The sequence below is a fragment of the Daucus carota genome, chromosome 1 (assembly GCF_001625215.2).
Source record: "Daucus carota subsp. sativus chromosome 1, DH1 v3.0, whole genome shotgun sequence".
In the NCBI taxonomy this organism is placed as follows: Eukaryota; Viridiplantae; Streptophyta; class Magnoliopsida; order Apiales; family Apiaceae; genus Daucus; species Daucus carota.
The window spans coordinates 23,089,042-23,161,130 of record NC_030381.2 but is presented as its reverse complement, the minus strand read 5'-3'; the positions used below and the strand labels follow the sequence as shown (position 1 = coordinate 23,161,130).

The window sequence follows — 72,089 nt, the reverse complement described above, 5'->3', positions numbered from 1 at the left end:
TGGCTTTATTCTATCCTGCTAATATCTGAAGATGAACACTACCCACTAATTTTAAACAATAAATATGAAGAGGATAATGCTCTTACTGCAGAAAATAACTTCATGAAATCATTAAATCTTCTTAATACTCCCCGCATAAATGTAACTCCATCTGGTGATTGTATACCAACTTGAACCCTGTAGAACTGTCCCTTGAAAGCGTCAAATGAACATAGAAGAAGTTGAACAACAAAGGAGTAAATTTATATACATAAAGAATATAACAGGATAGGCAAAATATTGCAGCAACTAGTTGTGAGCACTAAGCACATACAAGTGGAAGATTATTAATCTGATCACCACGAGACTAGTGGTCTTATTATGGCACCAGATCCCATGCCCATCCCACCCATGGCCTGAAATCCTAAGTCCGTAATAATTGTACGAAGACAAATCTTGAGAGATCCAATACAGTTCTTTAAAATAACTAGGTGAGCTAGCCATCTCAAACCTCAATACGAGTCTCAATGCCCCCATGCTGGCAAATATGATTGCATGCATATTTGCTATTTTGCTTTGTCTAATATTTGTAAGGACAAAAAAGAAGCAACTATAGTACTCAAATACATATGATGTTATCAGTACACCTATCTACAAATTCACACCATATGTTTCCAAATGCTAGTGAACTGCTTAATAATTAGCTAAATGGCATGAGGGTAATATTTTTAAAGGCAAACAAATGGAGGATAATAATTTTTTGACTTCACATCAATAATTGTTTTTACTAGAAACTACCAAAAAACCAACAGAAGTTGCAAGCAAAAGTATGCTGCCTAGCACTACAAAGAATGTATAACTGCAAGTAATTTTTGCTGCCAAAAAAGGAAGCTTAATCACCCATCTAATTTTATTCTATTTTTGTAGCTTTTTTTACCAAATCAAACGGATTGCTGATTAATAGAACACTACAAGAGATGTTCAACAGTATTATCGTCCATATCTTGCAAGTAAATAGACAACTGTCCCAAGTCCCAAATGATAGCATAATAAAAACGTTTAACTAATAGCATATCATAAATACAAGAGATTCATTCGATTTGAGTACCACTATGGGATCCGATTCTCTTGATTTTGGAAGAACAGCCCATGAAGGCACTGTCACACAGAAACTCCATCCTGATCGAGGATCATGTGGCCAAACAGTGTCACGACCAGTCTACAAATTTTTTTTATAGCTGTATCAATATAAAATATGTTGGCAAATGAACAATAACTTAAATAGTATACCAAATATATAGGCTCGACTATATAACAACTAAACAGCTTATAATGGAGGTTGAATAAATGAATATAATATAAATTACAGCACTTAACATCTTGTGTTGTAGGATGGAATTGAGCTGCAGACAAAACTATAACTTCTCGACATTCAACTCTCAGAAATATTTACCATTATCTTCAACACCGAATTTCATTTAGAATTGAGATCTCAGTTTTAAATTTCATTAATTCATGTACGACTGAAAACTCCAATTTCTTTATCTGTTTAACTGTCACATGCCCAAGATGGTAGCCCATCCTATGTCCAGACTCCAACTCCTAACTTCATTGATTTGATTAGTTATATAAATCTAAATCTAAAAGAAGTAAATCTTGAAGGGGATAAAATCGCAGCTACACAGTATAATTCTACTAGTCCTTCAAAAAATGTTTTCAATTAACTTATACTGCTTAATTGCACGTCTAATCTGGTAATCTGTAGTACAGTATATTTCTGATTAACATTAAGTACAGCCGCACATGAACTTCCGCTTCTTTTTTCAAACAATTTCTTCAGCTTTCTTTATGCCTTGTGTATTCTAGCGCAATGTTTCTTTGCCCTTGATATCTTACTAAATCAATAATCCTTATTCCTAATTTTAAATGCTAACATATAGAAATATACAAGGCAAATTGTTCACTTGCTGGCTGCTGTAAGTTCATATCTTGAATTGAAAATTAAACTTGCAGATAAATAGCCGCTACGTAGGCCGATCATAATGGTCACACGAGATTCATTCTAAAAAGCAACACATGATGATTCGTAACCATGGTTGTCAAGTCAATAAGCCGAGTCGGGTCGATATAGGTCCAGCTTATTGACTAGTCTACCACTTACGACTAGTGGAAAACTTATAAATAATTTATTTAATAACTTATATTAATATATATCTTATACGTGGTTTCCTATAACAAAATTCTAACACGCCAATTCTCATATGTATATCAATCACAAAATAGATATGTCAATTACAAACATATCTTTTTCCCCTTTCATTTACACACATTAACACACTGACTGTACCAATATATAAACAGATTATACTACATGTATATTACTATATTCAGTTCTAATTAAGTCAAGCATAAACACATACACACACAAAGATCTAAAAACTTAGATTAACATAATTATTGTTGATTTTGAGCAAGTTCATAGATTTTTTTTTTTTATTTGTTTTAATTTTTGATTGAATTTCGCACATGTCAATCGACTAGTCGACAATTCGCAAGTCGACCTCTCCAGTCGATTTTCTCAATCCGACTAGTCGACTAGTCGTCGCCGCCGTGACAACAATGTTCGTAACACTTGAACTACGCAAAACTTATACCAATGCACATTACAATTCCCTCACGAACTCTCCGAGAACACACATACAAAGCTACTCCATCAAGTTATCAATTAATTCATCAAACACACACTCGATACTCAAACAGACATAGTATAAGCTCCCAAATCACAAGTAAACTTGATCGAAAGTCGAAAGCAAACAAATTGAAGTAACTGAGCTCATAATCAAACATCAAAACATGAAAAAACCCGCAAATCACAATAAAAATCGAAACTTGAAAACAAATAAAGAAGAGAAAAGTTGAGAGAAGATTACGAAATTGCGAGGACTGGGACTCCAATCCATGCCCATAGGTAAAGGTGAAGCGCCGTCGTGCCTGTGTTTGGGAGGGCTTCTTCTTCGCTGCATCTTTGAAATCGAATATATGTATGGATGGATGTGTGTATAATTTGAAATCGAATATATGTATGGATGGATGTGTGTATATTTATGGAACAGAGAAATTGGAGATTAGATCGATGCGAGCGAAGAATCAAGACGGAGAGAAGAAGCAGTGAGGTGGAAGACTGGAAGGTGAAGGTGCCGGTACGTGTTTGCAACTTAGACGCGGCGCACGATACGAAGCTCGTCTGTGTTATCTTACTAAACAACGCCGGACTTCATTCTCTTTTTTGTTTTTTAATACGGGTTTATAACCCGCGCAAAACACGGACGGTTTCTGAAGTTTTTAGTTTTTAGCATATATGTTGTTTATTTTTTTGAAGATTAAATTATTGATTAACATTATGTATATTTTAATTAATAGATCATAAATAACTAATAAACATGTTAAGTTTAATACATTTTTTGTTTTTGGATCATTTTAATATCTACCGCATAATTCATAACTTCTTAATAGTTAAGTAGATTCAAGGAATAGTCATGCTTTGTGTTGATGAAATTTTGTTTGGTAATGAATTTAATATATTATGAATTATTATATAGACGGAGCATATGAATCAAAATAACCAAAGTAATACATGCGAAATAGAATAACAACTTCACTTACAATCGATTGATTAAGGAATCCAATCTCAATAAAGGTCTAGGAGGAAATGAATAGATTGAGATAAGATGACAGGCATCCAAATAGCACGGCTACTTTGCACTTAAGACATGTATAGTCATGTATCTGTTTCGGTTTGATCAGATATCCATCAGGGACGTACTGATTGCGTTCACTTGGATATCGATATATACAAATAGACGTTCCTTCTAGCAGGCCAGATACTGTGTCTCTGGATAAATTTCTTCCGCAATTGTGTTCAAAGCCAGCATCATTCCAAATATCTTGTCTCTTGTCTCGGGCGAAGTAATTAGATTGATGAGAATAGTGACTGCAGTTGTCCTTTTCTTGGGAAAAAAATATATATCGAGCATATTCTTAAATAGCTTAGAGATAGTGTGACCCTTGGTAGACAGACTTTTGATAATCTGATAGGAATAATCAAATATATCATGATAAACATGGTTCCAAAAAATAATACTTTTTGAGGCCCAGTAAAATTCGGCATCCTTGTTACCAAGACATTGAGACATAGTCATAAAGTAGGTAAACATACTTTCATCGGGTCTGTTCTGTGAATATCCCCAGTGATATAATTCTTGTATAGGAGTTAAATCTAATAATGCTTTTATTGTTCTATCATTCTGGCCTTTTATCCAGTAGATGAAAAAACTTAAGAGATCTTTGAAACTGTCTTTTCCCAGTATAATAAGTATCGTTGATATATCTTGTAATGGGATGTCAAGTACTGTAGCACAAGTTGATTTCTGAATAGCTCTCCATCCTTTGCAAACAGCTCGAAGATGAATGCAATCTTCATAGTTAAGCCTGTTAATAACTAATATCAATAAGTCTGTTGGAAGATTGTGGCACTGTGAAAAACTTGAGTTCCCTCTCCGTCTGATTTTATGCTCCTGCAATATCAATTGTAAGATGTTAATATAAATTTCTATGAACTAAGGTGTCATAGTTTTAAAAGATTATATTATGAAGCACATTCAGTCTATATCAAATTGACAAACCTGTTTATTCAAGAGAATATAGTTTTTGGAGAGTATATGTGTAGAGACTGTTTTTTTAAGTTCTGGCACCCTTGTAATTCGGGCTTGTTTCAACTGATCTTGTTCTTGGCGACCCAATTTTTTCTATGTTGCCATCAGGTATATCTGGAGATGTGATCTGTAGTTGGATGGATGAATTACATGTTAAATCATCATAAAGGCTTTATATAGATATGAATGTGATTTTTAAAAAATTGAATTCTATATGGATTTTAATTTGTATATTAGTCATACTTTGTTTCCTTAATGATTGAAATTGAATTTTATGTGGATTCTAATTTGTATTTTAATCATAGTTGGTTTCTAACTCTAGTTTTTTTTGTCAAATTAGGATTGTATCTGGTGTTAGGTATTACTTTCCATATATTGTGTTATTATGCATTTAAAATTATTTTTAGGCCTTATTAAGATATGTGGAAGGTTATTTGGTATTTAAATAAATTTTTTATTTCAGATTTTGTTTTTTGAAGTTAACTTTTTTTTTTAGGTGGCTATATTTATAACAGATTTGATTTTGATGTAATTTATATATTAAGCTTCATAATTTAGAGATTGTATAATGAAATTGTTATTTAAACTTTAAACAAAGGAAAAAGTATTATTTTCGTAGTATTTTATTTTAATTATTGTTTTCTCACAATTTGATTAAGAATATAAAAAAATAATATTAATTTGGAATCACTTCTAAATTTGTTTCTTAGATGGTAGTTAAGGTGTAAATTAACATTTTTTTTTTGAATAAAGGTGTAAATTAACATTAAAATTGTTAATCAACAAATAGTAGATTATGTATGACCTTCAGATAGCAACTAAAGTCTACAGAAATAGGGCAGACCCAATTTCCTTGGCATCAGATATAATCATTGCAAACAGAATAATATTAAAATCTGGATTATAAGGATCAGACTTGTGTATTGAGATGTTTTATACCAAAAAATTAAAAAAATCAAAATATTTAGACTTGTGATTGAGTATAAAGAGAGAAAATATTTAAGCTTATTTAGCTTATAGATTAGTCAGGTACCAATCACATCCATACCAAGTGCAGTTAAATAATGATAATAATAAGTTAATTTAAATAACTCCCCAATGTCATTCTAATTTGTGACGTTTAGTGATGTTTGGAGCATTGCCATCAGATAATTGGTTTTGAGTTGAAGTTGAAGTGTAAGAGTCGTTGATCCTATTGTCAGTTGTTCCTCGGCAAACTTTACCCACTTCATCATTAGATATGGGGAAATTCTCTTCTTGTGCGGGTGGCTTTCTTTTATGAGTGGGATCAACAATCTGCAGAGAAGCTGAGGATGACTGTTCGTTTGCAATTTCTTCTACTTCAATAACAATGTAACCTTTATAGCGTTCTATTGTATTTTTTCTTGTAATGGATAACTTGAAGACATATTTCCTACCAAATATGTTATTTAGGACTGCAGGCACAACATCTGGGCTGGCGTTCTGTTTGTCAGATATTGACAAGAATTAATCAATTATCAAAGTATAGTAGATATTATAAAAAGTTTATGTAGAACTGAAAATATATTTGTACCTTATCATTGTTGAGAACATGTTGTGCAGAAACATTAATCAACTTCAGGACATGTCTTTCAAAGAGTGTGAAAGTAGTTTCAGATGTGGAATCCTTGACCTCTGCTTTAACCATGTACATGGGAATTAGTATGTTATTGTGGGCGCATTTGTTGCAGATTAGCGAGTCAGGCATCCTTTTGTAGCATTTGCTGCATCCAATATAGTACCATCCCATTTCCAGATCTATTCCAATCGCAGTTGCTTCAGTTAAAAATAAAATTGTCTACATTGAAGAAAATAGAAGACATTGGATGAATTGTCATGCATATTTTTGTAATGTACAATAAATATACAGTTTTTTTAGTTAGGAATAGATGTTGTATACTTACATTCTCTCCGTGGGGTACTTGAGCTTAGAAGAGTTGTGATATTGTAACTCTTTCAACGTTCTGCGATAATGTTTGTTGTTGGCTATCAATAGGTGGAACTATTGTTGGTATTATTTGTTCTTCCATCTTGTAATCCTTTTTTAATTCCAAAAGATCCGGGTGATCTATGTTGAAAAAATACTGTGTTGAACTACTCGACCACAAATCCGGTGTTCCTGCGATGGCAAAATAGTTAAAGAAATTGTACGTAAGAGTATGAAGAATTGTTATGAAATAGAGATCATTAAGCATATTACCCTTAATAGTTTTGGCCAAGGTGCCTATGAGAATGACAAAAACATTGGGTCTCTTGTATTCAGCATCAAACTCAAGAAGGGCACGTGCCTGATCTTCTCACAATGTTATTTGGACATTGGTGCTCCTTTATAGAATATAGGATTACAGCTTTAGATGATTAATTTAGAAGTAAAACATTAGTCATAGGTTGTAAAGTATTACCTTTCATTTGTAAGAACAATATCGACTTTGTTCTTTCCGTTTTTTGTAGTATGCATGGGTGTTACCTTGATCACCTTCCCAACCAAATCTAAAGATGTAATATATCAGTATTAGAAGTTCATAGTTTGAAGTAGGGCTGAGCAAAACCGAACCGAAACCGAATAACCGAACCGAACCGTGCAATTTTGGTTAGGTTCGGTTTTTATTTTTCTGAAAATTTCGGTTAATTCGGTTTTCGGTTATTAACCGAATAACGATTCGGTTCGGTTCGGTTATTAGAATTATAAATACGGTTATAACCGAAATAACCGAATTATATATATGTATATATTATTTTTAAATTATACTATATAGAAATAGTTAATAGAATTACACAGCCACACTCGGGACTCACACAAACACATCCCTAACCTAATTGCACGCATCCGCCTCTCCCTGATACTGGGTCATTAGCCGCCGCCCGCCGATTCAAAGGTAGTATCATATATTCAAAGGTCTGTTTACAGTAATCAACTTGTATTCATTAAAAGGATATTTCAGTTAGAAGTCTACATGTAATGCACACCTCTTGTTTCAAATATATTAGAAATTGATTAAATCTGCCTGTACAGGATTCAACTTGTTTTTGCTGGTTGTTCAGATGGTGGCCGCATTGCAGATTCTAGGAGATTTGCAAGCATCTGCATACAACAAGAACAATCAGCGACAACAAGCCTTTAGAACAGTTTTGGCTCCATAGAAAAAAAATTCGGTTTTCTCAAAACCGAAACCGAATTAACCGAATTATTTCGGTTCGGTTTCGGTTCGGTTTAATAGATAATTCGGTTCGGTTCGGTTTGATAAAAAAATTACATTTCGGTTTTCGGTTATTTCGGTTCGGTTCGGTTTTAGACCGAACCGACCGAATGCTCAGCCCTAGTTTGAAGTTATAGTACAACGTGGTCGAAAAGAGCAAGTATAATTTAAACGTTATGAAGAATTACCCATAAGGTTGATTTTGTTAGTGTAGGTGCCCTAGAGGCAATACATTATTCGTTTAAACATTTATGTCAGTTGTTCATTCAATAAATGTATTTATTATGATCTAAATTATTGCGATATCTTGTTAGCATAATAAATGTCCTTAGAATCATGATACACATTATATAGTTTAAGTACATGACTTGAACTTGAGATTATATAATATATCATATTCTTAAAGGTCCCTAGTCGAGTATTATTATATAGGACGATAATAATACATAGATAGACTAGTATGTTGTTTGACAAGATAACCACATCTCATTGGTTATAAGTATGGGGATACTAAAGTCAATACATAGGTACATGTAAGAGTACATGGTACTGGACAGACCCACAGTGAGATTCTTCATGTTTAATAGAGTCATAAGAAAGACTCACAGTGATAATGGTGTAAAGATCCTTTAATTGACTTGAAATCATTATATTTCTATGCGAGGATTAATATACTTTGACTACATTAAAAGTTACCTTTGACCGGGTGATGATAAAAGTGGACATCGGGTATATCATGAGTCGTATGAGAAATATGAATGATAGATAAATGATTTAACCCTCCTATAAATAGGAGAGATATTATTGGCCTCTTGATTGAGTGAGACTATAAATGCATGGCCATGCTCAAATAATGATTTGTCTTGATAGTCTACTCATGGATCAAGTAAACCCGGATTAAATATTGAAGAGGATGACTAAATACATGCCTCGAGTTTAATCTATAATATGTATGGTTAAAGGGATCATATTACACGAAAAACGTTATTCACGAAAGGTTTTATTTAATCACGATTTAATTATTATTTAATTGGGTAACAATGATGTATTACTAGATACCGCTCATTGTTTATAATTTTATTAGAGAATATAATTATTGCCAATTAAATGATAGCCTATAGGGTCACACGAATAGAGCACATAATGGAATAAGTTAATTTAAATTATTGATTTAAATTAACTGATGATTATTTGAATTTTATTATAATTAAGTGAGACTTAATTAAGATAATATAAATTCGAATTAAAGGGAATGCTTTTGCCCATAATAATTAAGTATGACTTAGTTATTAATTAAATAATAGAATTTCGTTTTATTATTTAATCCTATACCTACTAGGGTTGGGCTTTGCTGTTACGGGCCTTCTCATCAGTCATTATAAATACTTGATGGTGAAGGAGGTCATTACGTTTTTGTGTGAAAAACCCTAGCAGCAAAGAGAGGCAAGGTAGTTCCGATCGTCGAGAAGGAGGCTAGTACGTCCATCCGTCGGTGCTCGTGTGGATACCATAGAGGTGTTTTCCGAGAGGTAGACACAAATCGTGATAGCTAGGATCTCCGTTGAGTTCGTGAAAGTCAAGCTTTTGAAAGGTATGATTCGTTATCTCCATAATTTGCCCATAATTATACATGGACTTGGGTTTCGAAAATTTTGTTTATTTACGCATATCCGTTGCGTTTTGTGCCTCGGAACCCAACAGATTTCATCTCCCACTTTCTTGGCTGCCTCTTCGAAATCTGTGATGCTAAATTTATATCTAGGGATCGTATCTATTCCACGGAGCTTGTTGATATTGGTACTTCTGTGAAAATTGATAAGAAACTCTCCATGCACAGGCCTATATGTATCGTACGCAGGTTTAACATTGAATGTTGAAATCATGTAAACCTCCCCAAGTGTCAATTTTCTTGTAAAAAGTGATATTAGACTACGCTGTAATGGTGTTGCCTGGATTTGTGAGCCCTGTACATGTTTGTGTATGTTAATGGATAGACAAACATAACAGATTTACATGTAAACAATAACTGAGTATGATAGCCACAAACCTCTTCATCTAGTAGAATATAGTTTTTGGATGTTGTATATGCAGAGCCTGCTCTTTTCACCTCCCACTCTCTTATAATCCGGACTTTGATGAAGTCATGGTGTTCTCCAACAGTTAAACTTTTCAAGAATTTGTATGCTGCCATCAAATCTGCAGTTTATCGCTAAAATCATGTGAATTGCAGTACTCAACAAATATTATACATGCAGTTGCTTGAATATAATTAGGTAGTAAATAGAAAATATTATGATTATATGTTCAGAAACAATACCGTTTGTACAAAATAGAAGATGAGCTGTGTAGAGGAATGGAGGAGAGGCGTTTATATGTCTGCAGATCTTAGAAATCTTTTCTGATACTAGAAAGTTTGATCTAAAACCTTAAAAGTAATGCTTTATATAGATAAGAATATAACTCCATAAAAGAAATCAGAATTATATACGAATTATGGTTTTTATGTTAATCACATAATTCCTTTTAAACTTAACATTGACTTTTCAAATTAGAACTAGTTGAGAAACCGCGCGTTGCGACGGTCTATAAAAATTATATTAATGATTCAATATTAATATTTATAAAATAAAATAAATTTGTGTAAGACTATAAAAATTATATTAATGATTCAAAATTAATATTTATAGAACAAAATAAAATTTACATTATAAACATCTCGATGCAATACCTATTAATATATAAAATTATAAAATTGGACTATAATTCATGAGTGAATAAATGAAAATAAAAATCTGCAAGTAACGATTCAAAACACAACAAATCTTAATTTTAGTTGTGTTTAACATAGGTGCGTAAAAGTCTGAAAGAGATACAATTCCGAAACCATCTCTAATTTTAATAGGGATAAACATTATGTTCTAGTTGTACGAACATTAATCATCTATGGACGTATGAACACCAATCCATAGATGGGATTATTAGTGATTCTTTCCTTTTTTGGATTGATTGTCTGCAAAAACATCAAATTTAAATTCATGAGATCTAACTGCCCTTACTTGCAACAACGTTTTTTTTAATACAGTGGAGACAACCTTCACTAAAAAGGAACTTGAACCGAGCAAACAGATATTGTGGAAGTGTTGCATGAATAATCTTTTCCTGTATACAAAGTAAACCATATAAAAATTAACAATAAAAACATATTCGATGAACAAAACAAATATTTTAAAAGAATAACGAATAAACATATATCCCTAACAGTTAATCCATTGACCTTTTCATCCATCAATATCATGTCAAGACTATATTATTCTCCCTTTTTTGGATTTATCGACTCCCACATCCGACAAATCTTACTCTTATCAATTAATCATCTCTATCGTCATTCAAAGTATCTAACATAGTGTAACTCATTATTGTATTAGATGGAGATGACTAATAAGCTCAAGAAAAATTGCGTGTGTTAAATTTTATGAAGTCTGACCTCAATTTATGGGGGTTGATTTGAGAAAAGACCGGCTTATCAAAAATACAATTTATTTTTGATATACACCTTTTCCAAAAATATGATGATAGTTCAAATTCTGATTTGATTTTGATATTTTGAAAAAAGTAGTTCTGAAACTTTTTAGAATATATCCGAAACTAAAAAAGACAGTTTTTATTTTTAATATTTTTTCATCCAAAAAATCCAAAAAATTAGAAAAATTAAACAGAGCTCTCTGAGAGGCGCCAACTAAACAACCCATGCTTCTCCTTTATATTAAGTATATTGATTGTATATTATTTCAGAGATACACTCCTATATATATTGTAATCCGATGTTTTGAATAAATTTAATAAGATATCATATAGCAAAGCTGTATTAAATATTTGCATATATTATATAATATCTAAATTAAATTTCAAGTTTTAATTACAACTGTATCATCTTAAATTTTTAAAAAATAATTGTTTGAATTTATAAAAGTTGCGATATTAATAAAATATATATTAAATAAATTAGAATAGTTTATCAGATTGATTACTTTTCAAAAGTTTCAATATAATTATATTTATTTTAAATTTTTATATTTTATAAAAACTTTTGAAAAAATTGGTGTTCAGAAAGTTGTAATTATCATATTATTTCTAATTAAAATTTATTTATAAAAAAAGATTTAATTACCTTGGTCAATATCTAAGACAAATCATTTTCAGTTTTGATTAGAATTATACTATTTTAAATTTAAATAATTTAATCATGTAAATTTAAATTTGAATATAGTTGTCATATGATTTATATATATATATATATATATATATATATATATATATATATATATATATTGAAAAATTACTATTATTATTACTGTTATTGCATAAACAAAGAGTTTTATCAAAATTTAAAATATATGAAAAAATATGTTTCATAATTTATTTATTTTTTAAATTTATTTTTGTCTTTCGAATTTCTTCTTGTTTGGTCGTTTAGTAATTTGATCAAGAATATGTAAATATTGTATTTCATTTATTTAACTGCACCATACTCATATTTTTTTTTTTTTTTTTTTTTTTTTGCTAAATGCCATACTCATATTTAACTACAAGGAATAAGAAATGCGATAATTACTAACCTGGGAATCATTTTAAGACTTCTGTATTTATACAGTCAACATCATCTGGAGTCATTATGGCCGGTTCTTGAAATAGCCTGCATCACCACACATATTGTGTAAATCACAGTAAACTGTATCTATAACCACTTTCTTTCCATCATCCTTTGGATCTAGATATAATTCAAGAGGGATCTGAATCCAATATGGTTCATTTATTTCAATTAAGTTACTTGTTGGTACTTTACCATCACCAACAACAATTACCCAATCAGCATAAGAGATTTTTTGTCCCGAAATTGTTACCGGTGGTACACCAGATTCAAGGCGCATATTTTTTGTAGTCTAAAAACTGTGCACTCATTCCATAAGTATGATTTATTAATGGAAGTCATGACAATATCTTCACGACCTTTTTTCGGTAGAATAGGGAATATTTGTCTGAAATCACCACCTAGCAACACCATTTTTCCTCCAAATGATATTTCAAGATTGCATATATCTGTGTGCCGCATTAAGTCACGAACTGATCGATCAACAGCTTCAAATATATGTTTGTGATTCATTGGTGCCTCATCCCAAATAATCAAATCTGTCTGCACAATCAATTCTGCTAGAAACGATTGTTGTTGTATATTACATGTACAGTTCTCATCGATGTCAATAGGTATCTTGAATCTAGAATGAGCCGAACGTCCACCTTCAATCAACAGTGATGCAATGCCTGATGATGCAACTACAAGCACGATTTTTTCTTCAGATCTGAGTTTGTTAATAATAGTCTTCCATAAAAATGTCTTTCCAGTACCTCCATGCCCATAAACAAAAAATAGATCACCTTTCTTTATTGTAACATTAGCAACAACAGTTTCGAAGACATATGATTGTTGCTCATTTAACATGGCACGACATTTCTCTACTTCAATTCCTAATGCTCTCGTATCGTACATATTCTCTTCATACAAAAGAGTGTTTTGACTTTGCCTATGAAAACGTTCATCTCGTTCGAGTAAAGTTGGAAAATCCTCCAATGTTTTACCTCTCTTTCGCAGCTGCAAATCCACATCATACAACACAAGACAAGACATTCCAGTTGGCTATCGTCAATAACAAAATTTTGCTTTCCAGAACCTCGTCTTTGTCTAAGCTCGATGTCATCTGAAAATGATTTCCAATGTTGTTCCCATGATGCCGTTACATCTGAGACATCACGGAATAATAACATTGTCACGAATAATTCCCTCAATTGAGCACCAGTTTGATGTATGGATGCATCTCGAATCGCCTCATGCCATTCATCATCAGACTCTAGCAGACCATGTTGGAAACAGGCTTCTTTGTCGGTGTTGTACACAATTCCATTTACAGTGTGAACATCCTCGAAAGATGTTGCGCCACATACAATGTTCAAAAGCATTCTCAAATAAAACCTTTCACCTACATTCAAGAGTAGGAAAAGAACAACTAACATATATAATTATATAATTGAGACAAAAATATATTCATAACAAATACATATATGCATAATTGGATATTATGGAATATATTATAAGCATTCTCAAATAAAACCTTTCACCTACATTCAAAGGTAGGAAAAGAACAACTAACATATATAATTATATAATTGAGACAAAAATATATTCATAACAAATACATATATGCATAATTGGATATTATGGAATACATTATATTATAAGCTAGACTACAAATTAAATTAAAATATAGACGTTAACTTGAGAGCACTAAAGACTATAAATATTTAAATGTTTTTACTGATTATTTTAATTTTTAACATATTTATGATTATATATGTAAACAACTGAGCACCTTACCCTTCTTATATTTTAACTTTGTTCTTATTCTATGTGATAAGAAAAAGTCATCTATTATTTCAGCCATACAATTGTGAATCCCTCATTATTTTGATGGAATTTGTAATTCACACGATTTCATATCGCAAAAAGGAGTTTGAGGCAAATAAATAAAGGTTCAATTATTAAAAGTGTTCAATTTGCACATACCTTTCATAACCTAAAAAGACAAATATAATTATTATGATTTGTAGCGTTTTGGAATTTAATAGTCATAGTCATGACATTACATAATGTATAATCTAATAAGCATAAAATAATTTGTGTACCTGCAGTGGGGTGTACGTAAACCAAGCGTCAAATGACTCGGATGTTATTTTTTCTGCGGTTCCATACCTTTTGGGATTCATCCCACAGAAATTTTTCTGGAAATTGTACATTCGTCAACTCTCTCCTAGAGGAATCTTCTTTATTTGTCTTGAACTAGGGATGGCAAAATAATCCGATCCGACGGATACCCGATCCGAAACCCGAATTTTTGGATATACCGAACCCGAATTTTTGGATTTGGATTTGGATATGGATTTGATTTTTGTACCCGAAATTTTTTGGATTTGGATATGGATATGACCTCTACCGATCCGAAACCCGATCCGAAACCCGAAATCCTATCCGAACCCGATCCGAACCCGAAACCCGAAAAAAACCCGAATATTATATATATATATATATTATAAATAATTTAATATGAATGTGTGTGTGTCTATATATATAACATATTTATATTTAATTATTTGGATGAATGTAATATAATACTCTCAATATCAATAGACTAGGTCAAAGGAATAAGGGTTTCTATTTAAGACAAATACTTCATTAATAATATATTGTATAAAATATATTGTATATTGGTAATAATGAAAATTAATATGGTTTAAGTTTATATTATTCCAATTTAAACCAATAGAATCCAATCCAATAATCTTAATTTTGAAAAAAAAATACTTAATTATCATAGTTCAGACAGGTTTATAATTTTTAACTTTTTTTTTAAGATATCCGGTTGAAACCCGAATCCGATCCGAAACCCGAAAAAACCCGACGGATTGGATTTGGATTTTACATTTTAATATCCAAACCCGAACCCGATCCGATCCGAAATATAACGGATTGGATATGGACTTCATGAAACCCGACCCGATCCGACCCGATTGCCATCCCTATCTTGAACCATTGTACAAACATTGTACCAACAGGATTGATTCTTTCCAAAATGTCTGGCAGTGGATTATCCTCTCGAAAAAACACTTGTTGCTCATTTTCCGAATGGAACACCAACTTTACAATAACAGGCTTGTGATGATGAATTGAAAATTCATATATACGCCAACATGCTTCTGATGAAGAAATATATCGACACGCCACATAATGATCAACCTCGTTAGTAACAATGTCATTGTTTGTCTTAACAGAAGTTTTGTCCTTTGGCTTCTCAATAGCTATGGTTGCTTTGTCTGGACCTTTTGTTACATATTTGAACATATATTTTATCAACCTTCCTTGATTACACCATTCAATATTTATGTGAGCTTGGTACTTAACAATGATTCCTCTGTTATACGGGACAATAAACCTAGAAAATAAATTATACTTCAAATTACATTGCAATTAAATATAAGAAGCTTACAATTACCTAATGTCGAATTAAATGAAAGTAATACCTGTTATCGATTGTAGCCTCCTTCAATTGAACTGTACGTTTATCATCACGGTGCCTATAAACAGCATAGCCATTTGAATCAATAGTAGTTTCGTTGGTGAAATCCTTTGGAAAATATTTACTACATTTTCCATCTTTCATGCATTCACATTTTGTATTATATGATCCACATGGTCCATGAATCATGTGCTTTGAAACAACGTCATATCCTGCCTTATCAGTTGTCTCATCAGGGATTTGTGCACATATTAACTCATTAATTTCGTCAGCAGTACGACATTTGTCAGACTCGTCGAGCCAAACAAAAATATGTGCATGAGGCAGACCCCTTTTGTGCAACTCAATTGTATAAGCAACTGCAAGAGTTGAAACAAATTATTAGAGACAATATTAAATAAATAAATAGATAAATAAATACTTAGATTTAAATATATGTGGTTTATAGCTATTTGTGCAACAAATTAGAAATTTATATATATCGTAATCCATTCTAGCATTGATATTAAAGTTAATTGATTAATAAAATATCATGAATAGAAAAAAAGATGATCAAGCTATTTAATGGCATGAGCTAGCAAATCAAATAACTAAAAGGGATCAGGTTGTAACTATATAATGGAATGACATAATTTTATTAAAAGTGACAATTCAATAAAAGTAATAAATTGTAGTGATAATATTTGTTGAGTTTGAAAAGAATAATACCTCCGATCACTTTTCCAAGGACATGATTATCAGTTAAATCTTCCAAAAGAAGGTCCAACTTAATCTTAAAAACTCTAGCTAGAACATGATATCATCAGCGCTAGTGTGTGGTATTTTATCGCAATACTCTTTGATTTCATGCCATTTTGGATTGTATGTAAATGTGATAAATAAATCGGGGTTCCCACATGTCCTACAAATATCTATACAGTCTTGATAGTTTTGTTGCATGTCACGTGGACTACCAGTAAATGAAGAAGGCAATACGATCCACTTCCCTATTTTAGTAGCATCAGTATCCCCTTTATTAACGGAATCAACAACATTAATATAGAGGTCGGATCTCAATATTGTTTGATTTAATAGAACCCATGTAAGTCTTGTGTGTTCAACACATGCCCATGCGTCAATAACAAATTGTAAGAATAGTCTCCCACCTCCAATCAAAGAATGACCTTCCATGTCTCTATAATGGATCCTATAACAGTAGTACTCTCTTATACTGACGAAATCTCTTTTGTTCTCCGACCTACAACTTACTCCAGCATGTAAAATATCAGTCCTATAGCCATCTTCACCACGAGGGAATAACAATGGGTATTGAAGCGACATGTAACATGGATGAAGCACTAACACCCTACCAAAAGCACCGCCGTTGGTCTGTATGACTATATCTCTACTATCAGTTAAATTATCATTTGGAACTAAAGCAGCAAACTTAAAGGCATTGGGTGGAGTATTGTTTTCACGACCATCTGTCTCCCGATTTGAAACTAAACGTATCTTTGCTGGAATGATATGTGATTCTCTAAATCTATCTCTAAGTTGTTTGTAATTATGTACCAAAGCATTTTCTCGATGTAACATTATTAAAAAAGACTTTGTTATTTCAGGATCAAGCTGGTCATACCCACTTGGAAAATTCAAACGCTCCTCATGTTCTTGTTGGTTATCGTACATATATAGTTGTGAAAAAACTGGCTTTTTAGATGATTCGTGAACAATGATCCCATATTATGATAAATCACGCCATGTACACGACAAACAAATGGACCACCGCCATTATTTATAGTTTTTTCCATATTAGCTCCCACGGATGTAAATACAAATGCATAATTGTACATTCGTATATATTTATAGAAATCAGCACTTTTGTCATTGGATCGATCTACCAACGACTTCAATTCAGGAGGGGTTTCTCTTAATAATGGTAACCGGACTTTTCCATTTGCACAACATAAAGAGAACTTATCTAAATCCGCGCGTTGTTGTTGAGTTCGTTCAAGCCTCCACATTAAAGCACCGCAATCACAACAAATCTTGTTAGCAGAACCTATATTAAGATGTAAAAAATATATTATTAGTCAAGTTATAGTTATGGACAATAAGTTAAATCGTTTACAGAAGTTGGACAAGTTATGCTTATCAGAAGTAAGTAAAAACATCAACACAAGTAGGCTGAGATACTAAAATTAATAATGGATTAATGATTAAATTACCAAATTTTTGTTTTTTCTTGTTAATCCTGGTCCTCATATTCTTGCTTAGCAATGGCAAACCTGCACATTACAAAAACTTTAATAAACACTTATTTATTGAATAAGGAAGTAATATTTCATGTATTGTGGGATACCTGCACTTGGTAGTTCTGGCCTAATGATCACATTTGATTCGTCGCAGTCAACACTGGAAGGATTTTTTAGAAAATGGAACACCTTATATATTGATTATAATTAGTGCAAAGTATTGAGTTATTGAATATATATCATTACAACACTTTGATCAAATATATAAACATATCTTTGTTAGAATGAAGAAATAAATGATTAGGTCTGAGAAAACATATTTATACTAATCCTTATTTTGTAGTTGAAATTGTTTTTTAGTTAGTTTTCCAACAGCCTTAACTATTAATAATTTATTCGACATGTTGAATAAAATTTTATTTAACACATCCACTAAAATATAATAACCTAGACAGGGTTATTAATTATCTAAAATCTTTTTCAATTATAAAAAGTATGTTATTATAGCATAATTATTATTGTATATATGCTAAATATTAAATATTATACACCACAAGTGTATTGTTTGGTCTTATTTACATTCTAAATTTACTTACTCTTTTCATATCTCCGTTGTCGGGCGCTATTACGTTCCTCTCTTTGACTAATAGTATCAAGATGAATTCCTAGAAGCACAATCAACACCATCAATAAACAAAGAAATTACAAAATCACATAAAATAAATATTAAAAGATGAAAACCTCTACAAGAGAATGACAAAAAAAAACTCACAATAAATATAATTTCAATAAACAAAACTTTTTAGAAATAATTGTAATGCCCATGGACAATTTGTCTATGCTACAATTGTATTTTGTATTTTTTTAAGCTATATATATATATTGAACATGAATATATTTTGTAATTTTTGTATTTCACCAAATTTTTATTTAGAAAAAATAGATCTCAAGTCACAATCAAATTGAGCCAAAAAAAATAATTAATTAAGACAAGTTTACTAAAATCAAAGTGCCAAAAGTTATATAGGTGGTGTTTGGCAACCGCTTAAAAGCCGACTTCTAGCTTATAAGCCAACTTCTACTTTTTGCGGAGTGTTTGTGTAAAGAAGTTAGAAGCACTTCTGGTGACTTATAAGCTGAGAAGTTGGAAGTTAGAAATGCTAGCTTTTTTTCTTGACTTATTTTTTTTTTCGAAATTTAACTTCACAACAATGTGTAGGATCATTCTAAAAGATAGTTTATGATATTTTATTATTATTTTAGCAATTTTTATACCTAATAAGTCATGAATTTTAATGAATTTATCCAAACACTTAAATAGCTTATAAGTCCAAACCAACTTATCACTTATAATCCACTTCTTTATTTTAAGCAATAAGTCACTTCTTTTAAGCCCAGCCAAACGGCCCCATAAACTTGTGAATAGCTGACATACCTTTTTGATACCGTTGTCGTCGCTCCTTATTTCGTTGCTCTCTTTGCCCATTACTTTCAATTTCAATTCCTACACCCAGATTTCCAACTAATTAAACTTGTAATTATTATCCCCATAGATCTATTATTATAACCAATTTATAAGGATTGATATTCAAAGCGTTTAATTTAATAATAACAATTACATGACAAATTGATGGCAAAAAAAAATCACAATAAATCTAAACCAAAAAACCAAAATTTGTTAAAAATATTTGTAATGCCCAAGGAAAATATGTCTATGGTACAAATTGTATTTTGTATTTTTTTTAGTTTTATCTAGAATGCAATATATAGTATACATATATAAATTGAACATGAATTATTTTATTTCACCAGTTCTTTATTTTAAAAGAATAGATTATAAGACACAATCAAATTGAGTTTAAAACTTAATTTAGACAAATTCACTAAAATCGAAGTGCTAAAAATTTAATAAACTTGTGAACAGTTAACATACCTTTTTGATAACGCTGTCGTCGCTCCTTTTTTCGTTCCTCTCATTTCTCATTACTTTCAATTTCAATTCCTACACCGAGATTTTCAAATAATTAAAACTTGTTATAATTATTCCTATAGATGTATTATTATAACGAATTGATAAGGATTGATATTCAAAGCGTTTAGTTAAATAATAACAATTACATTACAACTTGCAAATATTGAGCTTACGGTAGGCTTCACGTCGTCTCTTATATTACGCTCTTCCTTGTTCTCATTACCAGCTGCAACTCATAAGCAAATATGTATTATAATTTACATGGTTATTCAATCATTTTGGATAGAATATAGGAATGCGTGAAAATATTTTCGGTACATCCTGTGTTTTGCTTGATACTTGTACATTGTGTTGTGTCTGAAAATTTTTCAATTTATAAAAAATAACTAATATTCAAAATTATGGCAAACAATATGGAACGGTTTAATAATTTAAACCTATAATTTAAATAACTAAAATTAAGCAAGATAAATATGAATTTCACAATATCACAGTACTTTCATGTGAATTATAACCTGTTATGTCAATGTCCATCTCCATATCGTATTGTGCTGTTGAGAAATACAATCATTAAATTAATAATAGAACAATAAAAATGATAAAATTACATACATGGAAGCTAAATTTAATAATTGTGGTTTCCAACAGTTGCCAACTTTAACATGTCAAATATTGCTTAAGAGTAGTACTTCATATATGTATTATTAAGCAACTATGTAGCTGCTCACTCAACTATAACGATCTTCTTTGATTCCTTTATCATGATTAGTTTTATCTGGCCTTGTTGCCTTGCTGCTCTTCATTTGTTTGTTTAGTTATTATTAGTACATTTCCATAAAAGCAGTGACCACATAAAGTCTGAATTTTATTTTTACAGATTAAGTGAACCTTTTAGCTTTTCTTTTCTTTTACCCAAGTCGGCGACATTTTGTTAGGCTAGTGGAAACTCAATATCATATTTTGTTTCTGCAAAATCTCAAAGATCTCCCTTTTGGTTCCATATAAGTGGCCAAAACTCTTTGTATTTTGACACATCAAGTGTGCGGTGTTTATCTTTCATCTGTTATTTGTTATTAGCTAAGGCCTAAGAGTAATAATTTTATGCTCCTTTGTTAAATCCTACCTGCAAATTTTGTTAGAGCATCTTCTTTTCAGCCTTATCTCTGACATGTGTATATCCTACTTAATGAGAGGAGTTGGATAATGTTAATTTTGCTGCCTAGGTCTGGGTGTAGAAGTGGATATAACACTGGAGATCGCATGTATTCCTCTACATTCATCACTGTTTTAATCTTAGTAAACGCAATCAAATTATAATCTTGAAGACAACATTATTCATAAAATATGAGTATTGAATTAACTAATACCAGGGCCAAGGATTCAGGAAAATACCAAGAATGATAGTGATAAAAAATAACGATTATTATTTGGATAGTATAATTTAAATTAAATCTCATGTTTAGGAATCTAAATAAATCTTGGGATTAAAATATTCAAATAACAACACTAATATTGTTTAAGATAGACAATACCTTTTACTCTCTGGAGCATTACCAACTCTTACAAGAATCAATTATAATCACAAAAGTTATATTTAAGATTGTAATAGCAACCTCTGTTTTATTTGGGACAATTAGACAAACACATGGTGTCATCAAAAGTTATCTTTCAAAACATATGAAAAGTGAGATAAAAATTTAAAGCATTAATCTTAACACATACTTTAACACAATCAAATTGCAAAACCTCAATTATATAATCAATTAATAACCTGAGTTTACAACATAAGAAACCACATGAAGATATAATACTCACAAACAAAGAAACATATGCATGCATATATAGATACTGATATACATATAAGTGTGTTAGAAAAGGAGAATAGATTACCGGAGATTATGAGAGAAGTTGTCCCAAACTGCCTCCAATGTGTTTTCTCCCTCTGCCTCGTGAGGGGTATGAATTTCGGTAAGGTGACCTGAAGAAAACTGAAGGCAGGAGTATATATTTTCTAAAGGTTTTGACTTTAGCTTTAGCTATAGTAAATTAGGTCTTATTTAATTTATGTTTTGACTCGGTTTTAATTTATGTTCTGTTTTGAAGCCCACTAATCGTAAAATCCATGTAAAAGCCCGTGTACCGACTAACCGACCGACCGACCAAAATTTTAAAGTTTCAGCTTTAATAGTATAGTATAGATTTTTAAATTAAGTAGTTCTGTTTCTTCATATTGAATGTATGTGTGCACCTACAGTAGCTCTTGTGTATGTATATCATTAAAGAAAATAATATGTTTAGAATATCAACTTATAGTATATAACATAAGCATCTATTAAGCCTGATCTTTCTAATAAAACTTTTACAGTAGTCTCTCTCGAACAAATATATGCAATATTAGTCTCAAACACACATACACTTGAATGTGATTTTAGTTTAGGTTTTATTAAGTATTAAAAATTTAATAATCTCGATTTCAATTTATATTTATGTTATTATTGAAAATTGCGGGATGTATATTTTGATATTGATTCGAGCCCATTAGTGAATGTTGCTCACTAATTCGAGACAGATAAGTCATTTTATAGTCGACATGACTTGGAAACATATCTTAAAGATGTCAAGAATAATAATATTGGCATAGTTGTTATTTCTTCTGGAGGAGGCCAAGGCAAAGGATTGGGCGATGCCGTTGTGTATCTCGGTTGTGAACAATCCTTACTTTATCGTAAACACAAAGATAAGCAGGATAAACCTGAAGTTAACAAGCGTATGACTAGAACTAAAAGGTGTAATTGTCCATTTCGTCTCAAGCGTAAGTAAAATTTAGGTGAAACATGGAAATTGTTTGTGATTGATGGGAATCACAATCACAAATTCCTTTCATATAATGTGGGTCGTTTAATAATGAGCAGATTGTCTGAATATGAGAAGATCAAAGTAATGGAGATGACTCGAGCTCATGTGCCTCCTCTCAGATTTTGATTTCTATTAGGAATGAAAATAAGGAGAATCTGACGACAATGAAACAGATGTACAATTACAGGCAAGCAATAAGAAAAGAAGATATGGTAGGTCGATCGGTTGTTTAACAACTTTTGAGTTGTCTGACTAAAGAATCTTATTTCTACTCATATAGAACTTCATCCACTACTGACATGGTTACTGATTTGCTTTTTCCAAATAAAAAGGCAGCTCAACTTCTGCGTCAGTTTTATTACGTGCTAATTATGGATTGCACATACAAGACAAATAAGTATAAAATGCCATTGCTACAAATAGTTGGATGTGTTCCAACCGGGAGAAATTTTGTTGTTGGATTGGCATTCTTACAAGATGAGAAGAAAAACAGTTTTGAGTGGGCCCTTCGAAATGCAAGACTTCTCTTCGATCTAAATCATCTTCCAGAATTTTTGTTTACGCTTGGAGTTGTTGGTAATTGGAACAAAATGGTTTATGCTGAAACAGAAGCAGAATTTGAAGAAAGACTACAACATTTTAAAACGACTTATGTCAAACGTCCAAATCTACTAATGTACATCGAAAATACATGGTTGATTCATGTAGAAAAATTTGTGCACGCTTATACAAATAAGGTGTTGCACTTTGCAAATCGTACCACAAACAGGTATTAATTTTTCTTTACTATTATTTTGATTTTAGTAATCATAATATTTTATTGCGTTGTTTTCACTTGTTTTCTTTAACTATAGGGTTGAGAGTGCCCATAATGCGTTAAAGAGATTTTTGAAGACATCGACGGGGAGTTTGGACACAATTTGGACGAGGCATGCATTTTTAGAACTTCAGGAGAATGAAATTAAAGCTAGCTTTGTCAGATCTGCAAATAAAGATCTTCATATAAATGTGTTACATCTTCTGACTCAGTTCACCGGTAAATTTTCTCATTTGGCCATTAAAAAGATTCTGAATGAATATAATCGTCATGGAGTAGACAGTAACGCCGACACTTGTGGTTGTTATTTGCGAACTTCACATGGCCTCCCATGCGCACAAGAGATGAGGTTATTAGATGAAGAAGGGAGGGGAATCGAGTTAAATAGCGTTCATGTGTTTTGGAGAACTCTTCATATGGAGGGTAGTACTTATTCTTTTGATTATCACCACACTCAATTTGAAGATGACGATAACATTTTGTGATCTTATTTTGATATAATGATGAAACAATCATCGGAGGTGAAGAAAATGTACACATCTCAACTAGAGAAGACGCTACATCCAGAAACAAATGTATTGGAAGAGCCTTCACATGATCGAAAAAGTAAAGGTTGCCTGATTAGTCCATATTTTTGCATATTTAAGTGCCTATTTTTTGTTTATTTTCGTAGTATTAATCACTTATTTATTTTATTTCAGGAAATTGTAGGTAAATAAAGAAAGAAGAGAAAATGCAAGAAAAAGAAGAAAAGGGAAAAGAAAAGAAGAAAAAAAGAGTTGGCAACTAAGGGACACATGGAGGGCCACAATCTTCCCAACACACAAGGCACATGGATGGTCAAGATTGAGCCACCCTACCCCCAAACCCTAATTCTTTAGTTATAAATACTCCCTTATCTTTACTTGTAAGGAGTAACCTAGCAACCTAGGATTTCATATTTTTAGTAGCCTCTCTTTTATAGTCTAGATCTAGTTTTAATTTGTATGCTCTCTTCTCATTTTGTAAACACTTTAATATTTTAATGCAAAGTTTTATCTTTTGTTCTTACATTCTTGTTCTTTATGTTTACTTTGGCTATGAAATCTTCCTCTAACTACAAAAGGTTCAAATTTGTTTGTAGATTGGAAGGAGCCTCTAATGTAGTTAATTTCTAGCTTTAAATTTACTTTTTGAGAGGTGTTTGAACCTTACACAAAATCAATTTGTGTGAGGGTCTATTCCGAAAAGTCCTGAATTGTTCGTGCTTTTAGATTAGTTTTCTTTAATATAAGCAAACACTTTCGCTCTGTTTTAAAACCCATTTCCTTGTTTCTTTACTACAAGCACAGCAGTATAACTCCCCTGTTTCGCGTTATACTAAACTATTAATCTTCTTTTCGTTTAAAACAAAACCCTGCTTTATTTTGTCTTCATTGAGCTTTCGATTTGCCGCGAGTCACCTCACTGAGTCGACTCACTGAGTACTGTAGCTGCTCCTCTGTTTTTCCGAGTTGCGATTTGTTTACTTAGTATCGTTGGTGTTGTTTGAGTCGTTGTTTCTGTCCCGTTGTTACTGAATAGTCTACCGAGTCCACCTGCGAGCCTGTGTTCGCCGAGTTCTGATTTTCTGATGTTGAGTTTAGTATGGTTTTTTTTCGAGCTGCATCTTTTGTTTGTCTGCATTGCTCTGTTTTCGTCAAGTCTGCTCATGAGTCATTCGAGTCACAGCATCGAGTTGTTTGTTTCTGATTCGCCAAGCTGGGTTTGTAGCCGAGTACATGTTTTCTGAGTCTGTCCAAAACCGAGTCCGTTCCGAGGCATTTCTTTTCCGCTGCTGTGATATTTTCTTCTTGTTTTTACTCGCTGAGTTTAGACAGAGTTTTCAATCCAGTTTCTTGTGAATCGATTTTCTGTTTTGCACCGAGTTCTGACTTAAGTATGTATGCTGCTCGAGTTTGTCCTGTTTTCGAACCCATTTTCTTTGCTTTTGATTGTGTTCTTGCTGAGTTTTGAGTTGTCTGCACTGAGTTTGTTTAACGAGTTTGGCTTGTATTTAATCGAGTCACCTTTGAGTTGTGTAGTATTCTGGTGAATTTATGTGTTTGCTTTGCTTTAACTTAAGTTTGTTTCGTGGGTTCGTTTCTGTTAGTTTAACCTGCTGAGTCACCACCGAGTTCATTGCCTGGTGCTAGTTTATTTCTTTTATTTTTGTATTCCGTAGATGTTGGCTGAAGTTTCAAAGTGTTTTCATCATTTGTTTTAATATACAATTACGATAGTCATGTGCTTGCTTTGTCGTAGTTTTTATATACCCTGCCAGATTAGTTTTTTTTTGTTAACTTAGTAGTGTTTACAACTGAAGTTTTGGCCGCTAGTTAATTTAGTACTTAAATTCTGATCCATTTAACTTAGACATGTTAATTAGTAAATCTTTTTAAGTGATAATTAATTACTCTAATTAAATTACTTTCTAAGTGAGCATTTTAGACTTTATGTCAAAAACCCCTCTCACAATTAATTGTTCTAATCCGCATAATTTATTAATTTAAGGTTGCGAGAATAAAATTTTAATCCCTGTGGAACGAATCATAAATATTAAAACGGAGATCGTGCGCTTGCGATTATTTTTAAATCTCTTTTCGAGCACATCAAGTTTTTGGCGCCGCTGCCGGGGACTAAAATTAATTTTCGCGCCTTAATTTTTAATTTTTCGGATTAGTTTTTTTTTATATTCTCTCACTTCTTTTTTTGTTGAATTTTAGGAAATTGGAAGAGTATGAGCTAGCTTGGAATAAGTGGAGAATATTCTTGGAGTATTGGAAGCTTGCTTGGGTAACTTGTATCTCTCTCCTATTTCAATTTATTTTATTTAGAAAATCACAAAAAAATTGAAAATTAAAAAATCACAAACAAATTAAAAATTTTAAAATCCAAAAATATTAGATAGAATTACATATGTGTTGCATCATGCATTTAATCACTTAGGGCACATCATCTAGTTTTTAATTTTTGTTTTTAAATTTTCGTACCTTAAATTGTGGTGATTGCTGGAAGACCCAAAGGTACGTTAATTTTCTTTCTTTCTTTAGATAAAACACGTAGTGTAGAGCATCCATAGTTGTTTACCGCTTTAATTATCTCGTTGTGTGGAGCATCATTTTAAATAAATCTTAAGGGCAAAACCCACTCATAAGATAAGGGAAGGGATTTGATCACTCTTTCCTTGGCCCACAACAATTTAATTCTTCATTTTGCATTCCCTAGCCTTTTAATAAAATTGAATTAGACGTTAGCCCCTAGGATTTCGCGCTCAATTAGGAAGGTACCTAAAAGACGAGGTAATCTTTAATTATTCTGACTCTTCGGTGTCTAAGGCAAGCGAAAGCTTACCTGGCCGATTAAGGTTTGGTGTCTAAGCGCGGAGATTGGCCTCTTGGCAATGCCTGCTCCAAACTGGCCAAACCGGTCCGAATAATTTTGGATTTATCGAGTTTTTGGTGGTCCTTAACGTTAGGAACAAGGTCTAGTTCATTTTTATTAGGGAACCCTAGATTTAGGTTTTTCTTTCTCTTTTACACCCTTTCTTTTGTGTGTTTTAATTTTTCGCACTTACTTGCTACGTGTTTACTATCTTGTTTATGCGAACTACTTGGGTTAGGAACGAGTCATCTAGATTAGTGAGACCTATAATCGAGATTCCCTCGTCCTCTTCGGACTCCGAACCCATAGAAGCTAGCGAACCGATAGTAAACATGGCATTGTCTCTTAAAGACCGCTGTTACCCATCCCGTTCCGCTCAACCATCGTGCATTACCCTTCCTCCCGTTAATGGGAATAATTTCGAGATTAAGGCACATCACATTAGTATGTTGCCTAAGTTTTTAGGGAGTGAAGGTGAGGATCCCTACCTTTTTATCCAAGAATTTGAGGAGGTTTGTGGTTTACAAAAACTACAACAATTGAGTGAAGACTCCATTCGGCTTAGACTAATCACCTTCGCTTTAAAAGAAAATGCTAAAAAATGGTTGTATAGTCTTCCCGTTAATTCTATTTCCACTTGGGAGGGGTTTGTGGTAGTGTTTCTTAAAAAGTATTTTCCAAACCATAAGACTACTCGAATTACAAATGAAATAAATCAATTTCGACAAAAGGAAAATGAGTCTTTTTGGAAATTCTTTGATCGTTTCAAAAATCTTCTATCACAATGCCCCCACCATGGAATTGAAAAATGGAGACTTTGCAAAATTGTTTACGAGGCCTTAGATAGTCAAACAACCGCTTTGTTAGAGTCTATGTGCCAAGGCAAATTCATGGAGAAAGATGAGGACCAAGGGTGGGAATTTTTCGAAGATTTAGCTGAAAAGACTATGTTGTGGGAGTCAACCAGGGAACCTAAAAAGTCGATCGAGTCGTCTAGCTCTAGCTCTAGGGGTTTGCACTCGATAGGAAACAATGTGGCAACCGATGCCAAATTAGCTACCCTAACTAGGAGACTCGAAGCTTTAGAAACTAGTAAATCTCCCCCACAAATGTCGATGCTCCCTAATTACAATTATCAAAATCCCGGAACCCAACCTTCGCACGAACTAGAACAAGTAAATGCGATGTTTCAAAATCCTAGAAATGATGCGTTTGCACCCACTTACAATCCCGGGTGGAAGAATCACCCGAATTTCTCATGGACCCAAGGTCAAAATTGTCAAGTTCCTCAACCCAATTTTCAAATGAATCAAGGGCCAAATTCTTTTCCAACTCCTCAACCAAATTTTCAACAAAGACCCAACCCAAACTCTTACCCAAATCAAGGTCCAAATTCATGTCATAACCCAATTCAAACTCCTTTGAATCCTCCCGGTTTCAATGATTCGGATAAGAGACTCAATTCCTTAGAAAAGAGTTTGGAAGCCTTAGTTAAATCGCAAACTAATTTGACTCAATCTCAACATACTTTCATGACAACCCTAACCCAAGATAGGCAAATTTTGCATTCTAACGTGCAAGCCGTTTCTAAGTTAGAGGCCCAATTGAGTCAATTAGCTAGCGCGTTGTGTGAGCGAGAGAAAAACAAGTTCCCAAGTCAACCCGAGGTCAACCCTAAGTTTCCTCTCAATCAAAGACCTCACGAGAATGTTAATGCAATCATCTCTCTAAGGTCGGGAAATCAAGTGGATAACAAAGTTGGTGAGAACGTTAATGAAAATGAGGAGTCGATTCCTAAAACAAATCCTTCTTTGTCTAGCACTAATCATGATAAGCCCGAATGTTCAAAAGCCCGTGAGTCTATGAGTGAACCTAATCCTGGGCCTATTTCTCAAAAGCCCAACGAAGAAGTTTACAAGCCAAGGGTTCCTTACCCACAAAGACTCATTCCTCCTAAAAAATCGGCCCAACTGGAACAAATTCTAGAGGTTTTCAAACAAGTCAAGATTAACATTCCTCTTTTAGATGCCATTCAACAAGTTCCTTCTTATGCCAAGTGTCTAAAAGATTTGTGTACCCATAAGAGAACCACCCATGTTCCTAAGAAAGCCTTTTTGACCTCGCAAGTTAGCTCGATTCTCTCGAATCAAATTCCCGTGAAATATAAGGACCCCGGTTGTCCTACAATTTCTTGTGTCATAGGCAATACTTTTGTGGATAAAGTTTTACTTGATTTAGGAGCGAGTGTGAATCTTCTTCCGTTCTCGGTTTACCAAGCCCTAGGTCTAGGGGATCTCAAGACCACCAATATGACCCTTCAACTTGCCGATCGTTCCATTAAGATGCCTAAGGGAATTATTGAGGATGTGTTAATCAAAATCGGTGATTTTATCTTTCCCGTTGACTTTGTTGTTCTCGAGACTCAACCCGTCTCGAATCCTAAGAACCAAATTCCTATCATTTTAGGACGGCCTTTTCTTGCTACATCCAATGCCTTAATTAATTGTAGGAATGGTTCAATGAAGCTCACTTTTGGAAACATGACCATAGACTTAAACATTTTCAATGTAGGAAAAGAACCCAACGAGCTTTATGAGCAACCAATAGGGGTTAATGTAGTCAACAAGTTTGTCACATGGTCTAGCTTTGAGGATAGTGAGATTGAGTCTCTTCTCAACGAGGATTTCAAAGCCAACAACGAGAACAATAGGAAATATCATGAGTCGTTGAAAGAGTTGACCTCGGAGGAGTTGTTAGGAGAATTGAACGAAATTTGTTCAAAATGGGAAACTCCGCCCGAGATTGTGCGTGTTGACCCTAGGCCCGATTTAGAGAGTCATGTAGGTGAATTACCGACATTTGACTCATTGTTCCATCATTCACATAGCGCCTTAGGAAAGGATGACATCATTTCTTACATCGTTCCTAGTGATTTATCCTATGACCAAAAATGCATAGTCTCTAATTTGCTTGATAATAAAGAAGCGTTAAGTTGGTTTAGGGAGAACATTAGTGATACTTGTCCTATAGGGGTAAACGATGGTGACGTGCTAGAGAAAGTATTTGTGCATAAAAATTTTCGAAAACATTTTGACTCTTTCTCGAAGCTTCCTCCTATCTTTCCTTCCGGAATTGGCTGAAGTGGTTCCTCCTTAGAACCTTCCCTCATGAAGTTCAGGTATGGGGAAGGAAATGTGTGCGTGTGTGGGTCGTGTTAGTGTTTCATTCGTTAATAAAAATCCCCTTCATATCCATTTCAGGTATTTTTCTCTTTACTCTCTCATTTTAAATCTCTCTTTTGCATACTTTGAGGACAATGCATGATTTAGGTATGGGGAGGGCTTTAGTGTAATTCTTAAAAAAAATGAAAAACCCTAAAAAATGAAAAATTAGAAAATTCCAAAAATAGAGATGGTTTAGCTAAGTTGTTTTTCCCTCACTCAAACTTTAGGAGTAGTTGGTGTTTAGCATATTTTCGAAAAGTATATATATGTAGTGTCTTTTAGATAATTTGAACGTAGTTGAGTAAGGTTGTCTTTTTGAAACTTGTATCGACCGATTTGTACTCTAAATTCCAAGATGGCACACACTTTGCAGAAGACCTTTGATGGAGAGATTGTCTAGTGATATTATTCGATACCTGAGAGAGAACCCACATGTTGAAACAATGTCGAATCGAACCTTTGCGAATAAAAAAATAGAAAAAAAAAGAGAGATTAAAAAAAAAAAAAAAGGAGGAATAAACTACTTCAATACCCATTGTTCTTTATAGATAAAATCTTTAGATAAATGGGCAAAAGTAGATTGGCTAGTCTCGTTTTGTGGCCTTTGTTACTCGAGTAATTAAGTCCGTAGGGGGATTTCAAAACCTAGTGCCCTAAAACCGTTTGGTTTGGGAGTCACTGACCCAAAGCTCGCTACATGGGTAACATTGTTTGCCTAAGAAAACGGACAAAATAAAGTCAATGCAAAAAAGAAAAAAAAAAAAGAGAAAAAAGAAAAAAGAAAAAAAAGAATAAGAGTTTGTGAAGTTTGGCTAGATTTTTGTTTCGATAGAGATTGGGTAAGTTCAAAATTGGTTGAAGAAGAGAAAGTATTCTTAGACAATTAGGATCCATCAAAGGCCTTAAATTACTTACACTCCTTGGATTTCTAGTAAATCTTTGTGTCGATGCAAGTAGATTAGAGACAACTGTATCTTGATTATTAGTAGATGAGTCTTTAAGTCGTATTTTCCTTAAAAACGCTTTTTGTTAACACCAACGAAATTAGAGTAGAGTCGAGTAGACACTTGCTAGAATGTCTCGAAGATTTTATGGGTATATCTTCTGTAAACCCTTAGGAGACAAAACTCCTCTTGTAGAGATCGTCTACGAGTTTAACGGGTTGGTGAACCTAAAATCACCCGTCACGCCTACGAAAAGGAGCCTAGGAATCGCATCTAGTTTTCTTAGTTTATTTTATTTTCTTTTGATTTTTACTCGAGGACGAGCAAAAGATAGGTATGGGGAAGTTTGATTAGTCCATATTTTTGCATATTTAAGTGCCTATTTTTTGTTTATTTTCGTAGTATTAATCACTTATTTATTTTATTTCAGGAAATTGTAGGTAAATAAAGAAAGAAGAGAAAATGCAAGAAAAAGAAGAAAAGGGAAAAGAAAAGAAGAAAAAAAGAGTTGGCAACTAAGGGACACATGGAGGGCCACAATCTTCCCAACACACAAGGCACATGGATGGTCAAGATTGAGCCACCCTACCCCCAAACCCTAATTCTTTAGTTATAAATACTCCCTTATCTTTACTTGTAAGGAGTAACCTAGCAACCTAGGATTTCATATTTTTAGTAGCCTCTCTTTTATAGTCTAGATCTAGTTTTAATTTGTATGCTCTCTTCTCATTTTGTAAACACTTTAATATTTTAATGCAAAGTTTTATCTTTTGTTCTTACATTCTTGTTCTTTATGTTTACTTTGGCTATGAAATCTTCCTCTAACTACAAAAGGTTCAAATTTGTTTGTAGATTGGAAGGAGCCTCTAATGTAGTTAATTTCTAGCTTTAAATTTACTTTTTGAGAGGTGTTTGAACCTTACACAAAATCAATTTGTGTGAGGGTCTATTCCGAAAAGTCCTGAATTGTTCGTGCTTTTAGATTAGTTTTCTTTAATATAAGCAAACACTTTCGCTCTGTTTTAAAACCCATTTCCTTGTTTCTTTACTACAAGCACAGCAGTATAACTCCCCTGTTTCGCGTTATACTAAACTATTAATCTTCTTTTCGTTTAAAACAAAACCCTGCTTTATTTTGTCTTCATTGAGCTTTCGATTTGCCGCGAGTCACCTCACTGAGTCGACTCACTGAGTACTGTAGCTGCTCCTCTGTTTTTCCGAGTTGCGATTTGTTTACTTAGTATCGTTGGTGTTGTTTGAGTCGTTGTTTCTGTCCCGTTGTTACTGAATAGTCTACCGAGTCCACCTGCGAGCCTGTGTTCGCCGAGTTCTGATTTTCTGATGTTGAGTTTAGTATGGTTTTTTTTCGAGCTGCATCTTTTGTTTGTCTGCATTGCTCTGTTTTCGTCAAGTCTGCTCATGAGTCATTCGAGTCACAGCATCGAGTTGTTTGTTTCTGATTCGCCAAGCTGGGTTTGTAGCCGAGTACATGTTTTCTGAGTCTGTCCAAAACCGAGTCCGTTCCGAGGCATTTCTTTTCCGCTGCTGTGATATTTTCTTCTTGTTTTTACTCGCTGAGTTTAGACAGAGTTTTCAATCCAGTTTCTTGTGAATCGATTTTCTGTTTTGCACCGAGTTCTGACTTAAGTATGTATGCTGCTCGAGTTTGTCCTGTTTTCGAACCCATTTTCTTTGCTTTTGATTGTGTTCTTGCTGAGTTTTGAGTTGTCTGCACTGAGTTTGTTTAACGAGTTTGGCTTGTATTTAATCGAGTCACCTTTGAGTTGTGTAGTATTCTGGTGAATTTATGTGTTTGCTTTGCTTTAACTTAAGTTTGTTTCGTGGGTTCGTTTCTGTTAGTTTAACCTGCTGAGTCACCACCGAGTTCATTGCCTGGTGCTAGTTTATTTCTTTTATTTTTGTATTCCGTAGATGTTGGCTGAAGTTTCAAAGTGTTTTCATCATTTGTTTTAATATACAATTACGATAGTCATGTGCTTGCTTTGTCGTAGTTTTTATATACCCTGCCAGATTAGTTTTTTTTTGTTAACTTAGTAGTGTTTACAACTGAAGTTTTGGCCGCTAGTTAATTTAGTACTTAAATTCTGATCCATTTAACTTAGACATGTTAATTAGTAAATCTTTTTAAGTGATAATTAATTACTCTAATTAAATTACTTTCTAAGTGAGCATTTTAGACTTTATGTCAAAAACCCCTCTCACAATTAATTGTTCTAATCCGCATAATTTATTAATTTAAGGTTGCGAGAATAAAATTTTAATCCCTGTGGAACGAATCATAAATATTAAAACGGAGATCGTGCGCTTGCGATTATTTTTAAATCTCTTTTCGAGCACATCACCCGACAACCAGAAGTTCCACAAATATAGATCCTTCATACTTTGAGCATGTTGAGAAAAAATTTCCAGCTTCTAAATCAGGTAATAAGCGTAAAGCTTCCACGAAGGAAGTACCTATTCCTTCATAAATTCCAAAATTTGTTTTGCCTTATATTCATGAATACATAAATGTTTCTACGGACGGTAATTATGGATATAGATCTGTAGCTCATCAGATTTATGGGTCAGAGGACCAGCGGAGAAGAGTACGTACAGATCTATGTGATTCCATGGAGAGACATTTAGATTTTTGGGCGAGAGTGTGGTGCAAAAGTATAGATGAAGCATGGACTACATTACGTAAGATTAACTATTGTGAAAGTCCATGTCCAAGACAGTATTGGATGTCTATGGATGAAATGGGTCCAACCATTATAACTATGTATGATGTGATTTTAGTTGTTTTAAACCAGATACAAATCGGTACTTTGTGTTACATTTCTACGCAAATTTGATCACTTTGTTTCGGTATGTATATATATCACTATGTAATGTCTATCATGATTGAATTATTAGCTCATATTATACTCTCCTAATATTGTAATCATTATTTTTAGGTCTCTTTGATCAATAAATGTCCAGTTCCAGCGATTGCCGGGTTTTGGTTCAAATTACATGAAGACTCTGTCAATGGATGAGATGCTCCTCTAAAAGCTAGAGTCGAGGAATGGAACTTATTCGTGGCTAAATGTTTTAATCTGTGTTTAATATTGAATATCATCACGTATTTTAATGTATTTTCAAATACATTGTTAAATATGAATTATTAATATGAATTTTAAATGCATTTTAATGTGTTAAATGTTTCTTCCATTCTTTAATTTTTAATTTTTTTATTAAAATAATATATATATATATATATTTCATCCAAAAATAAAGATTAAAAAATATTATGAAAGTGATGTTTAATAATTTTTCTTGTAATTTTAGTTATTTTTCTTGTGATTAAAAATTACTCTTGCACACAGTTTTAAAATGTATTGAATATTTATAAAAGTGAATGATTCTTTAATAGTTAATAATTATATTAATTTATAATATTAAATATGCAAAACTAATAGATTATTAAAATATACACATCAATGTTGTAGCATAGTGTTGGACATGTGTAAATATATACCTACCATAACGTGATATTATTACGTGAGACAGTAAACACATTGTAATCAACAAAATACATTTATTAGGGTTTCACACATTTAATTGGTTAAGGGTTATACTTGCAATCTCTGCGAACTGCACAAAGTAAAAATGAACTGTATTTAGCAACACCCCATTTCAAAAGTATATACTTACATTTTAAATGCTCTACACACATTTATTTAAATATCACTACATTATGCATGGAATAGAAACAACCCCCTCTACTAAGAGTTATAATGATTAATTCACAAAAATGTATTAAATTTGAATTGGATATGTATCTCATGCACTTCTTCCAAAAGAAAAAAAATGAAACAAATAGCCGATTTGTTTCCAAATTGCTTAACATATATAATAAAATATTCTTTGAACTAAAAAAAGATTACAATGACTTCCTCAAAGAATCCAACCTACACCATCCGTGAAATCAGTAACATCACAATTGACTTTCATACAATTAAGTTCAGTTGTAGGCCAATGTTCAGAACTTTCGGTTGTACCAATTTAAATTGGAAAGATATTTGGAAAAATTTTCATTGTGAAAGACGAGTTTTTATGATTTCCGCCAACGACCTAGCCTTGATATGGGCTTTTAAGATCCTTATAACATCAATTGAAACATTCTCAAAGGGACAAAATGACAAAACTAAAAGTACCAAGACCATAAAAACCACTCAAAAGGACAATCAAACCTTAAAAAAATTGGGTACACCAGCGATCCTAAAAAATGAGGAATGATTAATGAAGGAAAGTAAGAACTATGGTGACTAAATGAGGAATGATTGTCGATGGAAAATAAGAAATAAGGTGACTAGAAGAGATAAAAGAAGACGAAGGAGAATTTGTGAGAAGGAAGATTGCTTAATTGATGAAGAAAAGGTGTAGATCTAAGGTTTTGTTCACTTGGATGGAATGGAATGAAGACAGAATGAAATGAAAAATTATAAAAAAGTTTTATGGTGAAAGATGAAAGTATGAGATAATAGTGATAAATATGAGTGAGTCTAAAATTTTTTATGGTAAAGACTACAGAGAAACAGATCAAGAAGTGGAATTAGCATTCCTTCCAAAACATGTGGTTTGGATTCTAATTCGAATAATTAGAATGGAATGATCGAAGGAATGAAAATTATAGACATTTTCTCTAATCAGTCGTGATTTAGATTTTAGAGTACAATTTTCACTCTATTCTGCCTCCATTTCATCCTATCCAAGTGAACACGACCTAAATATTTTGGAGGGGGCTAGCTGGGTTGGGGTCCGACGCTGATTCAAAGTTACTGTGAAGTGTTTTAAATTTCTTCTACGATTAATATCTTTTTTTTATGCAACAATCAATATCTTTTTAATCGTGTAATTGATTCTACTTTTCAAGTACATCAAAAGATGTGAATCTTGAACGTGTTCTAAAAAATGTTCGATATTTATAAGGGTTAATAGGCGAAAAGGTCACCGAACTAATAACAACTTGCATTTAGATCACTGTATCAATTAACTTTAACAGAATCCGTTAAAAAAATTCAAAAAATTGAAAAAAAAATAAAAAATCAATTTTTTTAAAAATATTATAAAAACTTAAAAAATCTGAAAATTTGAAAAAAAATAATCTGAAAATCAAAAAAATATGGAAATTCAAAAAACATACCTAAATTTTTGAAGTTACAAAAATGAGATTTTTTTCAAATTTCCAGATTTTTTTGAAATTTTAAATTTTCAAAATAGAGTTTTAAAAAAAATCGAATTTTTATATTTTCTTTAAAGTTTTTTTATTATTTTTAACGGATCCTGTTAAAGTCAACTGATACTTAATGGTGCAGTGACCTAAATGCAAATTTTTATTAGTTTAGTGAGTTAACTGCAAGTTAAATCTAGTTTAGTGATCCGTTTGCAAACTTTTTGAGTTCAGTGACCCAGCTACAAGTTGGTCATGAATTTAGTGATCTCTTTGCCTATTAACCCGTATTTATAATGACTAAATGCCTATTTGGTCTTCAGTTTGCTTTTTGCTTTCTGTAGAACCCTAACAAGGCATTTGGTCTTCAGTTTGCTTTCTGTAGAACCCTAACATAGTTGGACTGATACAACCTACCCCGCTTATACAAAATGGTGATCAACAGTCATAGAAGAGTCCCCGGTGTGTACCAAATATGAGATCAAATATATGTAGCTAAAAGAGATCATTTGTACACACAATGGTTCAACATATTCAGCTCAAACAGATCATATTTATACATTATAGATATCAACGTATTCATTATAGCATCACATAGAGTGCACTCTAAGAAATGGAACTCTGAGAAGAAAGGGCAATAACAAGTATAACAATACCAATAAATTTCGAGAAGAGATCATGAATGGCAATCATTAGAGTTCCTCGTTTTACAAAATAAAGATCAGTGCATCTCTTCATCAGTGCAAAAAATCGTTGAACACAAAGCAAAAAGCACAGATAATAAAAATGACAACATCAACACAATTATAGTATTGATTATATCAGTATTGATCATATATATTCATATGGGACAATTACAACCACAATGCTTATATTATGCCTTTGTATTCCTTTTCGGTAGTAGGAACAAACTTTAACCGATTGCATCTTACGACTACAAAACTCAGTTGTATATCTGAACTAGTTAGATTATATATTCATTTAAGGAGCTAAATTTTATGTAAGACTTGTTCAGTTGATAATAGATTTGTTGCTCGTAGGCTTAAGGAATCTTCCTGTAGAAGAGATCAATCAAGTACAGTATGAGGTTCCTGGTGTATACAAACATTTAAATTCAGAGGTCATAATAAAGTTTTTAGTGTGTACCAAAGAAGAGATCAACATATCAAGCCAAAGGGATCACGTGTATACAAAATAGAGATCAGTGTATTCGTCATAGCACAACACAACACAGAGTGTTAAGAAGCGATGATAGCAACAAGAGTTTCTGGCGTTGCTTAGGTGTTACTATTAGGAGGAGACGAAGCCTCCTCAAACGCGAATATAAATAAAAATCATAACATTAACACTTCAATTATAGTACTGATGATTTCGACAAATGAGATTGTAAAGTGAATTCTAATAAAGAGGCAAAACTGAAATCAGTACATATATCTTATCAACAATTATACATATAGTGTATATTTCCTTGAATAACGAAACATTAACAAGCACATTATTACGAAACAAGTGAAGCTCAAGCAGTAGGAAGAACCTTCTTAACAATCTCATCGCTGAGCTGTGCAATCTGCGAATCAAGAGACTTGATAGTCTCTGCTTTGGACTTCTCCAAAGCGGCCAACGCCTCCTGTAACTCGGCTTCAACCTTCTTCCTCCCTTCCGCAATTTGCTTATCAACTTCAATAGCAGTCTCCTTCTTCATCTGATTCAGAGCGGCGGAAATCTCGGCTCTGGCAGCTCTCATGACGGCGGCGGCCTGCTCCTCCAGCTCCTTGACCTCCGTGGAGGTGTCCTTGACGCTGCTCAGCATCTCCTTGATTTCCTTGTCTCTGGCGTCCATGAAGTTGCCGAGGGGAGAGTAGTAGACCTTGTCCAGAGCGAAGGTGAGGGCGAGGAACTGAGCCATCATGATGGGGAGAGTGAGGTCGAAGTCGAAGAGCTGCGCCTTCTCGAATTCTTCGGCGAGGAGAGGAGGGGGAGAGGAGAGAGTGACGGCGAGGAGGGCGGCGGTGGAGGAGAGGGAGAGATTTGGGAGAGAGAGTTTGGGGAGAGAGAGATTCGGGAGAGAGAGTTTGGGGAGAGAGAGATTTGGGAGAGAGAGTTTGGGGAGAGAGATTTTGGGGGAGTTGGGGAGGGAGGAGGAGGTGATTAGGGTTTTGGAAGAGCACATTACCATGTTTGCCATGACTGTGCTTAGAAGAAATCTTCAAAACTTGAAAGCGTTTGATAGTATGAGGAATGTTTGGAGTGGAGGGAGGGTGTGTGATTGTGGAGAGAGGGGGAGATAAGTTGTTTATCTTGATTTTATTTCTGCCACAGGAAATGATTGTGATGAGCGGAATTTTGGATGACAGACTGACGTGTGTTGTGGGCGTAGTGAGAGCCCAATTTACCCCCATTTTGAAAAGGGATGAAACAATCCAAGCAAGCCCAACTCAACTTCTCATTATTTTCTTTTTCAAATTAAGCTAAATCAACGGCATATTTTTTCCGTCTAAAAATATTCTGACTAAATTTTTTAATCTACTTGTCTACTTATCTACTTATTCTTAATGAGTGCTAGTAAAGGCTTTAAAAATACCCAAAATTTTACCCACGGGTAAACTTTTTTTTACCCATCCATCTCACAATTCTAGCCCGTTATCCTATCGGGTAATCCACTTGACCCGTATACAACAAACCTTCTCCATCTTATTCTTTCTGTTAACAAGCAGCCTTAATCAAGGAAAATCAATTAATTTTGAATTTAAAGATCGAAGGGTTTTCTGAATTCAATCTTGAAATCCTATCAAACAATTCACTCTCAAACATGACATACACAAATGGAGATGGTTGGTGTTTTTAATCAATTTTCCGGCACACAGTATCTAATCCCAGGTCATAGCAGATGAAGGAACAGATACGAACTGTGATAATCTCAGTCAAGAATCACTCTCTTGAAAAGGATGGAGAATTGCGTCAGCTCTGGAAAGGATAATGCTGGTGGTACGTAAATTCCTTTTTTGTCAGTTTTGATGAATCCTCTGGATATATAGTGCCCTGCTATTCATATTGTCTCATTGTAATTAATCTTTCTAGAGTTCCTTATCCGCAGCTCGGAAACGTGTATCTGATTCACCAAAAACAGGTCTTCCAGTAGGTATATATATTTAGGGTAACTGTTTCGATACTATTAACTTCTTTCGATGTTATCGACTTCTGTTTACTCATCACTTTTAAATTCTGAATTAAAAAGGATAGCAGCAATGTTCTACGCTATATTAACAGGATGACGGGATCCCTTTTGTCATAGGAATATTTTCAGTTTTTGATTAATGATGCTAAGGAATTCTTAGTCGATTAATGGTACATGGCTTTGACAGGTATGAAGAGAAATCTTCTTGGGTTATCGTCTCCTTCCACAAATCCTGGTAATATTTTTAAAAACCTGTTATTTACCCCGTCGATGGCATAATCAGATTATTATTGGTTTTTTGATGAACATTATTTACAGATGTTGTATTTCATTAAACTGAGAATTGTGCGTTTATTTTTTATTTGTTTTTTCTTAATTTTGTTTCAGAGAAAAATGTGATATACATCGCTAAAAATGTGATATAGATTGATGTACAAAACATGAGAGTTGGAAAACTTTATGGGGCACGACCAGGTGAAAATTCATTTTGTTATATTATATTTAGGGGAGATATTGTTATGTGTTTCATACTGCATTTAATGTTTTTTCATGGGAGAAAATGTTTAACACCCAGATTTTACGTCTGGTGCCACACAAACATCAGGTGAGATTGATAATATTTAATTTCTCTGTATAAACGATCTTACAAGTCAAATTTATTGTAAAATTCTTTTTACTAATTTTCAGCACGGGGGCTTTCCACTGTCAGGTATCATTTGTGTTTAATTTGTGCACATGAAGGTTTTACACTATTGCGGAACTAACGTTTAATGATTTATACATACTGTGCATAATGTTCTACCCATGGAATTATATTTTCAGATAACTATTTTGTCTATTTCATTTTTAGGCCTATTCTAATGGGTTCTTACAGATCCATGATATACCATATAATTTTCTTTAAGATGTGAATTCCCGCTCTATTTAGTAATTTTTCACGTATTTATAAGATGTAATGCTTAGACAAGTGTGTGCTTCATCAGCTTGGAAAGTTAGGAAAGTTTTTATCTTTTTTTATGACTGAATTAATAATATTTGTGTGTGGAGTTTGTTATTACTCTTTCTAGATTTTGTGATTATTGTTATGCTTGCAGGGAGAGTTGAAGCTGGTGGCTGCATTCATCTAGGTCCAGAATATTGAGTAGGTGTCGTCCTAAAAATGGTCAGGATGCATTGTTTCAGAAGATGAACCATTGGAAATAGTTGATGATGTCGATATTGGTCGGATATGTTTCCTTAAAGAACCAAGCAGACTGGTGGTGAATCCTACGCATAACCAAAAATGACAGAAAGCATGTTTTTGAATCCCATCAACTGCTCTCTTAATTGATATGGTATAATTAATGTTCAATTGTTGGCTAGGAAGCCTGTGCATGTTCAGGCTACAATCATATCTAAATGTTTTCTTGAAGCTGTCAAAAAGATCAATGGCAAGTTAAATAGTAATGTTTTGGAGTTCAATAATTTGCACCACTGCAATTGGCTACTAAGCTATCTGATTGATTTTAATTTTGGTAGAGTTTTAGTTATTGTTTTACCATTCTTTTAAGAAGGCGATATTAGTAACATAAGATATGTTTTTTATGTTTTAATTATTACACTGCAAAGAATGATATCAGTTGTTTTTGAATCTTGCAGGCACTTGGATTTAGTGCACATCCCAAGTAAGAAAATTTCACTTGAAAACTTAATACATTAAGTAAAGAATTATACTCTTTTGTGCAATTATCATATACTTTTGTTAATTTTGTGCTACTGTAATACATGTTTATTGATATCCATATAACGACATTTCATCGGATTATTATTGTTGGTCTATCATTATTTTGTGAGAGTTATACTAATTTGTTCACTCTCATATTCCAATACTTTTTTATTAATTAACTTAATTACATTACCTTACCATGTCTTCTTTTTTCCTTCTTCTTTTAATGGATGACGCCTCCTCCACACCTGGCCATAGAGTGAGATTCACGCATATTTATGTTTGTTTGGTTTACTTGAAAAGTACTGTATTGGCTTCTGTTTGTAGACCACAGCATTGACCTGATGTGGTAGTTTGGTAAGTTTGTAAAATTTATTTTGTCATGTTTTGATAGGTTTAGTTTGATAAGTTTGTAAACTTTATTTTGTCGTGTTTTATAGGTTTGTGAACTTTGTTGTGTCGTCATTTTTTCACAGAAGGTGTTTTGTGACTATCCCGTGCCCCTGGTCCTATGATATGAAATAGAGAAAGGACACAGTGATTGTGGGAAGTCTACGAGTAGGACAAAAGGGAACAATGCTAATGTCATTACAAAATTAGATATGCTTTAATTGCAAAATATAATTTCTATTTTAAGATTGAGTTGCTTCTTAAATATTCATTCAAAACATGTTCTGCATACAGAGTTTTTAGTATAAAGTTACTCATCTGCTTACTCTCTTTTTCCTGTTTTTTAAAGTTAAACTGATTAAAATTTACCGTGTTTACAATGTTGTCAGCAAATGGAGCTCTTTCTGCTGAGGCAAGGTTGGCAAAGGTCAAGGAGGATGCTGATTTTATTGCTCCATGCGATACTTCGATCCTTATCCAACTGACGGAGGTAATATGCTCTGCTTTACAGCTGTAACACACCGTGCAGTGCTAGATGTGCTTGGACCACCATACAATGATGCCGAAGGGAGGCATTGTGACTGCTATATAGAGCACCCACTTGACCATATTTCAGGTATCTACTCATTAATCCTCGGCTAATTGGCTAATATGCTACTCTTTAAGTGAGCTTTATCTGATTATTATTTCTTCCGGGTGTTGTATATACTCTTTTTTTGAAATCGTATTTACTTCTCTGGATATTGTACATACTTTCAAAGTTCCGAAACTACAGGTGTGTGTTTTGGGAGAGTGATTTGTTGTCTTATTAGACTTAAATACTTTATACACCTTAGAGAAAGAAAAAACCAAACTAAAAAGTCTTTTTAAGGTTTTTTTTCAAATTGTCGGTTGTGAGACATGTAAAAATATTGTTTATAAGGTATTCGCCATCAAGCTCTTATGTCACTGGTCCTTCAAAGTAAATATTATAATCTGGTATATTAACTATATAGAATCTCTTAAAACTTACAACTACATATTGGCTTCAATTCTGTGTGTAGATCCTAACCTCAAATTAGATGTATAGACGGGAACATACAACCATATCTTAGCAGAAGGTACCATTTAGTTTCATCCGTTCCATGTTCTTGGCATGACAGGTGTTATCTTCTCTTGGTAATAAACAATACACATGAGGGTTCTAAGTTTAGTCGAGAAAAATGACAATATTTTATTTCAAATGACGACAGGAAAGAAGTAAAGAAATTTGCAGAAGTTGTATAAGAACTTTCACAGGAGCTGTTGGACTTGCTATACGATAATCCTGGCTGGCTTAGAAGAGCTTTTAGATCAGTGACAGGATGCTGGCAAGATCATTTTACAACTCCAAGATGACCAAGTCAGTGGCCTCTAGCTCCTCAAAGATGGCGACCAAAACATTGGCCTATCTAGCTTTCTAAAGCTAACGAACAGATGAATGGTCTAGATATGCCCTCCATTGTCATCAACTTAGGCCAAAAATTCTCCACCATTTCCACCTGACTACAATTCTATACAATGTCAGTAAGTATGTGCAGGATCATAAAGCTGCTCGCAATTGCAAGAATTATCAGAGATACCAAACCTCTAAGAAATACATCTTCCCAGCAAATGTGGCAGTACCATTGGATTGCAATTGATCTCGAATAGAAAGATCAAATCTTATACAATTCTGTCTAAGATGGTCTATATATTAGGTAAGTTTCTTCATTTTTTAAGTTAGTGTTCTTATTTCAGAATGATATTTGTTTTGGCTTTTCTGAAATGCATATTAGCATATGATTCATTGGTTATTTCAATTTATGTTGTTAAAACGATATATTTTTAATAAATTTGTTAAAAATATTATTAATATCACAATAAAACATTTAGTTATCAATTATTTATCTAAAGGATGTTTATTACATTTTTCACCGTATTAGCTTAATAAATTTTAACGTGTTACTTTCATTATATAACGAATCTTTTTCAAAATTAAACTCTCATATGAAAATCACAATATTGATACAATTATTTGGCTATATTTTCTTAAATTCTGTCTTTTCATTTTTCAATATTTAAAATTCAAAATTTCAAAAATAATCTTATTTATCGATAATATACAGGGTCTTAGCACGCGTAGCGCATGTATAATTCCCTTTTGTATAGTTGTTTAACAGTGTTTTTATCGATGCTGTATACACACATGTATAATTATATATCATTTTTTGAAATTAACGAAGTTCATAAAATTAATAAATTTTTAACGAGGGTCTAAGCACGCATAGCGCAGCCATAATTCCTTAGGGTTTTACTTTTTTTTATCGCTGCAATATATTCACATGTATAATTCTCTACCATTTTTTGAATTTAATGAAGTTAATAAAAGTAATAAATTTTTACGAGGGTACCCGCACGCGAAGCGCGGGCAAAATTTCCTAGTTGAAACAACAAACAAAGGAGAAGGAGTATAAATAAGTAGAGTTTACATCTTATATTTCATAAATCTGTATCACCCATCTGCCCTCAAAGCATTCAAATTATCCTATTTACAGTACTGAATAAGAAACATGATAAGTCATATAATATTTATAAATATATGAATAGGAATAATTGCTAGCAAACCAAAAATCATTCAATGATCTGACTCTCAGATGTCTTCCGAATATTCTTGAAGTTTCTTTCTTTGTTCAGATCATTTTAGAATAATCTAGAATGTTATTGTGCTGCACTTCATCATCCTCCCCTCGTGAGAAAGAACTCGTCCATGAGTCTTCTAAAAGATCTCCATAAAATTCAAAAAAGTCCTTCACATTATATGTTCGGTGGATACGAATATTTACGAAAGTTCAACCTTATAAGCATTATCATTGATCTTTTTGAGAATTGGACAAGGGCCAATTTTTCTCTCTTTAAGTTTATTATACCCTCATGCAGGAAAACATTCTCTACTCAAGCGAACCTAAACAAGATCTCCTTCATTGAAAGTCTACGCCTTGTGACAAATATTAGTAGCCTTTTTGTATTTGGTATTACTATATCTAGTTTCTTCTTGACATCCTCGTGAATCCTTGATATCATAGAGGTAAAGTCTTCGGCCTTTTACTAGTTGATGATAATTTTGGAATTGGTGCAAGATCCAAATAATGATTAGGAGCTTTTCCATAGACTATCTCAAATGAACGTTTTTCGGTAGAGCGATTCATCACGTAATTGTATGAAAACTCAGCTTGTGAGAGTACCATATCCCATTTCTTAGGCTTCTTTCTTGCCAAACTTCGAAGCAGGTTCCCCAAGCTTCGATTCATAATCTCGGTTTATCCATCTATCTATGTATGGTTTGCGCTACTAAATTTTAAGTCAGTACCAATCATCTTTCACAAACTTCTCCAAAAATGACCAACAAATTTACTATCTCTATAAGAAACAATAGATTTTTGTATCCCATGGAGTTTCACCACGTTACGGAAGTAAAGATTAGCAAAATATGAAGCATCCATAGTCTTCTTACATGGAATGAAATGAGCCATCTAAAAAAATTGATCAACAACCACGAAAATTGAATCACTGCCATTTTGAGTCATTGGCAAACCAACCACAAAGTCCATGCTAACATCTTCCCATGAGAAATTCAGAACCGGCAACAAACTATAATAACTTGTGTTTTGGGCTCCTACTTTGCACATTTGGCATATTCGACACCTTTTCATATAATGGTTCACATCTCGAAAAATAGTTGGCCAAAAATACTTGTCTTTAACAAGTAAAACAGTCTTATCTCTACAAAATGTCCACCAAGTCGTCTTGAATGTAAGTCTTTGATGATGTATTCTCTGAGAGAGCATTTTGGAACACACGGGTGGTTGCCCTCAAAAGAAAACCATTTTGAAGTATATAATCACCTTGCTGTCCAGATTTGCAAATTTTCTAAATATGCCCAAAATCTTCATCGTTGGAATACATATTTGGGATGGAATGAAAAACATCCATTTCCACACTTACTGAGTTCAGAAGAGAAACTCTCCTACTAAGTACGTTGGCCACTTGATTATAATTTCCACTCTTATGTCTTAGCACAAAAGTATATTCTTGTAAGAACGCAACCCATTTTTGCATGCCTTCGATTTAAGATTTCTTGATTGTTGATATGCTCTAAGACTTCACGATCAAAATTTAGTATGAGCTTTCTTTGAATGAGGTAGGGACGCCAATGATGAAGCGCTCGGACTATCGCATAGAATTCGACATCATAGGTAGAGTACCTTTTGCTCGCTTCATTAAGTTTTACTCTGAAGAAGGCAATTGGATGGCATTCTTGGATAAGATTCCCACCAATGCCTAAATATGAGGCATCACAATCGACCTCAAACACTTTCTTAAATTCCGGTAAAGCAAGAAAAAGGGCACTGGAGCATCCCCTTAAAAAGTTAAAACTCTTTTCAGCCTCATTTTTCCATTTGAATTCACTTCCTTTTAAGCAATCAATTAGTGGGGTTGATATGGTACTGGAATTTTGGATAAAATGGCAATACAAAGATGTCAATATATGAAAACTTTTTATTTTTGTCAGCTTTTTGGCATTGGCCATTCTTGGACAGCTTTGACATTTTCTTCATCAGCTTTAAGGCCTGTAAAGGTTAATAGAAAACCTAGGAACGAAAGTGTAGTTTGCATGAAAACACACTTTCTTAGATAAATATATAGTTTTCATATCTTAAAGCCGTAAGAACTACCCTTATATGTTCTACATGCTCATTTTAATACAAGAGAATGTCATCAAAATATACAACCCCAAACTTACCAATAAATGCACGGTGCTTCATTCGTTACTCTTGTGAAGGTGCTTGGAGCATTTATAAGTCCAAATGGCATAACCTAGCTTTAAATGTCATTTTCCATTCATCACCTAGCTTGATGCGAATTTGGTGATGACCACTTTGAAGATCAATCTTGGAAAATACTTTTGCACTAACAAGCATGTCGAACACATCATCAATCCTGGGGATAGGGAATCTGTATTTGATAGTGATTTTTTTAATGGAACGACTATCAAGTATCAATACACATATTCCATGCACCATCTTTTTTTGGAGTTGACAAAGCTGGAACTGCACATAGACTCTTGATTTCTTGAATATAACCTTTCTCCAACAGTTTCATGACTTGCCTTTTCAATTTTTCATGTTCTTTAGGACTCATACGATAATGAGCCTTATTAGGAAGACTAGATCCAAGAAGTAAATCAATTTGGTGTTGAATATCCCTTAAAGGAGACAACATGTTTTGTAGCTCTTCGGGCATTATCTCCTCAAACTCCTTCAGTAGAGACTCCAATTCAAAAGGCACACTAGCTAAATTTCCCACATTTTTGACAGTCCGTCTTTAAAATATACCATTTTCTTCACTTTCTTTAAAGAATTTTGAGAAAGTCAAAATATTATTAGCAACAAATATATAGAATATTGAAAAAATAGTAATATACATAGAGCTAAAGGATCAGGCACCTGCAAATGGAAGGAAATATGGACCTAACCTGTTTAGCTCCAATGTAGAACCAATGTGTAATTATTATCAGTCCCATTCTAGTTATATATAAGTCAGACTTTCATAACCAGTTGAAGTAATAATATAAAAACTTGAACCAGTAGAGTATACTATAAAGAGAAGGATCTGCAAATAGATAAAATATTAAGAAAATAGATAAGCAGAGCATTGCTTTATTGTTATTACTAACTCCATGTATATCGATAATTAGCATCACCATCATGTGGTTACGCTGGGGTACTTATGTGGATATTTATTTCAATCCTTATAGCCGTCTCTTTCAATTGTATCCCAAAATTTAGAGCGTAAAGGATTTATTTTGAAACATCAATAACTTTGCATTTAGATCTTCAAACATGGATGGTGTCGATGTTCAGATTAATGTGTTTAAATTTACAAGCATACTTATTCCTTTCTCTCATGATTCCTGGTCCTAAGAGTCCTGGAAAAAACATACATGTTTGCTTGAGGCCTCTTATAGACAAATTGAAGATATTGTGGAAGGATGGAGTGCATACTTGGGATGTTTCAACACAAAAAAAACTAATTAAAATTTATCCTTAGGGCATCGCTTATGTGGACTATAAGCGACTTCCCAGCATATGGTATTTTATCAGGGTGGAGCACACATGGGAAGTTGGCTTATCCGTACTGTATGGAGCATACAAAATCCTTCACTCTGTAAAAAGGTTGGAAGCCTTGTTGGTTTGTCGTTCATCGTTGTTTTCTGCCGGATGATCACCCATTTTGGAGAAATAGAGAGAACTTCAGTAAAGAGAAAATCGAAACAGATATGCCTGCACCATGATTATTAGGTGCGGATCAATGGTTTTGGTGAATCTCATAATTGGGTTTGAACAAGTATCTTTTGGTAAGTGCCTTATTGGTTGACAAATTTGATTCGTCATAATTTGGATGTGTTGCATGCTGAAAAGAATGTGTTTGATAATGTTTTTAGCACTGTGTTTGATAATGTTTTTAGCACTGTGATGAATGTTCCAGGGAAGACAAAAGATAATGATAATAAGGCGCATTTGTGCATGAAAGATATTTGTAACCGTCCTGCATTAGAATTCCATGAATATTCTAATCATAAGAGTGTCAAACCCCAAGAAAGGTACACATCGTCCAAAAACAAATTGAAGATGTAAGCATATGGATTAGGTCTTTAAAACTACCTGATGGATATGCATCAAAGATTGCAAGATATGTTTCAGATAAGAAACCGCATGAGAAATTCAAAGGTATGAGGAGTCACGAATGTCATGTATTCTTGGAAGGACTCCTCCCTATTGCATTTCGGGGTTTGCTTTATAAACCAATATGGGATGCTGTTATAGAGCTTAGTTGTTTCTTTAATGACTTAGGGTCAAAAACAATAAATGAAAAGGACATGTCTGTACTTGAGAAGAATATTATAGAGATCACGTGCAAACTGGAAAAAATATTCCCCCCTATTTTTTTGACTCTATGGAGCATTTAACCATACATCTTCCTTATGAAGCTCGTGTTGGGGGTCTAGTTCAATATAGATGGATGTACCCTTTCAGTGGCTGATGGGAATGCTTAAGAGAGCAGTGAAAAATAGATCTTGTGTTGAGGGGTCTATATGTGAAGCCTACAGTTTGAATGAGATGTCTACCCATTATAAAGATATAGACATATATCAAATCATCAAAATGTTACAGACTACCCATTATATTTTGATAATGCTATAAAAATTTAATATAATTCTAATAATCAAATCCAAACCTAACTTTAGTGGCAAAAAAATCTGAACCTAACATTAGTAGGTAAAATAAAAAAATTTATAGTTGACTGGTAAGTTTCTAAAGACACAATAAGTTGAGTGACAAAAAAATTCCATTTTCCTTAAGGGAAATGAACATATTGTGTTGTGCTTGTATGTAAATGATATACTATAGTTTGGAACCAATATTGAGATTATTAACGAGACAAATAGATTCTTGAAAAGACATTTTGAAATGAAAGATTTGGGTGAGGCTAGTGTGATTCTTGGGCTCAAGTTGACTCAGTCAATTGAGAGAATAACCTTGTCACAACCTCATTATATAGATAAACCTATACTTGAGAAGTATGATTATTCATATTATAGATTCACTAGTACACCATATGATCCTAAAGTCGTCTTTACCAAGAATGAATCAAGAATGCTTAAGTCTTAGTAAAGATATTCTTAGATTATTAGGAGTTTGCAATATCTTGCTTATAGAAGTGTGAAGGACATATTATGAACAATTAATATATATAGAATTTTTGTGGAAGTAGCTGTTACAATTTACAATAATCATAAATTTAAAAATTTTAATTAAAAATCAGATTTTATAATGATAATAGTTACGTTACCTTAGCATAGGGCTAAGCAAAAAACCGATTTGGAACCAAAATTGAACCGGAACCGGGAAAAACTGAAAAAACCCAGTCTGAATTTAACCTATCAGAAATCGAAATCAAAAAATTAAAAACCTATCCGATTTAAATGGTTGGGTTCCGGTTATACCTCACAACCGAACCGAACCGGTTATATATATATATATAGAGAGAGAGAGAGAGAGAGAGTTGGGCTTAATGGAGACAAAAAACTTTGGAGTCCTTAGAGACTACAAGATCTACCGTTAAAATAATCTGGCAATTAATGGACATGATTAAATATTTTTTGTCCTGCATTTCTAGTAATGTAATATTAATAATTTACACTATTTTTGTCATGCATTTCTAGTAATGTATTATGAGTAAATGACACTTTGCATCCATTATATTTTGGACTTTTTGCAGACCGGTCCCCTTCTATTAAATCTTGCATTTCACACCCGTTATCTTTTTTGACGTGTCGAAATGCACTTAAATGCTAACAGCCGTTTAAAATCGCCGTTAGTTTTAACTAACGCAAGGACAATGATGTAATTACACCAGCTACCCTTCATTTTCCCCTTTTATGTTACACCACCAAACCATGCTTCGCTCCAGTGCAGTAGTGAATTAGTGATGTTAATATGGGTGGTTTTTATTTGCAAAAGCCGTGGGTTCTATTTTGCATAGAATATTTTATCAAAAAAATAACTATTTTAATATACATTATATATTTATAAAATTACTAATATAAAAAAAGTTTAATGTTTTATAGTATATAAAACTAGTGTTTGTTAACTAATTATTCTAATATTTAAAATATTACAACTATATCTTTAAATATAATTATTTATTTTATTTTCACTTGTATTAAATAATATAATTAATTTTTTATTAATAATTCATTAACAATCATTTTCGTAAAGATAGCCGTTGAAATTTAAAAATAAAAATAATAACTATTTTTCAAATATAGCTAATCATTGTAACTAATACCATTAAAACAAAATGTCTTGCAGTTTCAGTATATTTTAGATAATATATATATTATACTATTTTCATAAATTAGAATAATAATATTATTTTAATTAATTAGAATATAATATATATTTATATAAAATGTTTATTTGACTGAATTTATAAGAAATTTATTTATGAATAAACTGTTTATTTGACTGAATTTATAAGAAAGCTATATTCAAAATTATGTTATTTCCAAATGCTAACAATTACATTTTTAAATAATAATTATTTCCCGAATTTAATCAAATGAAGTTTTTATACAAGAAATGGGTTGTAAATAAATTAATATTAATTAAAAATTTATTTTTTTGTATAACACAATTAAAATAAAATATATAATTAATAAAATCTATTTAGTAATATTATTATTATCTCAAATACGATAAAATATTATTATATGTGGCGTATATATGAGTGTACATGAAGAGCTGTTCAATAACCTCTTCAATTACTGCTTTGTCCTTGTATCTATTGATCTTAACGATAGATTTAGACGGCCGTTATGAAATAAGTGCATTTCGACGCTTCAAAAAAGATAGCGGGTGTGAAATGCAAGATTTAATAGAAGAGTATCGGTCTGCAAAAAGTCCAAAACATAATGGATGCAAAGTGACATTTACTCATGTATTATTAATATTCTTGTCTTGCATTTCTTTTTTTAGTTTTAATTCAGAACTATCTTTATAATTTACACTATTCTTGTTTTGCATTTCTAGTAATGTAATATTAATAATTTGTCTCGCATATTTGTGATATATCTAAGTGTTATTTTGTCTTGCAACAAATTCAATTCGTTGCAGAATAATGAAAATGAGTCAGTGCCAATCATAGCAATGTCTAACTAAATCTTTGTTTTGTATGCAATTATTATTTTTATTTGTTAGGATTTCGGTGATTGAACACCAATATTGTGGAATTATTATTTTATGTTATGTCAGATTTAGAAGTACTGCTTGTTGTTCACCGATTTAGAAGTGCAGGACATGATACGGAGAGAAAGTCAATGTGCAGGATAAATAACATGAGCCCTTAGATGTGTAAGAATTGGATGGTTGTGATTAAGTCTCTCCTTCCTCCACAAAATTCATTCTCCATAGAACTTTTCTCTCTCTCTCTCTCTCTCTCTCTCTCTATATATATATATATATATATATATATATATATATATATATATATGGCATTGCTCAAAGAAGAACACCCTTAAAAGAACAAATAAGAACACTTTAGAATCGCATATAGAATCTCATTTAGAACTTGAATTAAATTCTAATTTTAAGCTAATTAACCTTTTATTATAAATAATAATAGTATCTAACATGTTTAACAATAAATATGGACTAAAAATAACATGATTTTATGTAACATTAATCGTGCAAAATATATATACATGATTCTAATCTGGATCTGTTCTGGATTCTATAATATTTTATATTAACAATTTAGATGAGTTTGGATGTTAAATTTCATATATCATGTCTAATTGGTGTTTAATTATGAAATTATAATCTTAACAAATCATTTTTTATGAAAAATAAAGTGTTATGATAGTACGTGTTCTTTGTTGCTCTTTTTTTAAAGTGTTCTGTGTGGAGTGCAACCCTATATATATATATATATATATATATATATATATATAGGCTCATGATCAAATAGAAACCAATTTTAAAATAAAAACTAGAAACCAATAAAAGTTAGTGATATTCTCAGTACAATTTAGTGATATTCTCTTTAGAATTTAGTGATCTGTGTTGCAAGAATTAGTGAAAATTTGCAGAAATCGCTCAGAATCTTCATATATGTTCTAAAAACTGCTCAAAATCTCCAGATCTGTTCACGTTTTCGATTCAGAAGGTGATAACGGTGGTGGAGATGGTGGAGGTGAAGGTGGAGATGGAGGAAGGATGATTGTAGCGAAGGTGTGGGCGGCCTGAAGTAGTGGGTTGGAGCGTTGCCGGAATAGTGGCGGCTCCGCCGCATTTTGAAGTTGAGTCGAGGTGGAGAGAGAAGTATGAACGGGGCTGAATGAGGTTGAAGCAGCGACCAAGATGGGGTTGGTGAAGATGGAGGTGGAGATTGTGTTGTTAGAGAAATAATGGAGGTGGAGATGGGGGGCGGGCGGCATAGAGGTGGTGGTGGTTATGGAGGAGGTGACGACGGAGGTAGTGGCAGTGGCGGATGTGAAGGTGGGGTTGGTGAAGATGGAGGTGGGGTTGGTGAAGATGGAGGTGGAGATGGGGTTGTTTGAGAATTTAGTGGTATTTGCTTTAGGATTTAGTGATATTTCAGCTTGGTTTTTAGTTTCTAGAATAATGAGGTTTCTATTGGAGTAAGACTCTCTCTCTCTATATATATATATATATATAATGGAGACCAAAAATTTTGGAGTCATTAGAGACTACAAGATCTACCGTTAAATAATATGACAATTAATGGACATGATTAAATATTCTTTGTCCTGCATTTCTTGTCCTGCATTTCTAATTTTGTAATATTAATAATTTACACTATTCTTGTCCTGCATTTCTAGTAATGTATTATTAATATTCTTGTCCTGCATTTCTTGTTTTTAGTTTTAATTCAAAACTATGTTTGTAATTTACACTATTCTTGTCCTGCATTTCTAGTAATGTAATATTAATAATTTGTCCCGCATATTTGTGATATATCTAAGTGTTATTTTGTCTTGCAACAAATTCAATTCGTGGCAGGACAATGACAATGAGTTCAGTGCCAATCATAGCAGTGTCCAACTACATCTTTGTTTTGTATGCAATTATTATTTTTATTTGTTAGGATTTCGGTGATTGAACACCAATATATGGAATTATTATTTTATGTTATGCAAGATTTAGAAGTATTGCTTGTTGTTCATCGATTTAGAAGTGCAGGACAGGATAGGGAGAGAAAACAAACGTGCAGGACAAAATATATGCAGCCGTTGGATGTTTAATGATTGGATGACCAGGGTTAGGTCTCTACAGTCTCCAAATAATCCAGTCTCCATAGAACTTTCTTCTATATGTATATATATAAATATATATATATATATATAAAATAAAATAATAAATTTATAATCTATATCATATTTATAAATCAAGAAATCTAATCGAATACTTGAAAACACAAGTCTGTGTGAGTATTGTGTTATTATCATCTTGTAGATTGTATTAGCGATTGTTTTTGCTTCTGGTTTTCTATGTTTACCTTTAACTTCATGTATTTTTTTATATCCTGCTGTTCTCAGTTGCTGCAACACCATTTTATAAACTGTCTCATTATTTCCTTCTCTGAGTCCATTTACATTTTCTTCGTGAGATTTCTATAATATCAGTTGCATATATTTTTTTTTCACTAATCGAGCAAGAGTATACTGGTTGGTATCTTTTTTATTAAGCAGACTAGTGTATGTTTGATTTTATTTTTCATTCTTATATTTGTCGGTTTTGTCGAATGCAACCGAACTGAGGTTTTTTAAACCGAATCCGAACCGATGGTTACGGTTTTCGATTTCAAAAACTGAATATATATGATTTTGATTCCGGTTTTATCCGGAAACCGAGCCGAACCGGCTCATGCTCTCCCCTGTCTTGGTATAGTTTCAAATATATAGAAATTACTAAAGGATGGACAGAGGTTGAAAAGTAATTGTAGGTAAGAGTGGTTTTTTGTTTTAATTTCTTCCGGGTCCAATGGTGTTGACTATAATCATGGGCTAAATTGGACTTATAAGATATTATGTAAAATTTGTTGAATTTATAAGACATTGTGCTCAAGTGGTGTTGGCTATAATTTAAATATAATATGTTGTTAATATTTTAGAGTTAAAATAGCATATATCAATTTAACATGGTAATAGATGATGTGTAACCTTTCTACAAATTTGTGACAGACCTGTAGGGATTCAACAAATATATAAATAATAAATGATTATGGTTGGAGTGGCGTTTTTTTGAAGAGGTCGACTATAATTTATATTTTGTATTTCCGGGTCTCGGCCAGGTTTTCAGGTTTGCTCCAACGTAGACATTTGGTCACCGTGTCATTTTAGTATCCTTAAACAACAAAGTGGATTGCCGAGAATGTTTTTATTTATCAAATATTTTTAACATAAAGATTTAAGTATGCAAGTAGTGTTTAGTATTACCTATTAAAAATAAAGATTTATTTGTGAAGACAAATCGTGAATATTTATTATTTACCTCCCTTGTTTTTATAAGTAAGAATTTATGTTTTTAAAAAAAATCATAATTATGTATTGATTTTTAAGAATAAGTATTTAGGAAAGATTGGACATTTTTATCCTTAGACAACAAAGTTGGCTGCGTTGGGAATGTTTTAATTTATCTAATTTTTTATATAGAGATTTAAGTATGCAATTAGTGTTTAGTATTATCTATTAAAAATAAGGACTTATTTTAGTTTTGTGAATAAGAATTTATTTTTAAAGAAATTTCATGATTATATATCAATTTTTTTAAAAATAAGTATTGAGGAAAGATTCAACATTCTTATTTGTCACGAATAACTTTTATTTTGAATAATAAGATAAGGGCACTTGGACGGGGAATTTAAAATGTTGGATCTTTACAAAATATATATTTGAAAGATTTAAGAGAAAAAAAAAATATTTTTGAGATTATAAAAATTGAGAAAAGTTCTATGGAGACCACGTTTTCATCGGAGACCACTTATATTCAGCAATTAAAAACACTACCAAATTTACTGTTTTACGAAATACATTCGATAAATTTCACTATTAAATTGAAAATGTTGAAAATTATTTATAGTAAATAAGCAGAACATGTATGTTCTGCAAGATCAACAAATGTTCCACACACTAAACATGGTTTTGTAAAATCATATGTTTTTAAATGTTTTATCTGCCAGAACAAAGTTCCATGTAGTCTAAATATTTACTGTAATACCGTAGACCACGTATATTCAGCAACTATAGAATGGCATAAAAACATTGCAAAATGTGTTATTTTGCATATCATGTTCTATAAACATCATTATTTTGTTAAAAATTTTGACAATCTTAAACATTCTACAAATTAAATAGTGAAAAACACATTATTCTGCAAAACATGTTAAGTTTGCAGAACATATTACTGAACATATGTGTTCTACTTGTCGAACATAAATGATTTTCAATATTTTTAATGAAATAATGATATTTATAGAATGTATTTCACAAAATAACAAGTTTCATACATTTTGCAATATTTTTATGTCATTCTATAGTTGCAGAACATACGTGGTCTACGGTACTACAGTAAATATGTGGACTACATGGAACTTAACTCTTATTTGCCAAATGTATAAAATTTGCAAGATCGTCAATAAAATAATGATCTTTGTAGAACATGATTCGAAAAATTATACGTTTTGCAATGTTTTTATAGAATATTTTAATTACAGTACATAATTGGTCTTCATGAAAACGTGGTCTCTATAAAACTTATCCAACTAAATTATATTAAACAAACTGTTATTTTTTAGAGTCTTTCTTCCAGCGGACATATTATATAATGTAAGTTGTTATTCTGGTGCCGGTGTCTTTACCCCTGCATGGGATGATTTTGTTGTTTCTTATCATCGCCATCGCCCAATAGTGGGGCAATTACCATTCCATTGAACGTCAATCTGTTCGCTCACAAATATATTCAGGATATCCTAAAATGTCCAGAAATGTTCAAGATACCCACTTTTGGAGTAAAAAGTTGGGGTACCCACAAAAGCCCGGGAGCCTGAAGTAGCACCCTTTATGATTTTATAATGTCTTTTTTGTGCAGGTGCTTAAAACACATCCATCATCTAATATCTGTAAAGATAGCTCAAGCGAGGTCCGAGAATCACAGTAAAGATATATTTACATTCCAAGACCGGTTCCAACTGGAAGTAGCATATGGAATGCTCAAAAACAGATAAGCAAGAACTCAACTGTGTAACATTAAAAGAGACAACATGCATGGAGAGCATGCTTCACTACCACTCACCCATCTTTAGCTACATCACTCCTCTATTTCGACTTGTCCTAGTCGCACCAGCTAAGTAAACCTGCAGTTAATTTTACCCTCCTCCAAGATAATCCTGGTCAGTACTATATGTAACAATTAACACTTCACAGCCCTGATCATTATAATGTCCATATAGCCACTACTCAGACAAGCCCAAGAATAGTATTCATACCTAATGGACACTACAAAACCATCCACAAAATCCGTTTAATCAACTAGTTCCGAATATTGAAAGTTACTGATCCAAATATTGTAATTACTACTATTGGATGCGGTGTGTTAACAAACAGGTCAAGGGTAAATCACATACAGTAGTGATACCTTGCTGATATTATTGTACTTTCAAATTCTCTATCCGAGGGATTTGCTTATTATTATATCCCATTATAACATTTTTGAAACTGCCCAAAAAACCACTTGAAGATCTTGAGATACTCTTTGAATTAAAGTTTGGCTCTGGACTTGAAGAAACTCTGCGGTATGAGAACCATCCTCTCAATATGGTAGCCAGCTTGTACTCAAATGTTGGAATATCAGGAAATGTATGTTCCTCGACCTTTTGTCGTGGGGTTTCATCATCGCAACTCTCATATATTCTTTCATCAATTACTTCTTCCGGTTCCCACGTATTTGAACTGCACAATAATTGGTTCGGCATTCATAGCTCAGTTACACTTTTACCAATTACTTACCAGGCACTTCTTAGTGCATCTGCAATATGGTATTATAAAAAAAACTAAAAACTAACATGAGTACAAACTCTATTAATCATTGTACCCTTAAATAAGGTTTTAGATTCGCTAAAACTTATTATCACATATATCATTTTATATAGGAAGAAGTCTTAGAAACATAACTTTGTGCATAAATGAAAGTGCAAGAGAGGCCGACTTTCTTTTATTATAAACTAATTATTCCTATCCCTATTGTGCTTATTATGAATATACAACTTACATGCTGGGTTGCTCAATGTCACCAATCTGATCCGTTGATATATTCCTTTTCAAGTTGTAGTTGATTGATAGATGTCTTGCAAAAAGAAGCTTCAAAATCCAATAACGCGTATTAGTAAACAGGAAGTAGTATTCTGACGTATATCAGACAATAATTCTATGAAGAACACGCATATGATCGTGATGTCCCAAGTAAAGGAGGATATTCAATTGATAACTGGCTGTATTGACTCTAACCTAGAATTGAGCAAAATGAGTAAAGGCAATTCAATAAGTTCGTTCTCTAAGAAAGAAACTACCTACTGGATGAATATGATCAGTCGGATAAGTAAAGAAAAGTACTTTATAGTAAAGATATAACATAAGGTGAACTTATTTTGTAGAATGAAAAGTCGCTTATGGCTACAAATAGAAGGCAGAAATCATGATTGAATTCTTTCTTTATACTGGATAAAAGTTATCAAGTGATTCCCTGTTATTTGTTAGCAATAGACAGCCCCTCCTGGATCTCAGATAAAGTTCTGCATTCTAGTTTCACTTTAACCCCAGTAAAAAGTAAAAAGTTTAGATGAGATGTACACTTGACAGTAAGTAGCATATAAAATTCTCCAATCCAATAAATAACATGTGGATTTAAAACTCTAAAAACAGCATCATCTGTTTATACTTGATATAGATACAATTTATAATCTATATCGCGCAACACAATAATTACCTGATCACCGTCCCTGATCTCATAATCTGCAATATAGTCATTATCATCAAGAAGCTTCTGGCCATCAAAGCACAGGCAAAAGTGACCCCATACATGGGACCTACATCAACAATTTATCGTCCATATTAATACATGTACTAGATTTCAATTACGAAAAAAGAAAGAAGAGAAACGATTATTCATAGAGTAAGTGACGATGACCCCATACCCTCAACTGTGATCAGACAACATTACAGCAATCCACTATTCCACTTGCATATGAATAAACTTGAATAAACAACCAGCAAACACCCAAAGAAATCATTTAATACTTCATATACAAAATGAAAATTATATCAACTCAACACACACATCAGAACTGGAATATATGTGATGGACCCAATCGAAGTTCAGGAATATCATTATAGCTATTACCAAAGTTACAATATTACTCAAATCTAGTTAGTGTACCTGGTGAATGAAATAAATTCCTGGAGAAATTGTTAGGAATACTATACAAGATTGCCAACGAATACAAAGCACGCACAAAATATGTAAGGCAAAAACACCACATCCCAACTTGTATTATCAATTAGATCAGTTGTCAATAATACAGTCAATCAAGTAATCACACCTCATGGTATTTCTAAACCTGAATTGCTAAACAGACTACTTATTAATAATAATTGCTAATCACACAAGTTATTAACAATACAAACAATCTCATCTTGAAGGGCGTTCCTCTGAGACAATACTTAAGGCTAACCTATCAACATAATACTATTAAACCAGGACAAACCATCTATAACAATTGTCAAATTACAATTATTATACTAGCTATCTTTTTCGTGGTTCACCAAGGCCCATATTACCACATTGGGTTGAACCCAACAAAAATTAGGCATATATCATTAAGTAGCAAACCATAACAATAATCAGTTCCTTCCAACAATTTGCTGCTAGAAATGCTCAAAATACACAAATAACAATTAATTCGCTCCAAAAATGTTACCATGAAATCTTGCCAGGTCCTTCTTTCGGTAAGTGACTAAATGCATTCTCCACAGACTTCCTCAGTTCCGCTACTGTTGCTGTCTTGGAAACTTCAATTTCTGCAATTCAAACCGTAATTCAGTTTCATTCCAACTTACTCCAAATCATACCCAATCAAAACATCAACACACAACTCACTCCTCACACACATAAAAACTGTAATAATTTAATTTTCGACACCGAAAAGGGGGAAGTAATCTGCTAAAAACAAAATACCAAAAGAAGAGGAGTCCAATTTAAGGACAGTAAGCTTGAGAGGATTCTGAGGCAACTTATTATACGAAAAGCTCCGGCGAGAAAAACTGTCGATGATCACCAACGGAACGGCGCACGAGAACGATGATCGTCGTTGCGCAGACTCATCCTTCGTCTCGTGCATCTCCACATTCCTGATCAAACACGAATGTGATCGCAAATTGGCTTCAGATTACATATATACGGGGATAAATAATTGTATGTAATGAGGAAAAAGAGGATTCTTTGACGAAAGTAAGGGTTAGGGTTTTGCAAAGAGAGATTCCAGAGAGGAAGAGATTCGAAATGTTTTGCTTTCTCTCGTCTCTCTCCCTCCAAGTTTTTTTTTGCGGGAGTGGGAGAGATAATTAATTCTTTGCCTCATCAAGATGCTCAAATCTTGGCCGTTCATTCTTCGTGATCATTATTTGCATTTACTTACAAGTATTAATCTCTCCGTCCAAAAAAAAAAAAATTAACGAAAAGAAGACATTTGGTTACACGCTAAATAAATATAATGACAAAATAAAATCTATCGTAAAAACATGTACAAACGATCATGGGAGGAATTATATGCCTTAATCATGGAATAGAGATATACTTAACTTTCGTACGAATGACAGGCTGCACACAAAGACTGCACATATCAGAAAGATGATTTGGTGGTGTTTTGGAGCTGAGTTTGCAAAACCGTCATGCAAGGAAGTCGGAATAATGTTATTCCGTCTCGCTGGCGCCTGGAAAATAGTCACAGAAATTGTGTACAAACGTGAATTTGAACCCTTTGAAAAGTGCCTACATACTTTATCTATATGAATCAAGCCCAATGTAGTTCTTGAGATGAGCATTACCATGAGATAAGCCACTATCCCAACTAATTTAAGATAATTCAGCCAATGATTTGTGATAAATCAGCATTCCTCAGTAATTATCCACGTAGTTTTACTCCAAGAAAGCCGCTTGAAGCCTTCCAATTTACAATAATATATATATATATATATATATACATATATATATATATATATATATAGGGCCGGTTACATTTACACAATTGGATAGGGGAGGTAGGTGTATACCATCAGTGACTTGAAGTCATAGTATGTGCACGCATTACGTGACTTGAAGTTACTGATGGTGTGCATTAAATGAAGTACATCAGTGACATGATCTTATAGACGCGTGAAGAAAATATTAAATAGCCACGTTAGTGACTTGACTGGAAGTCACTTCAAGTCACTAATCAGTGATTGGAAGTCACTGACGTTGAGCGAAAAACCTAAAATGTCGGTATTATCCCTCACACCTTCATCTTCAGTGACATAAGATCACTGACGTTGCATTTATTTTACACCAGCCAACAACATACCAACACCCCAACTACCTAGTAAAAAATCATAAATAAGGTCACTGATGAAATGAAATCGTTACAGTAGCTCCCAAGACTAGAGCGGTGGAAAAAATTCTAAGTAAAAAACATCAACGACTTCAAGTCACTGTTGTACTTATGGGGATATCCGTGACCTTAAGTCACTGATGAAACGTCATAGTAGCTCCCCAAAACTAGAGGGCTGGGAAAAATTCTAAGTAAAGAACATTAGTGACTTGCAGTCACTAATGTAATTCTGGGAATATCCGTGACCATAAGTCACTAATGAAATCGTTACAGTAGCTCCCCAAAACTAGAGGACTGGAAAAAATTCTAAGTAAAGAACATTAGTGAGTTGAAGTCACTAATGTAATCTTGGAAAAAATTCTAAGTAAAGAAACTCAGTAACTTCAAGTCACTATTGTAGTTGTGGGGATTGATTTAGAGGCTTGGGACGAATCCCAAATAAAAAATAAGCGACACAGGAAAAAAAATTCCAAGGAAATACTAGTGACTTCAAGTCACTGACATGATTTTAAGTAAAACTCAAAAATAATGTTGATTTTTGTTTAGTATTTAATTAAAATAAGGTATAGGAGTTTTGTTATATCTATGATTAACGAAAAAACTAAGTTTATGATTTTTGAAGAACAATAAGATGAAAAGGATGGAATTTTGAACAAGCTCAACACAACATATATTATTTTTTCAATTTAGATAATTATTTTGCTTGACATAAAAACTCATCACTTATAACTAACAATATAATTTATATTTTTTATTATCATCAAGACATATTTTTGAAAAATAATTTTACTTACAAATAACTAAAATATTAGTCAAACTATTAGTTGACTATTAAAATATCAAACGAAAAAAGTTATTTTTTTCTGAAACCTTTTTAATATCATCAAAATATATAAACTTTGACATCCGTACATTTGGATCATCAAGAAATATTTTCGAAAAATTGAAACGGCAATACATACTAAAATATTTTTTACATATACAAGTCAAACCACTAGTTGACTGTTAGAATTTCAAATGAAAAATAGTTATTTTTTCTGAAACTTTTTTAATACCATTAAAATATATAAACTTTGACATCCATACGGTTGGATTATCGAGAGATATTATCAAAAAAATTAAAACGGCAATACATGATAAAATACTACTTACATATACAAGTCAAACCACTAGTTGACTGTAAAAATTTCAAACGGAAAAAAGTTTTTTTTTTGAACCTTTATTAATATTATCAAAATATATAGACTTTGGCATCCGTACGGTTGGATCGTCGAGAAATATTTTTAAAGAAATGGAAACACAAATACATGATAAATGTCTGGTTACTATTACAAGTCAAACCATTAGTTGACTATTAAAATCTCAAAACAAATAAAATTATTCCTTTCTGAAACTTTTTTATACCATCAAAAATAAATCTTCACATCCGTACGGTTTGATCATCCACAAATATTGTTTTTTAAAATGTAAACAACAATACATGATAACACACTTGATACCTGTACAAGTCAAACTACTAGTTGACTGCTAAAGTCTCCATCCAAATAAAATTATTTTTTTATGAATTTTTTTTAATATCATCAAAATATATAAATCTTCACATCCTTACGGTTGGATCATCCAGAAATATATTTTTAAAAATGCAAGCAGCAATACATGTTAAAATACTAGAAACTAGTACAAGTCAAACGACTAGTTGACGGCAAAACTCTCCATCCAAATAAAATTATTTTTTCTTGATACTTTTCTAATACCATTGAAATATATAAATCTTCACATCCGTACGGTTCGATCATCCATAATATTTTTTAAAAAAAGATAAACATCAGTACATGATAAAACACTCGATACCAGTACAAGTCGAACCACTAGTTGACTGCTAAACTCTCCATCCAAATAAAATTATTTATTATGAAACTTTTTTAATATCATCAAAATATATAAATTCTCACATCCGTACGGTTGGATCAAACAGAATTATTTTTTTTAAAATTGTAAGCAACAATATATGATAAAACACTAGATACTAGTACAAGTCAAACCACTAGTTGACTGCTAAACTCTCCATCCAAAAAAAATTTATTTTTCTTGTAGGGTTTAAGGGTACGTACCTTGGATCCTGACCGTCCACCTGTGGGGGCTGGATGCTTGACACCTGTCCAGGTGTCAGCTGTGGAATAGTATTTTGGAATGTTCCCACAATTAGGGCTGTAAATGAGTTGATACACTCGATAACCGCTCGGTGTTCGGTTCGAAAAAAGCTCGGTTCGAGCTTGGTTCGATTCCTAAACGAGTCAATCTTGAGCACAATTTTAAGCTTCGTTTTATAAACGAGCTGAACTTGAGCACAGTAGAGTTCGACTCGATAGTTCGTGAACAAGTTCGAATTATGAGTTCGTGAACATGGTTCATGAACTTGGCCCGTGAACATGATTCGTGACTCGGCCCGTGAACCTCGCCCGTGAACCTGGCTTGTGAACGTTCCTCGTGAACATGGCTCGTGAGCGTAGTTATTATAAATTTATTATGAATCTATGATTCCTTAGAGCATAAATTAAAATATTGTTAGAATTTTAATTTATTTTTTTTAATTAAATTAAATAACAAACAAGCTCGCAAATAAATTTATGAGCATAAGCTAGCTCGTTAGCAAAGTTTATTAAACAAGCTCGTGAAAAAAATTAATGAGTGGTTGGTGAGAAAAAATTCGTGAGACATGCTCGTGAGCGTAAGTTAATGAGCGGTTTGTGAACAAAAGCTCGTGAGACAGTTCGTGAGACATGTTCGTGAGCGGTTCGCGAGCCGTTCGTGTGAACAGAGTTATTCCTTAATTAGTCGATCCTCAAAAAATATTTTTGGCTCGATCTAAGCTCGAGCTCGAGTTCGCTAATTTTTTAACAAACGATACACGAGCACTCTAGGGTTCGGCTCATTTACACCCCTACCCACAATTGTCTCTTCTGTGCAGTAGTTGACCTTAGGTACCGTCCTTGTCATGTTAGACTGCAGCTTGTTCAGGTGTCGGCTTGCACTCTTGTGTCTCTGGCCGGGGGAAGGGCGGATAGGTTGCGTCCGGGTCCGGGATCAACTCCTGGGTCCGGGATCGTCTCCGGGGTCCGGGATCATCTCCTGGGTCCGGGACCATCTCTGGGGTCCGGGATCGTCTCCTGGGTCCGGGATCATCTCCTGGGTCCCAGCGATGGCAAAATTTTCCGAACCGACGGATATCCGATCGAACCGACCCGAATGGTTTTTACGGAACCCGATTTTTATGGTTTGGTTTCGGGTTTGGTTTTTATTTTTAGAAACCGATTGAATTTGGTACGGGTTTGGTTTTTAGGCCAACCGAACCGGTACCGACCCGAATAGCCGAAACCCGATTCGAATCCGAACCAAACCGAAACCCGACCGAACCCGATATTATATATATATATATAGGGTAGCACTACATAGCATACCCTCTTATATGGAGTTACGTAGCACACCATTATAAATATATACATAATATATATTCTATTATATTTTTTATGAAATATAATTGCAAATTTTGATTATTAAACCGAAAACGAAGTTATACAATTTTTTTATTACAAAGATCATCTAAAATTATGCAATATCTCAACATAATTCTATAACAGAATAATAATCATCCAGAATTATTCTGTTGTAGAATCAGTTTCGAAAATATACTTTTTTAATCAAATTTTAAGTGTTAAATTACTTAAAATAGATTTATTTTATAGTATTCTATATTAGAATCATGTTTTATATGTATTCTATAACAGAATTTATTATAAAATCGATGATTTATAGTGGCGCACTATGTAACTCCATATAAGGAGTCCCTCTTTGGAATGTTGGCCTATATATATATATATATATATATATATATATATATATATATATATATATATAGAGTGAGGTTCCAGAGGAAACCAAATTATCAAGAAAACCGAGGAACCCTCTTAGATGCCGTTGATTATATTTGTCACATATACTTATTTCCCAAATTAAAATCAATCATAATCTAACACACACAGGGGCAAAATCGTAAGCAATCTGTTTTTTATTAATTAAAAATATTTTATTTTTGGCATCTGTCCAAATCAAATCAAAGCACACAAAATACACTTAAATCATTACATCCGAGATCATTACATATACACACTGTCCTGAAGAACGACTAGGAGATCGTTTCCAAGATCATTACATATACACGTCATCCTGAAGAACGACTACGAGATCGTGGAAACACTGTAATTCATCAATTGAAGGTCTGTACCACACATCATTCTCATGGATCTAAAATCTTTTTCGTAAAATTTGTTTGTTATAACTTTTGTATAATCTGCAGACCCATGTATTCCTTTTCCAGAGAGAAAATGACGGAGAAGAATCTCCATGAGAACACCGGCCAAAATGACGATGAAGAATCTCCATGCTGAGATTCTTTTAGGTGTTTAGCTAGGTTTGAGGTTCTTAAGATTTAAGGTTTCTTTTTATAATGTCATGTTTTATGGCCTGTGATTCCGGATCGCTTGCTAACTCAGAATCGTCTTAAATATTGGCAAGTGCCGCAAAGTGTTTCTTGTAGTTTTTGTGGAGAGATTCCTGATTCTCTTTCACATTTATATTTTCAGTGTGGATTCTGTCACTTTGTCCTTCCGAAATTTCAAAAAGAGGCTATTGTTTGTTGTACCATGGGAATTGGGAGGAGTTTATTCGAGAATCTGTTGTTGCTTGGCAAGGAAAATCTTTGAATGTTCTAATTAATAAGTTCGTCCTGGTTGCTGTAGTTTCTCATCTTTGGAATGAGAGAAATCGAAGGCTTTTTCAGAAGAAGAATAAGTCTGTTGGGTAGATTATTGATGATAAATCTGATGATATTCGGAAAAAATTGCAGGGGATTTCAATTTTTAATTCTCCGAGGGTGAGAGATGATTTGGTCAGATGGGGTTTAAATTCCGAGCTTCTGTTAATCAATCATGTTTCACATGGAGGATGTCTTGGTTTTGGTGATAGTTTATTTTTGGCTGAGCCAAGAATCTGCGTCAGCTATTTGTCTCTGGGGTATTTTTTTGCATCTGGATTTGTAAATTGAGTATTGGCCGCCTGTTATGGGTGAAAGCCTTCTTTTTTGTATGTTTAGTCTTGGCCCTTGCTGGGAGAAAATTTTATCTTTTAAAATCTGATTTATGGATTGTCTGAAGTTTTTTTATTTCTCTGTTGATAGAGATTTAATTCTGGAAAAGTCTGCAGAAAGTTGTTGATGCTGCAGTTCACTGGGCCATTGTCTTTTTATGGTGCTGTGGTATAATTGATGGTAGTCCTATTTTATTTTTCTGTGATTTGTTCCAGGATTGCTCTAATCGCAGGGGATTTTTCTGCTTGAGTAATTTCGAGGCGCTGCAGTTTTTTAGGTGGTCTGGCAGAGTTAAATGTTTGGTAAATTTTCTTTTTGATAGTTCCAGAGTTCGATTGTTTGTTGGCTGCCACTGGATTTTTGTTTGGTTCGAATTGTCCTGTGATTCTGTTAAGGTGATGAGTAGAGGGTCTGTTGGGTGGATGGTGAAGGAGTTGCTGCTGCTATCTGAGGGGTCTTTTTTTTAAGTTCTTTTCATGGACAATTCTGTTGGCCGAGATGGTGGTTGAGTCCTTACTTGTTGCTGTCGCTCGAGTAGAGTGGTTATGGTGGTAAAGTTGCTTTTGAATATTTTCCGGCCGCCTGATTTCGAGATGTGCTCTATTCCTAGCACTATGCTTTGATTAAATTTTAGGAATTTAATTTCGGGGTCTGTGTATCCAAGATATTTTATTAATTTTAATTTTTAATATTTGTACCATGCAAGATTCTTTTAAAATTCTGAGATTTGTCTTGTATAAATTTTTTAGAATACTAGGTTCTTTACTAAGGTGTAAGTTGATCTTGAGTTAATTTTTGGGGGTTCTAGTTTGTGTTCTAGTTATGTTTGCTTAGAATACGAGGTTTTTGTGGAAGTTGTTCTTCAGTTAGTTTCTGGGTGTTCTAGTTTGTGTTCTAGTTATGCTTATTCAAGAAAACTTCTAGCAGAATCTTTTATTCAGAGAAAACTTGATAATAAAACTTTTAGCAGAATCTTAATTTTAATATTAAATTAAGACCATACAATATTCTTTTAGTTAATATATACGAGATTCTCTAAAATATTTTATTATTTTTTAATAACAAAATTTGTGCCATGCAAGATTCTTTTAAGATTTGAGATATTTCATGTATAAATTATTTACCTTATGATATTCTTGTGACTCTTTTAATAATTTTAATAATTATTTTGAAGAATCTCAAACCAATTAATATAAAAGAATCCCAATACAAAAATTATAATAATATCTAAAGGAACACTTTAAGAAACCTCCTCCATCCAAAAATCATAAATAAAAATAAATGCTAAAATAAATTCATGAAATCTTTTCTATTTATCAAGTTCAATCTTTTGAAATTTGAAATTTAAAATTCAAACTGAATACACACTGATTAATTAAGATATGAATAATATAGAAAAGGAAACCAAATAATTGTATATCTTGTTATTTATGTTAATTAAAGAACGTGTATATTTTGTAAGATGTTAATAAGAATGTTTAATGAGAATATTTTAATACTATTATTTGTAAAAAAAAATTAATAGATTTTACGAACATTTGGTAGGATATTAAATAATTTTTTTAATGCTTTAAATATTTTTTAACTATTTTACAAAAGAAACATGATATATTATAATTTTTATATTTTTGTGATAAGTGAAAGATTAATATTAAGATTCTATTAACCATTTTACTAATGATGTTAAAATGTCAAAATCTTATTTTTTTTATTCAATAGTAAATAAGTAATTAAAACATTAGATAGAAAGCATTTAGTATCATAAATGCTTAATATTTAATTTAATAATTTGATATTAAAACACTTAATCGAATCTTAAATATCTAATCATTAACATTACCATACAAACTTTTTTTGGAATATATGTACGAGATTCTCTAAGATATTTTATCATTTTTAATAGTAAATATTTGTGTCATGCAAGATTCTTTTAAAATATTTGTTTTACCAAAATTCTCTTAAGTACTTTAGTATAAATTTAAATAATAAAATATTTGTCGTACCAAGATTCTCCTAAGTACTTTAGTATAAATTTGATAAAATATTTATTTTATCAAGATTCTCCTAAATGATCGTAAATATTTGTTTCACCAAGATTCTCCTAAATAATAAAATATTTGTTTTACCAAGATTCTCTTAAGTATTTTAGTATAAATTTAATAAAAAATTTGTTTTACCAAGATTCTCCTCAGTAATACATAGTAGAATTTTTAAAAATATATTTACAAAGTTGAATTAAAAAATCTATTATAATATATAGTAGATGAAGAGATTCTTTACAATACCCGTTCAAATATTTTTCAAGTGAGGGATCTTTAAAATGTTGTTTCAATAATTAAATTTTATATTAAATGCAAAAGATAATTAAAAAAACTTAAGTCACTGTATACAATTTTTAATAAATTTGCAATATTATTTTATAATATTTCAAGATTGCAATAAAATATTTATTTTAAATTTAATAAATTTAAAACAAAATTTCATACAAAGATCTTAAACCCTTTAATTATATTTTGCTTCCCTTTAATTATATTTTGCTTCTACTATAAAATTTAATATATTTTTTCAAAAAATATTTAAAATTTTCAATTTTATACATCTTGCATCTTTGTTTATGATTTCAATTAAAAAGATTCATTTTGGTGTTCTAGCGGAAGATTAAATTTTTATTATTTTATGAGTATGAAGTCTATTATTTATTCAACTTAAAAATTTATTTGGTATTCTAGTATACTATTCATTTTTTGTTTTGTTATATAATGCAACGTTTTTTTTCCATTCAGTTTTACACATATTTCTTGCTTACGCTTACCTTATAATAGATTCATTTAGGTGTTATCATTTATTTAGAAAAAATATTCATTTATATATTTAGGTATCAGAACGATTTTTTATTATTTTATAAATATTGATTATACTTATTTTTTTAAAAAATAAAGATTCATTTAGATATTCAACTATAAATTTAATTTTATTCATTTTTTGTATGTGCTTATATTTCACTTATCTTATATAAGATTCATTTAAGTGATCTAGTGCAAGATTTGATTTTTTTATCACTAAATCTATATATATTTATAATTCAAGATTCAATTTTTTATTATTTTATAAATACAAATGATGGTTATTTATTAAAAATAAAAATTGTATCAAGTTTTTTTCAAACATAAATCTTGTTTTACACGTTAGTTTATTTATTTTCTGTATTTGTGGATTTAATATTTTTTTTATCGAAACCTTTTAATATCTAATCACAAGCAAATCATTATACAGTGAATTAAATAAGAAAATTAGTAAAGAATTTTTGAAATTCAAAATGATGAAGTGGAGTGTAGAAAACCGAATGCATACATCATTAATTAGAATATACTGTACGAGATTCTTTAATGTATTTTATTATTTTAATTATTAGAATAAAATAATACTACCGAAAATATGAAAAGAAAATCCAGCTTTTTGAGGTTCTGTACAATCTTATTTTACTGACTAATTTATATATTTTTTATATTATATCACTAAGTTATTTTCACAAGATTCTTTAAGGTGTTATTTTCACAAGATTCCTTAAGGTGTCGCGAGATAGATAATAGTTATGACTCCTTCATTAAACACCATTAATAACCTTAAAAAAAACATAATTTCAGAATTACTATTAGTTCTTTCTGGGTATGTTCTGCGTATTCCTTGCAAGTTCTTGAATCGAGATACTATCATGTATTCCTTGTAACAATTAAAGCCTTGATCAAGTTCATTTTGAGCCATCTCAACATTCAGTCATCTGATATGTAGCTAAGTTCTGTATATAAACTCCAAAATATTCAAATAAACTTGGATCATCAAGAATATTGTTGCTCCAAACACCTATGAATAATAAACAACAAAAGAAGTATGCATGCTTATATATCTGTTTTACAAAAACTTCGAGAACTTGAAAATATTTAAAAACTTACCAGTAGTTGATTGGATTGCTTCATTTGAATCTGTGTTCTCCATTAAAACTTGAGAGAGATGAGAATGCATAACAAGAGTAAAAAAACTGAAGCGTAGTGTTATGCAATTATGGAAACAATATGCAATAATGATCTTGACGTTTCTTCTGCAACAGAAGCGTGTATCATGCAATAATGAAAAAATATTCTCTACAATCTTATTGCACATAGTAATATTCTGATTGATTATGTGTAATTCTATATTCCTAAACTACCCCTTATTAACTAGATTTAATTGCTTATTTTATAAATTATTGATTAGATCATGATTATAAGATCAACGGTAGATAGACAGGTTCCTCAGTTTTCTTGATAAGCTGGGTTTTCTTAGGATCTTCCCCCTATATTATATATATATATATATATATATATATATATATATATATATATATATATATATGTTTGTATGTATGTATATATATATGTGTATATATATTTCATATTTATATAAAAATAGTCATTATCAAAAGATGAAAAGATATGTGTAAAAAAGAATAATTATATTGTTATTTTCTTTTTAATAATATTTCATCACTTATTCAAATATTGAATATGATACAAAGTTATTTATAAATACTAAATACATATTCTTATAATAAAATAAACATAATCTAGTATTGAATAATATTTGAACAAAAGAAAAGTATCATCAAAAATTTTGTTCAACTAAATAAATAAAATAAACTCCATACAATCTTATATTAGAATATAATATTTTATTTCCTTGTGTATAGCAATTAACTTACATTTATTTTTAATAAGCTGAATTAATAAAAAGATTTTAAAAAGCTGAATTAATAATACTTTACTAATACTTAAAAAAAATGAAGCTTCTCTTTAATTATGAATTATTGTAATTGCTAATTTAATCATGAATGTTTTGTAACAAATTGAGGATATGTTAATTTTTGAATAAAAGACTTGTTTATGAACCTATATTTTAAATATATTTTTTTAGAATTTTTTTATATAGTTTTCGGTTTGGGTTAAAACCGAACCGAAACCGAAAACCGGTGGTTCGGGTTTGGTTTTTGAACTTCGGGTTTCGATTCGGTTCGGTTCGGGTTCGGTTTTGAAAAACAGTATTCGGTTCGGTTTCGGTTTTCTCTAAAACCGAACCATACCGACCGATTGCCATCCCTACTGGGTCCGGGACCATTTCCTGGGTCATGTCGTGCTCGGGTCCGGACTCAGCCAATCTGGGGTCCAGATTAAGGCAATACGGGTTATACCCTATCATTTGGCCCCCACTCCCTTATACAGATCCTCTGTGTGGGGAGTGGAGTGTATGGTCCAGTTCTGTCTGATTGCGGAGAAGGTGAGGTCTTTCTTTTGCCCCTGTCCGGGCCAATCCGATCAGGGTGAAAAATATGCTTCTGCTCCTCTGTCCGGATTGATCCGGATTAGTCGAGAAATTTTGCTTTTGCTCCTTTTTTCGGGTTGATCCGGACAATGTGTGAGACTCTGCCTTTTGCCCCTCTGTCCGGGGTGTGTTTTATGTTCTTGATCCCGAGGCTTGATGGACCCGGACTAGGGGTGATTTTTTGCTTTGTGTTCCTAGTCTGGGTTTGAAGAGTTCGTCCGGACTGGATGGAATGCGAACGGTGTTGATACAAGTATTCTGGAATTCGAAGGGTTGTTTGAAACGTCATTGTTTGTTTCGAAATCGTGTACGCCCATTTAGGAGTGTAATGATTTCTTCTTGTG

At 32.4% G+C, this 72,089-nt stretch overlaps 5 protein-coding genes across 6 annotated transcripts in view; 1 reads left to right on the top strand and 4 right to left on the bottom strand.

The window, feature by feature from the left end:
• Nucleotides 1-3,295, bottom strand: part of LOC108204869 (PX domain-containing protein EREL2) — an 8,667-nt gene extending 5,372 nt beyond the window's left edge. The window contains exons 1-3 of one of the 2 annotated variants that reach the window (XM_017374521.2): nucleotides 2,910-3,295; nucleotides 1,088-1,198; nucleotides 87-185 (exon numbers count right to left, since the gene is read on the bottom strand). In XM_017374521.2, coding sequence (XP_017230010.1) covers nucleotides 87-185; nucleotides 1,088-1,198; nucleotides 2,910-3,002 — 303 coding nt within the window. In that variant the 5' untranslated portion in view covers nucleotides 3,003-3,295. Of the gene's footprint in view, nucleotides 1-86; nucleotides 186-1,087; nucleotides 1,199-2,909 lie in introns of those variants that run through there. The other variant, XM_017374524.2, reaches the window with a different exon arrangement.
• Nucleotides 3,296-12,579: 9,284 nt separating this feature from the next.
• Nucleotides 12,580-14,755, bottom strand: LOC108219336 (uncharacterized). Its single transcript, XM_017392738.1, has 5 exons — nucleotides 14,645-14,755; nucleotides 14,526-14,535; nucleotides 13,616-13,941; nucleotides 12,858-13,556; nucleotides 12,580-12,699 (listed from the first exon to the last, which is right to left on the bottom strand). Exons 1-5 carry the CDS (start codon nucleotides 14,753-14,755, stop codon nucleotides 12,580-12,582), a joined length of 1,266 nt encoding a protein of 421 aa, XP_017248227.1.
• Nucleotides 14,756-23,393: 8,638 nt separating this feature from the next.
• LOC135148347 (uncharacterized) lies at nucleotides 23,394-24,396 on the top strand. Its single transcript, XM_064083174.1, has 2 exons — nucleotides 23,394-23,863; nucleotides 23,949-24,396. Exons 1-2 carry the CDS (start codon nucleotides 23,394-23,396, stop codon nucleotides 24,394-24,396), a joined length of 918 nt encoding a protein of 305 aa, XP_063939244.1.
• A 13,684-nt stretch (nucleotides 24,397-38,080) lies between these two features.
• On the bottom strand, nucleotides 38,081-39,038 carry LOC108208416 (ATP synthase subunit b', chloroplastic). The gene has a single exon (XM_017378952.2). It carries the CDS (start codon nucleotides 38,879-38,881, stop codon nucleotides 38,213-38,215), a length of 669 nt encoding a protein of 222 aa, XP_017234441.1. The 5' UTR covers nucleotides 38,882-39,038; the 3' UTR covers nucleotides 38,081-38,212.
• An 18,120-nt stretch (nucleotides 39,039-57,158) lies between these two features.
• LOC108209986 (uncharacterized) lies at nucleotides 57,159-60,248 on the bottom strand. Its single transcript, XM_017381216.2, has 5 exons — nucleotides 59,840-60,248; nucleotides 59,583-59,682; nucleotides 58,592-58,691; nucleotides 57,878-57,966; nucleotides 57,159-57,558 (listed from the first exon to the last, which is right to left on the bottom strand). The coding sequence occupies exons 1-5, from the start codon at nucleotides 60,000-60,002 to the stop codon at nucleotides 57,255-57,257; spliced, it is 756 nt and encodes a 251-aa protein (XP_017236705.1). The 5' UTR covers nucleotides 60,003-60,248; the 3' UTR covers nucleotides 57,159-57,254.
• Between the last annotated feature and the right edge of the window lie 11,841 nt (nucleotides 60,249-72,089).

Bases quoted from the DNA above. Each gene is read 5' to 3' on its own strand.
- LOC108209986 (XM_017381216.2), bottom strand. From the start codon at position 60,002: ATGCACGAGACGAAGGATGAGTCTGCGCAACGACGATCATCGTTCTCG. The intron at 59,683-59,839 runs GTATTTTGTTTT...TTTGAATTGCAG, and splicing joins ATTGGACTCCTCTTCTTTTG to AAATTGAAGTTTCCAAGACA. The intron at 58,692-59,582 runs GTAACATTTTTG...TTGTTGATGTAG, and splicing joins GGACCTGGCAAGATTTCATG to GTCCCATGTATGGGGTCACT.
- LOC108219336 (XM_017392738.1), bottom strand. From the start codon at position 14,755: ATGTACAATTTCCAGAAAAATTTCTGTGGGATGAATCCCAAAAGGTAT. The intron at 13,557-13,615 runs GTTATTGACGAT...GTGGATTTGCAG, and splicing joins GTTCTGGAAAGCAAAATTTT to CTGCGAAAGAGAGGTAAAAC. The intron at 12,700-12,857 runs GTTTTTAGACTA...TATTGGATTCAG, and splicing joins ACTTATGGAATGAGTGCACA to ATCCCTCTTGAATTATATCT.
- LOC135148347 (XM_064083174.1), top strand. From the start codon at position 23,394: ATGGTTACTGATTTGCTTTTTCCAAATAAAAAGGCAGCTCAACTTCTG. The intron at 23,864-23,948 runs GTATTAATTTTT...CTTTAACTATAG, and splicing joins GCAAATCGTACCACAAACAG to GGTTGAGAGTGCCCATAATG.
- LOC108208416 (XM_017378952.2), bottom strand. From the start codon at position 38,881: ATGGCAAACATGGTAATGTGCTCTTCCAAAACCCTAATCACCTCCTCC.